The sequence below is a fragment of the Equus quagga genome, chromosome 10 (assembly GCF_021613505.1).
Source record: "Equus quagga isolate Etosha38 chromosome 10, UCLA_HA_Equagga_1.0, whole genome shotgun sequence".
Classification (NCBI taxonomy): Eukaryota; Metazoa; Chordata; class Mammalia; order Perissodactyla; family Equidae; genus Equus; species Equus quagga.
In genome coordinates, this window is record NC_060276.1 from 42,152,433 (window position 1) to 42,224,521 (window position 72,089).

General features: G+C 38.6%; 2 protein-coding genes across 5 annotated transcripts in view; both read right to left on the minus strand.

Moving 5' to 3' along the window:
• Positions 1-3,331: 3,331 nt before the first annotated feature.
• On the minus strand, positions 3,332-59,997 carry CENPI (centromere protein I). 4 transcript variants are annotated; one of them, XM_046673359.1, is made up of 22 exons: positions 59,946-59,997; positions 59,589-59,688; positions 57,705-57,940; positions 56,703-56,840; positions 49,029-49,147; positions 48,637-48,744; positions 42,057-42,105; positions 41,740-41,786; positions 37,714-37,803; positions 37,247-37,375; positions 36,844-37,011; positions 36,578-36,698; positions 35,178-35,269; positions 33,520-33,637; positions 33,366-33,430; positions 26,168-26,262; positions 23,105-23,240; positions 22,088-22,212; positions 20,250-20,298; positions 19,895-20,113; positions 4,920-4,961; positions 3,332-4,229 (listed from the first exon to the last, which is right to left on the minus strand). In XM_046673359.1, exons 3-22 carry the CDS (start codon positions 57,925-57,927, stop codon positions 4,128-4,130), a joined length of 2,235 nt encoding a protein of 744 aa, XP_046529315.1. In that variant the 5' UTR covers positions 57,928-57,940; positions 59,589-59,688; positions 59,946-59,997; the 3' UTR covers positions 3,332-4,127. The 4 variants fall into 4 exon arrangements, with proteins under 4 accessions (XP_046529315.1, XP_046529316.1, XP_046529318.1 ...); XM_046673360.1 differs by lacking the exon at positions 59,589-59,688 and having other exon boundaries at positions 59,946-59,985; XM_046673362.1 differs by lacking the exons at positions 59,589-59,688; positions 59,946-59,997 and adding an exon at positions 59,815-59,895.
• Positions 59,998-61,817: 1,820 nt separating this feature from the next.
• Positions 61,818-72,089, minus strand: part of TMEM35A (transmembrane protein 35A) — a 12,249-nt gene continuing 1,977 nt past the window's right edge. The window contains exon 2 of the mRNA XM_046673431.1: positions 61,818-63,559. Within this exon, the coding sequence (XP_046529387.1) occupies positions 63,152-63,559 (408 nt within the window). The 3' untranslated portion in view covers positions 61,818-63,151. The remainder of the gene's footprint in view (positions 63,560-72,089) is intronic.

Consider the following 72,089-nt stretch of genomic DNA (forward strand, 5'->3'; position numbering starts at 1 on the left):
CCTTTGTTGAGTTGTATGTTCTTTATATACTCTAGATACAGGATGCTTATCAGATATATGATTTGCAAACATTTTCTCCCATTCTGTGCATTTTCTATTCACTTTCTTGATGGTCTTGTTTGAAGCACAAAATTTCTAATTTTGAAGTTCAATTCATGAATTTTTTATTGTTTCTGCTTCCATTGTCATATGTACAAAATCACTGGCTAACTCAAGGTCACGAAGATTTACTCCTATGGTTTGTCTAGGAGTTTTTAAAGTTTTAGGTATTACATTTAGTTTTTTGATCCATTTTGAGTTAATTTCTGTATATGATGTGATATAAGGGTCCAACCAGATTCTTTTGCATGGGGATATTCAGTTGTCCCAGCACCACTTTCTGAAAAGACTATTCTTTCCCCATTGAACTGCCTTGGCATCCTTGTTGAACATCGAATTCACCCTAGATGAATGGATTTATTTCTGGACTCAGTTCTATTCCGCTAACTACATGTATCCTCGTGCCAATGCAACAATGTCTTATTGTAGCGTTGTAGTAAACTTTAAAATCAGGAAATGTAAGGCCTCCAACATTGTTTTTTTTCAGTATTGTTTGGTTATTCATGGCCCCTTGCATTTCCATTTGAGTTTTAGGATCAGCTTGTCAATGTCTGCAAAATGCCAGCTGGGGTTTTGATAGAGATTACATTGAAACCATAGATGAGTTTGGGGAGTATTGCTATCTTAACAATATTGTCTTCTGATCTATGAACATGGGATGTCTTTGCATTTATTAGATGTGTTTTCACTTTGTTTAAACAATGTTTTGATATGGTGTATTACATTGACGTTAAATCAACCTTTTATTACTGGGATAAATCCCCATCGATCAGGGAGTAGAATCCTTCTTACGTTGTTGGATTTGATTTGCTAACGCCTTCGGCTTCTTGAATGTGTAGTTTGTTTTTCATCAAATTTGGGGCATTATCAGTCATTATTTCTTCAAATATTTTTTCTGTCCCTTTATCTCCTCCTCTGGTATACCCATCATGAGTGTGTTTGTGTGCTTGATGGTACCACGTTTCTCTAAGGCTCCAATCATTTTTCTTCACTTTTCAAGTCCAGAATTTCCATTTGTGGTGCATATGCATTCTATCCTTTACTGATATTTTTTGAAGTCATCACGTATTCCTTTATTTCAACATGGTTTCTTTAAGCTCTTTGAACATATTTATAATAGCTGCTTTGAAGTCCTTGTCCACCAAGTTCAACATCTGATCCCCTTCGAAAGCAATTTCTACTTTTTCTCCTGCGTATGGGTCACACATCCCTGTGTCTTTGTATGTCTCATAACTTTGTATTCATCTGAACAGTTTAAGTAATATATGGTAGCAGCTCTGCATACCGACTGTCCCTGCTCCAGGGTTGGTTGCTGTTGTTTAGTAATTTGGCTGGACTAATTCCATGAAGTCTGTTCCCCAACAGTGTGCAGTTCCTAATTTCCCTGTTTGGATTTTTTTCTTGTTTTATCTTTAAATCTGGCTTCCTAAGGGTTATCCCCGGGTCAGTACAGTTCAGCAGTCAGCCACTGATTGAACAGAGTTGTGCTTAAGCCCCCAAGCCTGTAAGGTTTGAATTTTTGCTGTTTAATCTGCGTGGCTTGGAGACTGCTTTCACACTTCAGGGAGTTTACAAAGCTTGTCCCATATTTAGTCAAGGACTAATAGTAAAGCAGCTTCCCCCTCAGTTGCTCCTGAGAGAGTGTGGCCTTAGGTATGTGCACAATCTTCCATATCACCAGGCCTCCTTTGCTGTTTCTTTCTCTGATCTCCCTGTTAACCTTCTGGCTCGTCTGCCTCTCTTGGTATCTATCATGCCATGCTTTTGGCCTCAACTGTTAGCTGATTTTTATTTTGGACAATTCCTTGACAGCATAAATCGTTCCACAATCCAAATAAAGTCAGGCCCCTCAGCAGGGCCAGGGTGCTGCCAGTCTTTGAGGTTTTCTCTGACGTCCTCCCTGGCAGAACTTCTGGATTCTGGATTGGTATCTGGGGGAGATGGGAGCTGCCACTTACTGCCAGGCCAGCTAGAATACTTCTTCTGCAACACCGAGTTGGGTGGGGAAACGGGTGTAGCCTCGAGCTCAGATGTTACAGCCTCCTACTACTATTACTGAGTTCTGGAGATTTTGAATAAATTGTTCACAATTTGTTGTAAATCCTTTTATCATTCTCCAGAGACTTTGAATGATTGTCTTTGCTAATTTTGCCAGTCCCAACTTGCACCCTGAATGCTAGATTTGGATTATCCAACTGCCTACTCAGCATCTTCAAACTACCACGGCCGAAATAGAACCCCTGATTCCACATGTCTCCAAATCTGTTCCTCTTCCAGTATGCCTCTTCTCTGCATCCCAGAATTCACTCAGTTGCTCAGTCAAAAACCTAAGAGTCATCCTTTACCCCTCTCTTTCCCTCTGCTTATAATCCAAGCTGTCAGTATATCCTATCTTCCCCCCACTTTAGAGTAGAGCCCGAATCCAATATCTAACCACCTCCTTCTCATCAACCACCTAGTCTAAGACTCTTGCCTGGAACACTGTAATACCTTAACTGGTCTCTCTGTTTTCACCCTCAGTCCTCTTCAGTCTAACTTTCACACCACAGCTCCATACAGGTAAGTCAAATTATGTTACTCTTTTGCTCTTAATCCTTCTAATGGTTTCCCATTACATATCCAGACCAGGCTATAAGAACCTTCATAAACTACTCCCTGGCTTTTTCCTCTATTTCATTTCTTATCATTCTTCTCCCTTAATCACTATGTTGTAATCTTACTGGCCTTTCTGCTATTCCTCAATCATGCCAAGTAAGTTAACATTTTTAAGCCTTTTCACTTGCCTTTACCTCAGAATGCTTTAGCTCAGAATGCTCTTTCCCCATTCACAAGGCTCATACATTTATTTCATTAGGGCCTCTGCACATGTCACCTTTTCAAACAGGCCTTCCCTAACCACCTTATTTAAAATAGCAACCCTCTTAACATTGTCCTTATTCCTTGCTTTTTCTTTATAGCACCTGATATTATGTATTTATTTGCATTTTTATTGTCTTCTCCAGTGGGATGTAGTAAATTCCACAAAGCAGACACTTTGTCTTGGTCACAGTTGTATAATCAGCACACAGACGAATACCTGGCACATCATAAGCTCAAAAACCAGTCTGAACACTATCCAATAACACTTCAGGATTTTGTTTTGCTTTAAAAGAAAAAAGAAAGAACCACAAGATGTGCCCTTAAAAACAAAAATAAACACAGCTTGATTTCTCTCAAATGATATGAATTTTATTAAAAGGGAGGGAGAGTTATTCAGTAGCACTGAAGCAAAATTTTATAGTAAATTTTCAGCAAGACATTCTAGCTATTATTAAAACTTTAAAAAGCTTCAGAATTATCCCTGAAAATAAAGTTGCAGTTAGTTTACTTAGGCCTGAACGCTTGAAAATGGATATATACACATAAACACACACACACACACCAAATAGAGCAGTTTCATGAAATCAAACTGATATAAACAAGAACGTCTTGATTATCCCACAATCCTCTCCCCTTCCTTTTCTCATCAAATTGCTACCAATGAAGGCCCAAGAAGCTATCAACTACTTAGAGCCAGCTTTTAGAGTTAGCAATGTTGCCTCATGTTAACTTGGTGCAGGTGCTGTTGTTCACAATAAGAAAAATGGCAATATCCATGGAGGTTTCGTAGAGGCAACAGGGCATTTTGCACAAGCATGTCTATGGCTTAACTACCACTGTATATTACCTGCTCTCTTCCAACAATGCAGCTCACAGTTCACAAGACCATGAAAAATCCCACGGATGTTTCTCTTTACATGTAATTTGGTGGAAGGCAGAGCCTGATGATAAAGTTACTAATGGGTTAAAGAATCTAGATCCTGAAAAACAGTTAGCCACACCAAGGCTCTCCTGAGCCACGGACATAAGGTCAGTCCAAGCACTCTCTGAAGATGCCAGTCTGCTGGTGAAAAGAATATGGAAACTCAAGTTGGCCTTTCTAGCAACAAGGAAGGAATTTAGTCCCGGATGCTTCATGAAATGTTGATCATGTGGTTTATGCTCTCTGATCAGGGGACAGAAGAACGATGAATACTACTTCTTATGAAAAGCTTCAGGCCTTGCAACCCCTCTGAAAATAAATAGTCCAAATACCAGTTCCATTTCTTTCCCTGCAGGCACAAAAAAGGGGAAAATTACTTATCAAATATTTACTAAGCTTAGTCTCTACCTCTTCTTTACCTAGGAAAAGTTCCCAGCATCCTGGATGCACATAGCCGGAGTTAGCTCAGAGAAGCCAGGTTCATAACTGGAACTCAGCCACTAAGCAACATTCAAACCAGAAAGTGCCCAAAGTTTAAGGGCTAAACATTCCTCTTAGTGGCAAAAAACATTTAGCTGTTCAACTTAACAAGTACTGTGAAATGAAAATGGGTCATCATTCCCACACCCTAGGAATTTAACATTTAAAATAGATAATGCAGAAGCAGACATTATTATATTACTGCCTGTATTACGTATGTACCCCAGCAGAGTTTCTATAGTAATGAGACCATTGTGTTGAGTTTTGTGAAATCAGCCTCATTACAGTCACACTTTGAATACGCGCAACTGTACTATAAAATGAGAGGCACAGTCACAACAGCAAGAGTCAAACTGAATAGTGAGAGAAGACTGCAGAGGGTATGTGCCAATACATTCACAAAACGTCACCGGAAGGAATTCAGAAGGAAAACGCTTCATTTTGACTCTGTGGAGGCAGCAGACTTAAGATTTGGGGAAAAGTAAAGGTATAAATTCTTGTGATGAAATGAAGCTGCATGAAATCCCTAAACATGATGAAAATAAATAAATGTATTTACCCGAATAGAGCTCAGGTTTACTGTCCTTTCTTCTGGCCATTCCTTAAAAAAACAAAAACAGGAAGTGGAGAGAGATGAGGACGGAAATATTTGGCCTATTATCTACTTAGATATTGCAGATCTCTAAAACATCTGCAAAATTTAGCGGAAAATTAAGACGGCTCTTCGCTGCCTGATTCATTTGCTACATTCTCTTCCTACCATCATTCTTGGATCACTTTGGAATTAACCCCCACTATAACCTTCCATATTTCTCCCTAGAAGCACAAACAGAAGGAAAATAAAATCACAGTGGATAACGTGAACACCATTTTGCTAACCGATGGCCTCATTTTTTTGTTCTGTACTTAGCCACTGGGGTGGGGATAGAAGATGTTCGAGAAGGCTTCTTCTGAGGAATATGATACTCGAATTGAGTCTTGAAGGATGAGGAGGAAATCTGATGAGGGAGTCTGTGTACACAGTGGATTCAATGAAACTCTAACTCTTTATGAAAACTCAGACTTAGGTGGTTCCGTTTATCCCCTGGATAATTTCTATCATCTACTGTTTTTCATTGAAAAGCCATCAATTCTAGCAAACAACATTTTTTACATATCACTAAGAAAAAATTGTTTACTAACCTATGTATAACACAATGTCTTTTTAACACTTCAAACTTATTTTATAATGATTGAAAGTTTTAGATGTAGACAGATTTTGATCATATATCACTTTTATAAACATGAAATGGTAAACATAAACAAAATGAAGTGGTGAAAGTATTTCTAAAACTCCACATTCAGAGTCTAACTCTTCTGAATTACTTTTCTACTCAAGAGTTGTGGATATCTATGTTTTTTTCACACAACATCCTCTGTGCCAGAGTGTTGATGCTGCAGCATTTCCTAGAAGAATTACAAACTACTGGTGCTGGGGTCTCAATTATGTAAAGCTAACCTACTTTTGGCTCCTGCCTCAAGGAAAGTCTGTAACACATATGTGTCACCACTTCCCTCCTTTCTTTCTCCAAGTCATTTGGGTTTTGGGGCTTAAAATAGTGCTCCAATATTGTCTCCAATTTTTTTCCCCAAAGCTGCTGACATCCATTCTGCAAGGTCTGATTCTGGCAATCTGCCTGTGCACGCTCAAAAATAGCAAATGGCAACTATCTCATGATTGCTGCCTGGCTGACAGCGATCACGAGATGCATCCTTATCTTGAGAAGTTAAAAAGCAAAAAAAAAAAATCTGTGTTTTGGAACTGAAAAATACGGTCCATGCTGATGAATTCCATATTTATTTCTCTAGTTCCAACCTCTCTCCTACGCCAAGCATCTATTACAAACTGCCTATTTACACTTCTTCTCGGATGGCTAACAGGCATCTCAAACTTAAGTACGTCAAAACAGAACTTGATTCTCAACTTGCCCTCTCAAAAAACCAAAATAACCTCTCTTGCTCTTTCATCAGTATTTCTCTTATTAATAAACGGACCCACCATCAACCCAGTTGCTCAATTCAAAAAACTCAAAAGTCCTTGTCTCATTCCCACGTCTAATCAAGCCATCATCAAGTCCTGCCTGTTCTATCTCAAATCAGTCCACTTCTATCCATCTCCACCACCACCATGTGTATACAAATCACTATCTATATCCTTGTCTAGACTCAGCAATAACCTCCTAATTGCTGCTCCTGCTTCTACTCAGACCTCCTCTCATAACCCCAATCTCTGCAAAAAAGCCAAAGTGGTCTCTACGAAACATCAACCTAGACTGTACTATAACCCTGCTCAAAAATCATTTGTTTCCCAATGCTCTCCTAACAGACCTGTAAGATAGACGACCCTTGCATTATCTCCAGCCTTATTTCATTCCATCCTCCCTTAAGCTCTAAGCCACAGTGACCTGTCTTTTTCACTTGAATCCCTTGAGCCATTGTACCATTCCCACTGCCTGGAACGCTCTTCTTCCAGCTATTCATAGGCTGCCTTATTCTCATCTTTTAGAAGAAATCTCAGATAAAATGTCACCTCCTCAAAAAGGCCTTCCTTGAACAGCCACCCCTGACAACTCTCCTGTCACTCTCTCTCTCACCTCACCCTGTATATATCCTTCATAGCACTTCTCAGAACTTAAAATTATCGTGTCTACTTATTTCATTACTTGTTTATTGTTTTTTCTCATTAGAATATAAATTCCATTTGGGCAGAGATGGTATCTATCTTCTTAAGTACTGTATTCCCAGTGCCAGAAGTATAGTGGACACAAATAAATGTGTGTTGAATAAATAAAGAAAGAAACAACTAGTTATTAATTCAAAGGTAATTTATGGTAAGAAAACTTAGAGCTTCAGAATTTCCTGAAATGTAGGCTCCACAAATGTTCAAAATATTTCAACTCATTGAAGTGAACTGAGCTTTTTGATACTGAGAGCTGACTGGCCAAATTAAATTGAATAAATTATCTCTAAAAGTCTGGCTAATCTGAAATATTTACACTGTGATAATTCAGTAAAATAAAATTGTTAGAATTAAATCATACCACCATGGCATCAGAGGTTATTTTTACCATCTCAAGGGTAAGAGACTTAGATAGTGAGCAGTTAGCTGGCGACGAGGGCTCCAAAGGCACTCTTTTAAAAGACAGATTGACATTAAAGCCTAGTATTTTCAGAACCATATAGAAACATCATCATTACAAAAATGGCAGTTTCACATTTTGCCAAATGTGCTCTATGCTGTTGGAATTTAATCTTCCAGAACTGACTTTCCTTAAACATTTTAGAAACTATTTTCTGATTTAAAAGAATATATCAATTCCTGCCCTCCAAAACAAGTTTGTTTACCTATATCCAAACTGATAACATTTGCTACTTCAATTATACTCTATTTATGATCCGTTACATACTTTTCCAAATAAGAACTGGATGCAACTGTATTGACAGGGTATGGAGAAATGGACACTCATTCACTGTTAGCAGTAATGTAAACTCGCATAAATTCTGCTGGAGGCAACTTGACAATACCAAACAAAAGTAAAAAGATATACCCTTTGAAAGCAATTGTATCGAACAGACACACTTGCATATGTATGAAATGATGTATATACTTCAAGAACATTCATTAGAGAATAATTAAAAACAAGATTAGAAACAACTTAAATGCTCAACTTGTAACTTATATGCTTAAACTTACTTAAATCCATACAATGGAATACTATGGAGACATAAAAAAGAATGAGGCTATGTAGAAATGTGAAACAAAAGCCAAGATATTAAGTCAAAAAATCAAGAGGCAGAAAAATGTGTATAGTGCACAGTACTGATAAAGATCATTTACACAGAAATGTACAGTATGTCTCTGGAAGGATAGTCAAGAAACTGAGAGTGGTTGCTTAAAGAAACAAGTGTCCACATGGAGTTCCACTTCCAGGATGAGATCCTGAGGAGTTCTGTGGACCAGTCCCCAGTAAAATGCACAAAGTTGGCAAAAATTATTTTTAAAAACCCAGCATTTAAAGCCTCTGGAAATTGTCCTAAGGGTATATAGCAAATATAAAAATATTTACTCAAGAAAATCTACTAAAATTCTGTAAGAACAGCAAGTGTCTAAGGCACGTGAGCCATGACTTCTCTTTCTTAGCAAGTGCGGCTTGAGAGGTCAGGACTATAAAAGCTTACATTAAAAATGCAGGAAGATCTCAATCCAATAATCTCACAAACTGCCTTGGTTTTTTCTTCTTCTTCTCCTCCCCAAAGCCCCCAGTACCTAGTTGTATATTTTTAGTTGTAGGAACTTCTGGTTGTGCTATGTGGGACACCACCACAGCATGGCTTGATGAGTGGTGCCATGTCCGCATGCAGGATCCAAACCAGGGAAACCCCGGGCTGCTGAAGCAGAATGAGAACTTAACCACTCGGCCACGGAGCCAGCCCCAAACCTACTGTCTTCAGAAACTAGACACAGGAGAGCAAATTAACCCAAAGGAAGAAGACAGTAAATAATAAAGATTACAGCAGAAATAAATGAAAAAAGAATATAAAAACAGTCTCACACTTCCTGATTTCAAAACTTACTACAAAGTTACAGTAATTAAAACAGTGTGGTACTGGCATGAAGGTAGATACACGGACCAGTGGAACAAAATAGAGAGCTCAGAAATAAACTCTCATGTATACAGTCAAATGATCTTTGACAAAGGTATCAAGACCACTCAATGGGGAAAGAACAGTCTCTTCAACAAATGGTGGTGGGAAAACCAGATATCCACATGTAAAAGAATGAAGGTGGACCCTTACTTCACACCATATACAAAAATTAACTCAAAATGGATTAAAGACCTAAACATAAGACTTAAAACTATAAGATTCCTAGAAGAAAACATAGGGGGAAAGCTTTAAGACATTGGATTTTGTAATGATTTCTTGAATATGACACCAAAAACACAGGCAACAAAAGCAAAAATAGACAAAAAAAAAAGCCAACTGGGGCTACGACAAACTTAAAACCTCTACATATCAAAGCATACAATTAGCAGAATGAAAAGGCAACCTATGGAATGGGGGGAAATATTGGCAAATAATTTATTTGATAAAGGGTTAATATCCAGACTTTTTATATAAAGAACTCCTATAACTCAACAACAAAAAAACAAATAACCTGATTTAAAAAATGGGCAAAGGACCTGAACAGACATTTTCCAAAGAAAATACAGGGATGGCCAATGAGTGCATGAAAAGATATTCTACATCACTAACCACTAGGGAAATGTGAATCAAAACCACAATGAGATACTACCTCACACTCATTAGGATGACTATTATCAAAAAATCCCCAGAAAACAGTAAGTGCTAGTGAGGATATGGAGATATTGGAACCTTTGTACACTGCTGGTATGAATGTAAAATTCATATGGAAACATCTGTGAAAAACAATAATATTTCCCCAAAAAATTAAAAATAAAATTATCATATGATCCAGCAATTCCACTTCTGGGTATATACCCAAAAGAATTGGAAGCAAGGACTTGAACAGATAATTTTACACCCATGTTCACAGCAGCATTATTCACAATAGGCAAAAGTTGTAAGCAACCCAGAGGTCCAGGAAAGGATAAACAGATAAACAAAATGTGGTATATACATACAATAGAATATTGTTCAGCCTTAAAAAGGAAGGATCGTCTGACACATGAACGAACCTTGAAGACATTATGCTAAGTGAAGTAAGCTATTTACAAAAGGACAAATACTGTGTGATTTCACTTACATGAGGTACATAGAGTAGTCAAACTCATAGAGACTAAAAGTAGAATGAACGTTGCAAAGGGCTGTGGGGAGGAAGGAATAGAGAGTAATTGTTTAAAATGTACAGAATTTCAGTTTTACAAGGTGAAAAGAGTTCTGTGGATGGACAGTGGTAATGGTAGCACAATGTGAATGTAGTTAATGCCATTGAACTGTATACTTAAAAAGGGTTATTATGGTAAGTTTTATGTCATGTGTATTTAATCACAATTAAAATTTTAAAAAAAATTTAAGTAGAGAAAAATCAATGAAACCAAAAGTTGTTTCTTTGAAAAGATCAACATCATTGGCAAAGATTCAAATTACTAAAATCAAGAATGAAGGGGCCAGCCTGGTGGCATAGTGGTTAAGTTTGCACGCTCCACTTCGGCAGCCTGGTGTTTGTGGTTCAGATCCTGGGTGTGGACCTACACACTACTCATGAAGCTGTGGCAGCGTCCCACATACAAAATAGAGGAAAAGTGGCACAGATATTAGCTCAGGGACAATGCTCCTCATTAAAAAAAAAAAAAGAGTGAAAAGGGAGAAATCATTATCAACTTTACAGAAACAAAAAAATATTGTAAGGTATACCAATAAATTAGATAAATCATATGAAGTTGACAAATTCCAGAGAAACAACTAAATGTTGAGAGTGACTCAAGAAGAAACAGAAGATTTGAATAGAACCATAACAAGAAAAGAGGTTGAATAGTAATTTAAAACCTTCCCACTAAAAAAAGCCCATGATCAGATGGCTTCACTAGTAAAATCTACCAGATATTTAAAGAAGAATTAACGCCAATCCTTCACAAACTTTTCCAAAAAGTTGGAGGGAGAATACTTCCTAACTTATTCTATGAGGCCAGAATTAACCTGAAACCAAAACCAGACAAAGCTATCACAAGGAAAACCTAATATCCCTTATCCTTCACAAAATACTGAGAAATCAAATCTGGCAACATGTAAAAGGGATTGTTTCCCATGACCAAGTGGGATTTACCTCAGGAATGCAAAAAACATCTGAACATCAATTAATATAGCATACCATATCAAAAGAATAAATGGCAAAAACTACATGATCATGTTTGTAGATGCAGAAAAAGCATTTCATGAAATCCACCACCATTTCATGGTAAAAACTGTCAACAAACTAAAAATAGAAGGGAAGTTCCTCTACCTAATAAAGGGCAGCCATGGAAACCCCTAACATCGTCCTGGGGAAAAACTGAATTGTTTCCCCCATGATCAAGAAAAAGACAATTGGGGCCGGCCCGGTGGCACAGTGATTAAGTGCACACCTTCTGCTTCGGTGGCCCGGGATTCGCCGGTTCGGATCCCAGGTGCAGATGTGGCACCGTTTGGCAAGCCATGCTGTGGCAGGCGTCCCACACATAAAGTAGAGGAAGATGGGAACAGATGTTAGCTCAGGGTCAGTCTTCCTCAGCAAAAAAAGGGGGATTGGCAGCAGATGTTATCTCAGGGCTAATCTTCCTCAAAAAAAAGAAACTTGTCCATTCTTGCCACCTTTCTTCAAAATTCATTGTACCTGAGGTTCTAAGGAATGCAATTAGGCAAGAAAAAGAATAAAAGGCATCCAGATTTGAAAGAAGGAAATTAAATTATCTGTTTGCAGAAGACATAATCTTATATATAGATAAACCAAAGGAACCTACTGAAAAGCTATAAAAACTAATTAATGAGTTCCACAAGGTTTCAGGATATAAGATCAATATACACAAATCAATTACATTTCTATACAGCAGCAACAAGCAATCCAAAAATGAAATTAAGAAAACAATTTCATTTACAGTAATATCAAAAAAATAAAATATGCAAGAATAAATTTAACAAAAAGAAGTGTAAAACTTATACTCTGAAAACTACAAAACATCACGGAAAAAACCTAAAGAGGACCTAAATAAATGGAAAGGTATCCTATGTTCATAGATTGGAAGACAACATTAAGATGCCAATACTATCCAAATTGATCTACAGATTCAAGGCATTACCCATCAGAATCCCAGCTGGTTCTCTGTAGAAACCAACAGGCTGATTCTAAAATTCATATGGAATTTCAAGGGGCCAAGGATAGCCAAAACAAGCTTGAAAAAGAAAAACAAAGCTGGAGGTCTCATATTTCCCAATTTCAAAGTTTATTACAAAGCTACACTAATCAAGACAGTGTTGTACTGGCATGAGGATAGACATAGATAATTGGAAAAGAACTGAGAGTCCAGAAAGAAACCCATAATCTATGGTCAGTTTATTTTCGACAAGGGTGCCAAGAGACACTTTAGTGGGGAAAAGAATAGTCTTTTCAACAAATGGTGTTGAGACAACCAAACAGCCACATGCAGAAAAATGAAGTTGGATACCTATATCACATCCTATACAAAAATTAACACAAAATGGATTAAAAAATCTAAATATGAAAGCTAAAACTATAAAATTCTTACACAAAACATAGGAGTAAATCTTCATCATCTTGGTTTAGGCAGTGATTTCTTAGCTATGACATCAAAAGCACAAGTGGTACACTAACAACAAATTATCCAAAGAGGAAATCAAGAAAATAACCCCATTTACAATAGTTTTAAAAAGAATAAAATATTTAGGAACAAACTTAACCAAGAAAGTGAAAGACTTGTACACTGAAAACTATAAAACACTGATAAAGGAAATGAAAGTCTACACAAATGGAACGACATCCCATATTCATGGATTGAAAGAATTAATATTGTTACAATGTCCACACTAGCCAAAGCAATGTAAGGATTCAATGCAATCCCTCTCAAAATCCCAATGGCATTCTTTATGGAAACAGAAAAAACAACCACAAAATTCATATGGAACCACAAAAGACCCCAAATAGTCAAAGCAATTTTGAGCAAGAAGAACAAATCTGTAGGCATCACAATTCCTGATTTCAAAATATAAAACAAAGCCACAGTAATCAAAACACTATGGTACTAGCATAAAAAGAGACACATACACCAATGGAACAGAATAGAGAGCTCAGAAATACAACCATGTGTCTACGGTCAACTGATCTTTGACAACGGTGCCAAGAATATACAATTGGGAAAGGATAGTCTCTTCAATAAACGGTGCTGGGAAAACTGGGTATCTACATGCAAAAGAATGAAATTGGATCCCTATCTTACACCATTCACAAAAATTAACTCAAAATGGATTAAGGACTTAAATGTAAGACCTAAAGAAAACTGTAAAACTCCTAGAAGAAAACAAACGGAAAAGGCTTCTGGACATTGGCCTTGGCAATGATTTCTTGGATATGACATCAAAAGCACAGACAACAAAAGCAAAAATAGACAAGTGGGACTATATCAAACTAAAAAGCTTCTGCACAGCAAAGGAATCAATCAACAAAATGAAAAGGCAAACTACTGAATGGGAGAAAAGATTTGCAAACCACATATCTGATAAAGGGTTAATATCCAGAATCTATAAGGAACTCTTACAACTCAACAGCAAAAGAACAACTTGAATAAAAAACGGGCAAGAGAAGTGAAGAGACATTTCTCCAAAGACGACATACAAATGACCAACAGGTGTATGAAAAGGTGCTCAACATCACTAATCATCAGGGAAATGCAAAGCAACACCACACCAAGATATCACCTTACACTTGTTAAGATGACTTTCATCAAAAAACAAAAGATAAGTGTTGGCGAGGATGTGGAGCAAAGGGAACCCTTGTACACTGTTAGTGGGAATGTAAATTGATGCAATTGCTATGGAAAACAGTGTGGAGGTTCCTCAAAACATTAAAACTATCATATGATCCAGCAATTCCACTTCTGGGTGTATATCCAAAGGAATTGAAATTAGGGTCTTAAAGAGAAACCTGTACTCCCATGTTCACTGCAGCAGTATTTACAATAGCCAAAGACATGGAAGCAATGTAAATAACCATCAACAGATGGATGGATAAAGAAAATGTGGCATATACATGCAGCCATAAAAAAAGAAGGAAATCCTGCCACTTACAATGTGGATGAACCTGAAGGAAATTATGCTAGGTGAAATAAGCCAAAAACAGAAGGACAAATACTACATGATACCATTTATCTGATGAACCTAAAACATCAAACTCACAGAAGCAGAGAGTAGAATGGTGGTTGCCAGGGGCTGGGGCAGAGGACGAAATGGAGGCATTAAAAAAAAGTACAAATGATAAAAGAAAAACTTCATAAATTAGAGTTCATCAAAATTAAAAACTTATGTCCTTCAAAAGACAGCAAGAAAAAAATGAAAGTAGGAGAAAACTTTTGCAAATCACATATCTGATAAATGACTTAACTCTAGAATATAGAAATAACTCTTATAAGTCAATAACAAGACAAATAACCTAATTAGAAATGGGCAAAGGGTCTGGATAGACATTTCTCCAAAGAAAATATACAAGTAGGCAATAAGCACATGAAAAGATACTGAACATCAATAGCTACCAGGGAAATGTAAATCAAAACCACAATGAGATACTACTTCCCACCCTCTAGGAGGGCTAGAATAAAAAAAAAACAGATAATAACAAGTCTTGGGGAAGATATGGAGAAAAGGGAACCTTCATACACTGCTGGTAGGAATGTAAAATGGTGCAGCTTCTTTGGAAAACAGCCTAAAAGTTCTTCCAATAGTAAAACATAGAAATACCATACGATCCAGCATTCCCACTCCTAAATATATACCCAAGAGAAACGAAGACATATGTCCACACAAAACCTTGTACATAAATCTTTATAGAAGCATCATTCAGGGGCCGGCCCGGTGGCGCAGCAGTTAAACGCGCACATTCCGCTTTGGTAGCCCGGGGTTCGCTGGTTTGGATCCCGGGTGCGGACACGGCACCACTTGGCACAATATGCTGTGGTAGGCATCCCACATATAAAGTAGGGGAAGATGGGCACAGATGTTAGCTCAGGGCCAGTCTTCCTCAGCAAAAAGAGGAGGATTGGCAGCAGTTAGCTCAGTGCTAATCTTCCTCAAAAAAAATAAATAAATAAGCATGATTCATGATAGCCAAAAAGTAGAAATAACCCAAATGTCCATCAACTGATGAATGGATAAGCAAAATGTAGCATATGCATACAAAGGAATATTATTTGGCAGTAAAAACAAATGAAGTACTGATACATGCTATGGCATAGATGAACCATGAAAACATTATTCTATATTTTCAAGTATCATGTCTGACTGAGCAAGGGAAACAATAGAAAAAACAAACAAATGGGACTACATCAAGCTAAAAAGCTTCTGCACAGCAAAGGAAACCATCAACAAAATCAAAAGACAATCTAACAAGTGGGAGAAGATATTTGCAAACCACATATCTGATAAGGGATTAATATCCAAAATATATAAAGAACTCATACATCTCAACAACAAAAAAACTAACAACCCAATTAAAAAATGGGCAAAAGATGTGAACAGACATTTCTCCAAAGATATACAGATGGCCAACAGACACATGAAAAAGATATTCAACATCACTAACTATCAGAGAAATGCAATCAAAACTACAATGAGATATCACCTCACTCTCATCAGAATGGCTATAATTAACAAGACAAGAAACAAGTGTTGGAGAGGATGTGGAGAGAAGGGAACCCTTGTACACTGCTGGTGGGAGTGCAAATTGGTGCAACCACTATGGAAAACAGTATGGAGTATCCTCAGAAAATTAAGAATAGATCTACCATATGATCCAGCTATTCCACTGCTGGGTATTTATCCAAAGAACACGAAAACACAAATGCATAAAGACATATGCACCCCTATATTCACTGCAGCATTATCCACAATAGCCAAGACTTGGAAGCAACCTACGTACCCATCAAGGGACGAATGGATAAAGAAGATGTGGTATATATACACAATGGAGTACTATTCAGTCATAAGAAATGATGAAATCCAGCCATTTGTGACAACATGAGTGGACCCTGAGAGCATTATGCTAAGTGAAGTAAGTCAGAGGGAGAAAATTAAATACCATATGATCTCATTCATACATAGAAGATAAAAACAACGACAAAGAAACACATAACAGCAGAGGTTGGATTGGTGGTTACCAGAGGGGAAGGGGGCAGAAAGGAAGGTGAAAGGTGTGATTATGCATATGTGTGTGGTGATGGAGTCTATTCAGTGTTTGGGTGGTGAAGATGATGTCATCTACACAGAAATAAAAATACAAAACATTCTACATCTGAAATTTATATAATGTTATAAACCATTGTTACTGCAATAAAAAATTTAAAAAACACAAAAACATTATCCTAAGTGAAAGAAGCCAGTCACAAAAAACTCTATGTTGTATGAGTTAATTTTTATGAATTTCCAGAATAAGCAAATCTACACAGATATAAAGTAGATTAGTGTTTGCCTGGAAATGGGGAGATGGGGAGACTGGGGAGTGACAGCTAAGAGGTATGGGATTTCTTTTTGGGATAACGAAAATATTCTAAAATAGAATGTGGTGACGGATGCACAGCTCTGTGAATATACTAAAAGCCATTGAACTGTGTACTTTAAATGGGTGACTTTTATCATATCTGAATTATATTTTGGTGAAGGTGCTAAAAAAGGGAAGAGACAGAACATTTTTAAAGTGCCCATATCCTTTAGAGGTATGTAATGAAACATTTACAGTACAATTGTATAACATTTGGTATTTGCTGCAAAATAATTGAGTGTAAAAGTGGATGGGGAGCTAGCCCTGATGGCCTAGTGTTTACAGTTTGGTGCACTGCACCGCAGCGGCCTGGGTTCAGTTTCGAGGCACAGAACCACACCACTGGTCTGTCAGTAGCCATGCTGTGGCGGCAGCTGACATAGTAGAACTGAAAGGACTTACAACTAGAATATTCAACTATGTACTGGGGCTTTGGGGAGGAAAAAAAAGAGAGGAAGATTGGCTACAGATGTTAGCTCAGGGTGACTCTTTTCCTGCAAAAAAAAAAAAAAAAACCAAAACAAAAAACTGGATGGGAGTAGAGACTGAGCTGGGTGATGGGTACATGGGGGTTCATTATACTATTCTCTCTACGTTTGTATTTACAAAATCAAAAAAGTTTTGTAAAAAAGGTAACAGAGCTAACGCTATGGTAAGGAATGACAAAATCTATGATAAGGGAAGTCAAAATCTAGATGAGAACCCAGAGGGTAAACCTAATACTCAAAGTCACTCTTGGCCTGAGGAAATTTGCCAATCCAGAGGAATCAGCTGCAACACTGAGCTGCACTTCCATAGTCTCAAAGGGCTAAGGTGAGTAAAGTCAAAGCAGAGGGTTTGCCCAAAGTGGGAACTCTTATAAACCAACCCCCACTTTAAACCAGAAACCCAAGGTAAGAGTTCACCGGAAGTAAATTAGCCTTCTCACAGACTTGCAGTCTGTCTGTGTATGGTCTGAGGAATCTCAGGCATAGAACTTGGATTGGGGGGGGTCCCAGACAAAGAGCACCCCTAGGTTCCCATGAGAAGCAAATGAAAGTCCTCTTTGCAGGAAGATACCATTCTAATCTTCCGATTCTTTCTACAAAAATATTCCAGGTGTCCAGCACATGGTCAAAGACAACCAGACACAAAAAGAAACTACACAACACGAGGTAGCAGCAGCAAAAAAAGGAGGCAAGAGAGATAGAGACACAAAAACTTGTGCTATTGGAATTATCAGACAGATTAGAAAACAATGTTTACTAAGTTTAAAGAAAGGAAACATCGGATGGAAAAAACAAGCAGCGTTAAAAATGGCTATCTAAACACAGAAAAAGAGAAAAGACGGAGGAGACGAGGATGGAAGTGTGATTTCTATAGTTTAGAATTTGGAATCATGTAAATATTTTACATTTTCCAAGAATCAAATTAAATAAGAAAAAAAGCAATCTCTAAAACATGAAAACAAACTGAAACAAATGTACCTAACTGTATGTAAAATACAGTATGTGCACTGTACTTTTTTTGTAGGATTTAGTCCAGAGGTTAAAAGAACTAAAAATATTTCAAATTTCATCCAGTAGCCTCATTATTAATATTAACTTGAAAAAAGTTCTTATACATTGTATGATAAATCAGGCAAGTTATTACAAAGGCAAGAAAAAGAGGAAGGAATATCAGAAAATCACTAACTATACTGTAGCCTCTGAAACTCCTCTACGTACTTTAAAAATGTAATTTTTATTCAAATATTGAAATCAATCAATATGTTTTTGAAGGCCTACATATTACTTTTTTCATGTTCTGGTCATTGACTACATTTCAAAACCTCATCTCCTACCATGCTAGTCTAGCCCTGTGGCTCTCAACCCTTCTTGCATGTCAGAATAATTATATTTAAAAAGCAGATCCTGGATGTCACTCGAGTTATTAAATCAGAATCTCAGGGTGGGAGCAATCAAGGATGTATACTTTGGAAAAGCACCCTGGGTACCTCTGCTGCTCGGTCAGGGGAAAACCCTTGCTCAAGCCCTACAGCTCTACTTAAGTTCCTCAAACATGATATGCTCTCACGCAGGGGTCAGCAAACCAAGGCCCACATCCAGCCCAACGCCTATTTTTGTAAATAAACTTTTACTGGAACACAACTATTCTCATTTGTTTACCCATTGTCTATGGCCACTTTCATGCTACAATGGAGAGGCTGAATAGTCTTGACAAAGACCACATGGCCTGCAAAGCCTAAAATATTTACAACCTGGCCCTCTACAGAAAAAGTTGGCTGTCCCCTTTTCCTCAAATACTCCTCCTGTCTTGGCAAGCTCATACTCATCCTTCAAAACTCCAATTAGCATCACTTCTGTAAAGCCTAAATTTGGTTAGCACTCCTGGATATTTGTTAATCGTCCTCTGTACTTTCCCTATACTACCCATCATTCTTTATTCTAAGATACCTGTTTAATTCCTCTTCCCTGACCAGACTGTAAGCTCTAAGAGGGCAACACCGAGATGTATCTTGTTCACCACAGTGCCTGGTTCATTGCATATGTATATTAAATACTTATTCAGTGAACATCTTCCCCCCTTTTTTTTCATTTTGCTAGATTTCTCAATGTTCCAGCCTGTTGAGGGAATTCTGAATCCGGATTCTATTGGTGTATTCGTAATCCCATCCCAGTTGTGTCATCTACACATTTCATATGCACACCATTTGAGTTCTTCCTCTAGTCACTGATAATGTTGAAAAGGACAGGGCTAATGATAAAGTCTTGAGAAGACCCTCCCCTGCCTGCATAATGGTATCAACCCATTAAATCAGCAGTCTTTGGCTAAGACTCCAACTCTAATTATAATATTATCTAGCCTACATTTTCCATCTTGTCTAGAAGGATTTTATGAAAGCTCCAACTTCTCTACAGCCTTTTTGTACCTGCTACCACCTCTACCCAAGCAGAACTGAACTAATAACCATTCCCTCATCTTTCTCACAACTGTACCTTTTCTCACTTCACCACACTGTATTTTAATAATGTTGACAAGTCTGTCTCTGCCACAAGCCCAAGCTCTTGGAGGGTAGAGACTTAAGTTAATTTTGAATCCCCAGAGCCTAGCACAATGCCCAAAATTTGGCTGATACTCAAAAAGGAATGACTGAACACGTCTTGCAATTCACAGACACTAAATCTGTGGTATTTCCTGTTTCTGCCATCATAGTATTCCTATAGACAATCTAAAAATCCTTTAAATACCCTTACCTGCAGCAGAAAGGAAGCAGCATAACTCAATAGAGCAGGGTGATAGACTAAATTTAAACTGCTTTTGTATTGTGCTACTCCAGCTTTTTCTAAGACTTCGGGGTCAATATATAATCCTTTCTGGAAGGGTTTGGATGTCCACAGACAACCAACCATGGCTGTCAAATAGTGATTAAATTCTTGATAGGTCTTGTTGCTGAAATTGAACTCTGACTTTGTCTATTGGGAAAGAAAAAAAAATTGTCATTATTATCTGTTCTCCCTTTCCTTCTTATTCCCAACAGGTCATATATATATATATCTGGACTCAATTTTTAAGCAATGGTGCTTTAACACAGAGGTTTATCATCCATACCTTTTGTACCAACTCATTTTTCTTTGCAGCAGTCAAATTTGTACGATACCTAAAAGGGAGAACAAAGAAACTTTTAACATTAAATGCCTTTGAAATGTAAACATAAACAAAAGTATACATTTTAAAAGTAAATATATGCAGATATGCACATACACAAATATCCACCTGTCGAGTTAAGGTTTTTATCCTTTTGTGGTATTCTCCTCAAAGAATAAAAATTAACAGAGGCTCAAATATTGAGTTGAACATTTAAGACATGCACTTGACTGTTTGTAAATTATACTTCAATAAAAAAATGAAGGAAATGCTTTTAATATTTCACTATTAAAAAATTAATAAAGGCTCAAGGGGCAGGCCCTGTGGCCGAGTGTTTAAGTTCGTATGCTCCGCTTCGGCGGCCCAGGGTTTCGCCAGATCAGATCCTGGGCATGGACATGGCACCGCTCATTAGGCCGTGCTGAGGCGGCATCCCACATGCCACAACTAGAAGGACCCACAACTAAAATATACAACTATGTACTGGGGGGATTTGGGGAGGAAAAAAAGGAGCAGAAAAAACAATTTTTTTTAAATTAATAAAGGCTCAAAAGCAGTCAGTCACTGATACAGAACATACTTTTTCTTTTTCTTTCTTTTTTCTTGGTGAGGAAGATTGGCCCTGAGCTAACATCTGTTGCCAATCTTCCTCTTTTTTTCCCCCCTCCCCAAAGCCCCAATACATAGTTGTATACCCTAGTTGTAAGTCCTTCTAGTTCTCCTATGTGGGATGCCACCACAGCATGGCCTGATGAGCAGTGCTAGGTCCATGCCCAGATCCAAACCAGTGAACCCTGGGCCACCAAAGCAGAGCACGCAAACTTAACCACTCAGCCACAGGGCTGGCCCCAGAACATATTTTCTTAATGTGGAAAAAAAAAGTGCAGTACAAAGGCTAAAGGGGAAACTTACAAATGTAATTTTTTTGTCTGAGAACTAATATCTAATTAATTTTTAAAAAACATTTTAACTTTGGTATAGTCCTACAAGTTATGCCAAAAGGGTCTACACTTATCAACTAAAAAGAGTAATTTCAGTGCATGTGAAAGAATTAGAGGGATAAGAAATAATACCTATGGTTTCATACATGTGGCAATAGCTCCCCGTGTCTCCCAGAAAATGTTCTTTTTACCAGAGAAGCAACATAGACCTAAAGCAGTTGTCAGCAAATGACAAATGTTTCTTTAAGACACAGCAATGAGAATTAACAGTTCTGAATGCAGCTGCACCATTGCACAGAGGGTCCTTATTTTTTCTTTAAGACTGGCCCTGAGCTAACATCTGTTGCTTATCTTCCTCCTTTGTTTTTCTTTCTTTCTCTCTCCAAAGCCCCAGTACATAGTTGTATATCCTAGTTGTAGGTCATTCTAGTTCCTCTATGTGGGATGCTGCCTCAGCATGGCTTGATGAGTGGGGCGTAGATCTGTGCCTGGGATCTGAATCGGCGAAACCCTGGGCCACTGAAGCAGAGCATGTGAACTTAACCACTCGGCCACGAGGCTGGCCTCAGAAGACCCCTTAACTATGAATTTTTTTAATCCATATTCCCCTAGAGCGACATTTTAAAAACAACACAGTTAAAACAGCTCCATGTTGGAAGGTCATTCCCAAAAGAAAGCCATGTTTCCTACTTCCAGAGGCCCTGGCAGAAAATGGATAATAATTTTATTGCATTTAATGTTCTAATATTATATACAACAAATTTATTGTGGCATATTTAAAAGTTATAATTTATTGCATAGTTGAAAATGAAGACAGAATTATGATATACTAATTTGTAAAATGGTAAAAGGGCTTCATACCTGTGCATAATGTAACAGAGCTGGTTCAGGATACTGGAATCCAGGCTGAGGAGTGCAGAATAGAAGATCCCAGGAGGAAACAACACCACTAATGGAAGGTTATAACTTATATATACGTCACACACCTTTGGGAAGAATGATAATATCAGTATATCCAGATTATTCCCCAGAACTCCTCCACCAAGTTCACCCAAAGAATCATCAATAGAGAATAGGCGATAATAGAACATCAAGTTTGGGCCTGCCTGATTCATAAATAGAATAGGTAGCCACAAGCCTGCTTAAAAATGTACCTCACCAAATATCAGCCTTACCATAGAGGATTATTTCTAGAAGATCTTATTAAAATCTTGCATTTCTTTCTGGGAAGAGATCTTAGAGTTGGGGAGAAAGGGGAAGGGAGCATTTCTTCCCCCTTAAGTCCCCAAAATACTGATTTATCATATTAGTTAGCTGTCAACCTGGAAAACAAAGGAGCATGCTTCTAAACAAACATAACACAACTAGGTATTAGTGAAGGGAGGAAGCAAGGAAAACTGAGATTAGCAGGTACTTCCTAGATAATGCTTCTGTCCAAGTTGAATACTATAAAAAAACAGAACAGGACCGGAATCATAGGTACCGGGAGAAATAAGGTGGTTAAAAGGTGGGAGTGGAGAGTTGAAGAAATAATAAAGTATTTTCGTTTTTTGCCAGGGGTTGGGGATGTACAATGGATGAACAAAAAGTGATGCTAGAGACAGACTTCTGTCTAGGGCTAGCATTATTCAGGGGAACATCTATCAAAGTGGTACCTGGACTTTTCAAAAAGGAAGCATTTGGTTTTTCCACTTTGTTTTATGAAAGTCAGTTATTCAGGCAAGAATACAATCATTAACTTCAAAATACGTAGCTTATTCTAATTATGCTAATAAGGTCATAGCCAAACTTCATGGTTGTACATAAAATTTAAGTAAGAGACCAGTAAAGAAACAGCCATCACAAAAATCTAAACAGGGAAAACGGAATGCGTGCTACCTTCTCATAGAAATCCAAAATGAAGTGCAGCAAGAAAGTGCTGTTGCTTTCTAAGCGCATTGCAGTAGTGGACAGCCACCCTACATAGCGGATCAGTTCAGACACGGAGTTCATGGAGCCACCTAAAGTTGTCTCTCTGCAATAAGAAACCGTGACATTCAGATCCATATTAGCAAAAGGCTTCACAATTTCCAAGTTAAAGCTGGATAACATATAGCAAAAAGTTGTCAGAGATTTCAGAAAACGATCAGTGCTCCAATGTATAATTCACTTTTTCTTAAACCACAGTGATTCATCATAAACTACACAGCCCTCTAGGGAGCAGTTAAGTGAATTCACAGAAGAGCCTCAGCAACCGCTCTACTAGTAAATACCAGAGAAATAAAGGATTAAGCTCCAGACAGACTTTAGATAATATTACCAATGTCCAGGGACCATAACAGTCAGCAAATTAGTTTCTAAGTACCCAAATCAAAACTCAGTTTTGCCTGAATTCCTGAGCTAAAATGCCGTAAAAAATATTTTCACTCCAATTTAACTGGAATTCAATTTAATCCTAAAACTGAATTAGTAAAATTTTTGGCATCTTTCATTCTTCCAGTAAAAACCAGATCTGGATATTTTATATTCTTCTCAGGTCAATGAACTGTGTCTCTTTAAATCACACATGGGTATAACTGGTTCAGCCCATTTATCTACTTACCCCGTCCTTCAATTTACTGTTGAGTGGATTAGGAAAAGACCTAGAAATGTGATTACAGAGCTTTCCTCTCTGATCTAGGTAGCCAACAATGGTTACGCACAAGGGAAAAGGCACAGTATATAGTCTTAGAGCTTGAGATGATGATGATAACTCTACCACTACCCACTGCCATGATGGTTCAGTGCCAGAGCAAACAGGGAAAGATCAGGAGACCATCCAAATAGGCGGGCATCCATATAGTCAGCCAGCTATGTGCAAAACTATATTTTAACTGTGATTTTTGGCAGCACTTGGCAAATGCGTCTGAAATCATTTGAAACCATGGTGATTGCTCAGAACAGCGTCTTTTGAAGTGTTTCTCTATAGGACACTACTGGCATTTTGGATGAAACTATTCACTGTTCAAGACCGTCTTCTACTTCCCATCCACTTGCAGCACATTTAGCACCCATGGCTCCCACCTACTAAATGATGGTAACACCCTCTCCCAGTTACCATGCCAACCAAAAATGCTTCCTGGTGAACCACTGCTGAGCAGGGTTTCCCACCCTTCTCTCCTTGTGATCTACAACTACAATTTACTCCCTCTTTGACAGTTATATGGCATATGGACATACGATGGAAACAGGGCATTACACCTATATAGCCAAAAGAGAAGGAATTATTGAGAACTTAAGAGCTATATTATATAATGTCAAGTAGTATTATGACAAGCAAAGTTATCTACATTTATGTCCATTTATTTAAGAATTTTAGAAAGCAGAGCTCCTTTTTAAATGCCCTCCCCAAATTTATAACACTAATTCTAAAAGGATCCTTGGATTTTGGGAAAGAAAATATAGAAATTTTAAGTTGCCTATATCAGGGGTAACTAAAACTTACATTGCAAGTTGGCCAAAGATTATAGATGCAAACACACTATTCTTATTAGAACTGAGGTGTTCAAAGAGGTTAAGCATTTAAACAAAAATTCTTTATGATAATGGTTCTCAAACTTCAGCTTGCACCAAAATCATGGAAGTATTTGTTAAATCACAGACAAACGGGCCCTACCTCCAAAGTTTACTTCAGTAGGGTCTACGGTGGGGCCTGAGAATCTGCATCTCTAACAAGTTCCCAGGTGATGCTGATGCTACTGGTCCAGGGACCACACTTTGAGAAGCACAGCTTTATAAGATGCTTTCACTTCCCGCTAATGCTGCACTTCCCTCTAAAAGTGACCACACACACATGATGTATGGAAGCACTGCAATAATGAATATGAAGAATTGAAAACAATTTTCCAGGCTACTTCCAAGAAACTTCTATTCTCCATTCTCCTATCAAAGGAGGAGATGACTATAGGGATAAAACATATAGAAAAATGAGTCTGGGTTAATCTAACCAAGCTAACTACTAGCTACTTGCAACTGAAGTCAAAGTCTTTACCTTATGAAGTAAGAATGTGACTGATACTATAGTGAATGTGAACACCGATTAGATATTGAAGATATTAAGAACTACTAATTTTTTAGGTGTTGTACTGGTATCATTTTTCACAAGTTGAAAGAATGCCTGGGTTTGGCTTTAAAAAAATCTAGTATAGAGGAGGAAGAAAGTGAGGGTGTTATAGATGAAAAAAGTTAACCATGAATTGATAACTGTTGAAGCTGGATGAGGCATACATGGGGGTAACATTGTACTATTTTCTCTACTTTTGGTTATGTTTGCAATTTTCTACATATAAAATTTTAAAAAATTAATATTAAAAAATAATGTGCCTAATAGTAGAATACAATAGCCAAAGCTTTTAGGTAGAAAGAGTCAAAACATATTGATTAGGCAGTTCCTTGAAATTCAGCCAGTCTTTTATTTTCACTTTGAGGGTAAAACACACATTTAATAATCATCATCATAATGGAAATTTGGGGTTCTTTTTTATTCCAAAGTGAAAATAAATTAATGTATAATGACCGAAATACATCTGAGAAACATAAAAAAAGCTGTACAGCAAAGTGACAGATTTTCCTAGCCATAATCAAAATTGACTCTACATACAAGTAAGAATACATTTTATAAAGTGAGCTAAACTGAGTGGAAGCCAAAGTTGTAACGTCAGTTTTCCAATGTTTTGCTACATTAACTCTTGCAAGTCACTTAGGGGCTTAGGGGTTGCTTTCTGATTTATATAATAGAACTTGAAGAACGAACCTTCCTCACAGGATTGTGGGGAAGAAGAGTGAAAAGTAACAAAAATTTGTTTAGAAAAGTAAGACTAAGCATGTACATGAAATAATTAGGTCTCACGCCACACTATTAAACTCCATACACCAACATTTTTCTATAGATCACCTATTGTGGAGGGTTGTAAGATAACTCACAGAGGACTGTTCATCACAGGTTTCACGTGGATGTCCACAGAAAGACACAACAGCCAGTTCTGCAGTAGCTCTTTCAGACTCTGAAGAACACTACACTGAGGGGGCAAAACAAAAAAATCATTTGTAAAATCATTCAGACATACCATCGTGTTGAGAACTAAAAGACTAAAGCAGAGGCTTAGAGGTGGAAGGAACCATGGAGATGACGGCATCCAATTCAGAACCCAATGGCTGCTACTCCGACCTAATCAGTCTCCAGGAGATAGATGAATGCAAGTACAAGTTTATTTTGCCATTTTCTCTACAAGAAACACACCTCTACAGGGTTGTCCCCAACTTATCAGCCTAGGAAGAGATTCTTGTATCTCTAAATTACAATCAATAATAACATAAATTACATCACCAAATACAGCATCACCCACACCTTATTGTCTCCACTCAGAGATCCTTTGAAGTTGCTACAGATGAGTTTCCCCTTTGTGTCTACAACTACAATTTACTCCCTTTTTCATGGTCAGAAAATTTATCTTATCTTCTGTGACTGTGGAAAACAAACAATTCTAGTCTTTCCTTTCTCAGGCCTTGCCTCGATTTCCCAGGGCCGTGTTCACACAAAAAATATAGTCTTGACAGAAGTATGCCTGGGGCTTTTATGAGGATAAATCATAATATCTATAAATTTGAAAGCGATTCATGCCATCCCAAAACCTTATACAAGAAGCCTTTCTTAAACATCCTTGATAGACAATGGTCTAGATACTATTTGAGTAACTCTAGCGATAGGGTACTAACTGCTACTTCATAGAAAAACTAATATTTTTTTTAGAAATGAACACCTTGCATTCAGGTTATTAAATACGTTCAAGTTGAAAGTAACCTTGGAGTCATTTAAAACAATCTTATATTTTGGCGTCAACCAGGGAATTTAACATTTGAAAAGGTATTCAATATTACTATGTCATATTCAGAAAGCAAAAATCCTTAATTCCCCACCCACTTACTGCACCCCATCCAGCCCCCACATTAAAGGAAGGCATGAGATTTTTATGTTTATGAGAAGGGGATATTAGTTAAAAAAAAAAAAAAAGGGTTGAGAAACACAGCTCTACCCTACATATGAACCTTCTCTACATAAATATCCCCAGTAGACAGACATTAAATCTCTGCCTGCCCTACTCCCCTGTTGGGAAATATACTACCTCTTAAGGTCCTTTATTCCATTTAAGTCTGGTCTACCTATAAGATACTGCCCCATATCTAATCCTGCCTCCCACAGCCACACAGAAATCTATTCTTTCCATGTGACACTCCTTCAATCATTTGAAGGGGACCAGAAAATCTTAGTCTTTTTTTCCTCCAGGCAAAATATCCCTGGTTCCTTTACTGTCCCAAGCTAGAAATCTTGAGGTCATCTTGTGTTCTTCATGCTTTATTTCCGGTCACCAAATCCTATCATTTTTTTTCCCCTTCAAAAATGTCCAACTTACCCATTTCCTTCCAATCCCTTTATAACTACCCTAGACCAGGACCTCACATCTCTGAGATTACTTTATCCTCCTAGTTGGTCTTCTTTAGTCTTGTCTCCCAAACCCCAATTCTTTCTCCATGGCTGCCAGACTCTTGTTATTTAAATAAGCCACCCACTATATCCATCTTCCTTCAAAGAGCTTGCATCGCACATCCCTTTGGCAAAGGAACAGCAGTATGTATCAAAGTCATGAAAATGTTCAAGCCTTTTCCTTTCATCCAGTAACCTCACTCCTGGAAATGTATGCTAAGGGAATAGTTCAAGAAGAGGAAAAAATCTAGATTATGAAGCTGATCAATACAATTATCTATTCCTACAATAGAAACAAATTAGAAATAATAATAAGGAAAAGATTAAATAAATTATGGTATAATGTTCATGGACTATGAAGTCACTTTAAAAATATTAGGAAGACTATGTAGAAATATAGAAATTGTTACACATTAATTTTGTAATCTGATTTTTAAATTTATGCCGACTATGTTTGTAATTATATAGGAGATATAAATCAACATGGATAAAAATTTGAAAATTAACATGCCAAAATGAAAATAGCAATGTTACAGTAGATCTGTGTGTTTTTCCCATTCAAAATTCTTCAGTGAAAAAAATTGTTTGCTGATAGGCACAACTGGCTAGGCACAAACAAAAGCACTGAAAATGTAAAAATACTTCAATAGATTTTTTTAAATATTATTTATTAGAAAGAGTAATCAAAGTATGCAATAACACAGCAATAATTAGTTACTAAAAGCCTCAGAAATCAACTGCATTTTTGGCTAATTCCACCAAATGTCACATTACTGTATCCTTAGTCACCACTCAGAATGGAAGCCCCTTTGGTCACCTATCCTTTCTTGTGCTCTATTCTGCTCTGTGCTTCTTTCCCCCTTTCACTGATCCCATCCTTCCCAAATCTTTCACTTGCAGTTTCCAGAACCTCCAGTCCAGGGTAATCTAAACCCACACCTTCATAGTTGTCAAAGTATGCTTTCTGTGTCTTCTTACACCAAACATATCTGGCTCTCCCTCACCACCCAACTAGGACACTGTTTTCTGTGAATATATTTCCATATCCCACTTCAACACCTGGAGGTAAGCACTGTCCTAGCTCCCCATTACTAATAAGAGAACAGGATATAAGCCCTTTCTGTGAGAAGATAAATACAAAATCAGAAATGAGTCTCCTGGGGCTGGCCCTGTGGCTGAGTGGTTAAGTTCGCTCACTCTGCTTTTGTAGCCTGGGGTTCGCCAGTTCAGATCCTGGGTGCAGATCTAGCACCGTTCATCAAGCCATGCTGAGGTGGCATCACACATAGAGGGACCAGAAGAACCTATAACTAGGACATACAACTATGTACTGGGGGGCTTTGTGGAGAAAAAAAAGAGGAAGATTGGCAACAGATGTTAGCTCAGGGCCAATCTTCCTCACCAAAAAAAAAAAAAGAAATGAATCTCCTTTTAAAAAGGGAGTTGGGGCCGATCCAGTGGCATAGTGGTTAAAGTTTGCACAATCCGCTTTGGCCTGGGGTTTGCAGGTTCAGATCCCGGGTGCAGACCTAGCACCACTTATCAAGCCATGCTGTGGCAGGTATCCCACATATAAAATTGAGGAAGATGGGCACAGAAGTTAGCTCAGGACCAATCTTCCTCAGCAAAAAGAGGAGGATTGGCAACAGATGTTAGCTTAGAGTTAGTATTCCTCATCAAAAAAAAAAAAAGAAAGGAGTCAGCTTTTTTTTATTGCAGTAACACTGGTTTATAATACTATAAATTTCAGATGTACATCATTATATTTCAATTTCTTTGTAGATTACATCATGTTCAGCACCAAAATACTAATTATAATCCATCACCACATACGTGTGCCTAATCACCCCTTTCAGGAGTCAGCTTTAATGAAAAAGATACTATAAGAAATCAAATGAATCTGGTCTTTAATGAGGTGTCACAGAAAAAATTGCCTTGTTTTACAAAACCGTCAGCCCTCCGTATCCATGAGTTCCACATCCGCGGATCCAACCAGTTGCAGATCAAAAGGCCTATGATGGTTGCATCTGTACTGAACATGTACAGACATTTTTTCATGTCATTATTCTCTAAACAATACAGTATAACAACTATTTACATTGTTTTAGGTATTACAAGGAATCTAGAGATCATTTAAAGTATACGGGAGGATGTGCATAGGTTAGTTATGTGCAAATACTATGCCATTTTATATAAGGGACTTGAGCATCACTGGATTTTGGTATCCACAGGGGTTCTGGAACCAATCCCCTGCAGATATTGAGGGACCACTGTGTTTAAAAATATTTTGTGAGCTACAGAACCTCATTAGCTAAATTACTGCTAACATTAGCTAAATTTGTTAGGCTAAGGTCAAAGACCCCCACTTCAGATTGCACTTTGCTATAGCCAGTTTTTGTCATGAATTTGACTATCCTTTGGTTTTTTATACACAACACAAAAGCTATCTATCTTCAACACTGTTTCCAAACTATTACTCCTCCTTTCTTATGTAAAAAACCCTTTCTCCTTTGATGTTTATACTATCCAACTACACTAGCTTTTACTTTTTATCCTTTCATACCTCTGCTGTCTACCCCCTGAAACTCATCTACATTCATTGAGGACCTTAGCACTCTGTCTCATGTCCTGCCATCAACACCTCAGTATGTCAGTGTCCACGAAGATGATCCACCCAATACTTTGCGTTCACAGTTTCTTGACCTCAAACTAAATAACCTTCACCTTCATTCTACCTTAGTTATACACTCCCACAGCCACACACTAGACTTTGTCATAACCTGAATCGAACCACCACCGAAATCTACTACTATCCTTTCTTTGTCATGACTTCCTATTCTTCCAGCATTCTGACACCCCCACCTCCAACTATAGCTCCTCTTGCTCTTCAACTTCAGAGACATTCAATCCCTTGATTTCCTTTCCTTTTAACCTCTATTTTCAGGCTTTTCAGCCTTCTCCTGGCCTCATCGCCCTATCTAGTCTAGACTACACTGCCCACCATTCACAACTCCCTTGCACTCCATTCAACCAGCAAAACTCCAACTGATTGAATCTCGTAACTCACTTTCTCTGCTCTCACACCTGAGCTGAAGAAAAACAGACAACTATACAGACCACTCAAAATTTGTGGTCTCCAACTTCACCTGGGCCCTTACTGAAGCTTAATAAGCCTTTTACTTGTCTTCAATCAGCTTTCCCTCTTCCATTTTTCTCAGCGACTGTCCTAAGCACATAATACCCTCCTGAAGCCTCCTACTCAATTCTATCCTCTATAACGCACTTCTTATTTTGAGAAATTTAACATTTTTAGGCACAAAGTATTTCAATGTCTCGCCCTTTCTTCCAACTCTACAAATATATCTATATATCCACCTAGCTATAAGTCCTTATAAGAGAATAAGTTGTACCTCTCAACCCCCGTCATCCATTCAAGCAAATCCCTCTACCTAGTTTTAAAACCAATACTTTCATGTTTCTTCTCAAATCCTGCACCATCGATTATCCCCTATCTTTCCTCCATTTTCAACCTTTCTCTCTTCTCAACTGGCTCCTTCTAGTCTAGCTACAAACATGCACAGGTTTCTCTCATTCTGCAGTCAAAAAAAAAAAAAAAAAACCCACAACTTCCCCCAGCCCCATGACAACGATTTCTCTACCTCTTCTTTTTATAAAAACATAGTCTATACTCATTGTCTTGTCTTCCCTTCTCACTGACTCCTCAAACTTGACAATCTGGCTTCTACCCCTACACTCCACTGAAACTGCCCACAAAGGGAGTCAAAACCTCTACTATCAATTTCAAAAGAAACTTTTCTTGGTCCTTTTCTTTCTGGACCTTCCTGGGATATACAGCAACATTATTCCTTCACTCTTTCTTGACAACCTGTATTCTCTTTGCTTACTTGGCACCGCTGTTCTTCTGGTTCTTTTCATGTCTCTTGAAAAGATTCCCTCATAGAGTCTCCTTTTCAGCTGAGACTTAACTACTGAGAATTCCTCTGAGTTCTGTTCTTAGCTCACTGTCCAGTTCCCCTCCTCCATCTCTTCCTCTCCTCACCCCCCCACACTCAAACGCAAATACACATGTGTGTAAAAATGTATATATACTTATTAGGTTGGACCATATGAAACTGCCAATTGTCAAACATCTCTGACCTACAAAAATGGCAATTTCATATGGTTCAACCTAATATTTATAAATAACTCTCTAGATTGGTGGAACACGAGAAGAAACAAAAGACTAACCAAATTAGAAGATCGGAAGAGAACCACAAAAAGCTGCAAAATGAAGTTCCTGAAGATGTATCAGCTGGGGAGAAGTGTGTGTATTGCCATGTGAATAATGATATTAGTCTGGGGACCGGCCCCGTGGCAGAGTGGTTAAGTTTGCGAGCTCCGCTGCAGGCGGCCCAGTGTTTCGTTGGTTCGAATCCTGGGCGCGGACATGGCACTGGCTCATCAAACCACGCTGAGGCAGCGTCCCACGTGCCACAACTAGAAGGACCCATAACAAAGAATATACAACTATGTACCGGGGGGCTTTGGGGAGAAAAAGGAAAAAAATAAAATCTTTAAAAAAAAAAAAATGATATTAGTCTGGTACTAAGTTACAAATATAAATAAACCTCAAATCCAAGTTAGTGTGATAGCTAGTTAATAAAGTGCCATTTGATTATGACAACCACTAACCAGGACAATGTATTTTTTCTGTAAAGGTGGCCAACAGTGATTTAAGGTGAAAAAAAGTTATAAAAGGAACACTATTTGGGAACAGAAGTAACCATTCTATAAGAAAGTGGCTCTCAAATTCAGTCAGGCAGGACTCCTGGAAGCCACAGTGGTCTTTTTGGAGAACACCCCAAAACAGTAACATTTTCACTATACCATATAAGATTGGAACATTTTATTAGCAGAAAATGACTATATTATATAGCATGAATGTCACAGGGAGTTTTGTTTGCTTTGGTATTACTGTAATCCTAATGTCAAAAAGAGTGTCTGTACACACTATGTGCTCAATAAATATTTGTGAAATGAATAAGTGTATCTACAAAAATATCAACCACAATGATCAAACTAAATATAGTTAAGTATTTCTGGGTTTGTTTTTATTAATACTCATTCGCCACCTGTTCATTCACTTTGTCATCTGCTACAAGTGAAAATAGTTTAGGAAAACTGTATGTGACAAAACCTTAAAAACAGAAAATTCTATGCATTAACTTTTTTTTTCTTAAGGATTGGCACCTGGGCTAACAACTGTTGCCAATCTTTTTTTTTTTTTCTGCTTTATTTCCCAAACCACCCCCATACATAGTTGTATATCTTAGTTGCAGGTCCTTCTAGTTGTGTGATGTGGGACATCGCCTCAACATGGCCTGACGAGCAGTGCCATGTCCGCGCCCAGGATCCGAACCCTGGGCCACCGCGGCGGAGCGTGCAAACTTAACCACTCGGCCACAGAGTCAGCCCCTATGCATTAACTTTGATTTGAGTCACGGCAGCACCTCAAGTCCAGGTCTGAGAGAATCCTGTTAGGTAACCATTGCTATAATGTGGGTTTGGAATCGTGTACCACTGGCTATAGAATAATACTTCTCATTGAATCTAAGTAAGACAGGGTTTTTTTTTTTTTACCTTGAAATAAATGGTTGATGTAAAGAAGAGCTGTGCTAGATGGTCAAAAAGAAGTGGTTTCACCTCTAGGAATTAAAAAAAAAAAAAGATTATTCAAGCTCCTTTTAATTAATATTACATTGGATTAAATGACTCCAAATTTCATGATACATACCAGAGAAGCTACTAAAAGGAATCCAGCTCACAAGTTGAAGGAACTGTGACCGACAACAGAGGCCATCCCAGAGAGGAAGACTCTTATACATGAATGCTTCACAGGAATAAAACCCCTCCTGTAACACAAGTCGATAGCAAACACTTATATGGAACTCTTCAGTCCATAACCACGCTAAACAACCAGTTTCTTTTGCGCTATAGTTGCTTTATTTAGACTACTTATTCTGTCATCAATATAATAAAAGCTGTAGGTTAGGTGACAGACTTCCTCATAAGAAGGATCAGATGATTAATATTTGATACATTAATACTGGGATACATTTCTATCTTTATCAAAACAGTTTTCAAACACCGAAAAAGGTAAAAAGTCAAATTATGGAATATTTTCAAAGATAAATGAAATTGTACTACTTTGGAGTATATGCAGTCACTTGAACAGTCAACAAAATGTATACAATGTTATAATAGGGCTGGAATTTCATTACAGGCCACAGACCAAATCCAAACTCTGGGCAGCTCCATCTGGAGAAACCTGAGTGTCCAGGCTGCTTATGTTTCCATTAAAGAGAGGATCCAGGGCTCTCTTTTTTACCTTTGTCACCCTGGGCCTTTGTCACACCTGGGCCTTCAAGTGGCAAGCACCAGGACTCCATCCTAGACCTTCTTCTCATGACATGAATTCTCTGGACAATCTCATCCATAACAGAGCTAAAACCACCACCTACGTCATGAGTCCTAAATCTATATCTCTAGCCCAAATCTCATTCCTGAGCTCTAGACTCATTATCTGACTGCCTACTGGATATGACCTCTTAGATGTCCCATAGGCATCTTTTAAATCAAATTTTTCTTTCTTTCCAAGCCTACTCTGCCTATATTCCCTTTCTCACTGAATGCCATCATCCTCCCAAGCAGGACACCTAAAAAGTCAACCTAAGTTCGTTTCTTTATCCTCACCACTATCATCCACATCCAACTTCCAAATCAATGGTTTCACACTAAATCCTTAAGATTTATAGCCAACAAACATTTATTGAGAATCTCTTTTGTACCAGCTACCAAGCTCAACACCTGTACATGAAGAAAAATTAGACATGGTTCCCACCCACTGTGAGCTCATACTGTGTAGAAAAACAGATGCTGAAATTGTCATGATACAGGTAAACACAGAGAGTTAGGGGAGCTGATAGAACAAACAGCTAATCCAGACTGGGTGTTGAGTAAAGGCTTCCTGATGGTACTACTACCTAAGTTGCAGCTTAAAGTACAACTCAGGGTTACCTAGGCCAAATAATTAATTGGCTGGAATATATTCAACATTCAAAAACTATGTGATTATAGGAACACAGGTAGTAACCCCATGAGATTTATCTTACTGGTTAATTCAGTTAATTGAACGCATTCAATTACATCTTCAGTCTGTTCTCTTAAATTATAGGCCTTTCTCTCTTATTTGCATAATTTAACAAATTCTTTCTTCAAATCCAACAGTACAGACGAATGTCAGTTCAACTCGGTTCTTTTTACAATTAATTTTAAATTGAGCAAATACTATTTACAAAAAATGTCAAGCGCTAAAGAAAAGGTATTCAATAGATATCGAAATAAATTTTAGTAAGAAGTGGTGAAGTGCGTACAAAGCAAGTGGAATCTTACTTGTAAGAAGCATTCTGCTCTGATGATAGTGTCCAGGAAGTTGGTAAATTCTTTTCCATGTTCATAATTATCCACCTTGTACCAAATACATTCTGGAGCAGAAATATTAAACATAAGCATCTGGTTGCACAATAAAATCTACACAAAACATAATTACCACAACTCTAAAGCGACAAATAAATGACAAATATAAACAGACCATCACTCTTACACAGCCTAGCCAACTCACACTGAAGACGGTAACATGTAAGTGGTGGTAATAGTCAGATGTTCCTCAAAAACTTGGTAATATAGGGAGAAACCTTATAGGGAAAAAATAATCTGGTAAAATTCACATATAGTTGTCCCATGGTATCTGCAGTGAACTGGTTCTAAGACCCTCCCGTGGATATCAAAATCCTCAGATGCTCAAGTCCCTTAGTCGGCCCTCTGGATCTCCGGCCTGGCATCAGCGATTCAACCAACCATGGACCGTAAACATTACACAATTGTTGGTTGGTTGAATCTGCAGATGCAGAACCCACAGATACGGAGGGCCGACTGTATCATGTGATTAGCTTTATGTCACATAGTAATCCAAGAGACTATAAATGGATGAATTGAAAGTTTGAGAATGTTCTAAACTTCAATTGAGCTGGGGGTAATCTAAGAGTGGAAGGACTTTAGTAAGTGGAAATCTAATAAACTGTATCATATCCTATCTAAAGAAAGGCTCTGAGTAGGAGAGTTAGCCTGAACCGACTTTAAACACTTGAAGAGTCAGGAATTGCTTATCCAGGAAAGAATCAAGCTGGCAAAGAGAATAATATCTCTGGAGAAATCGATCCCGTTGGAGGAATGAAATGATCGAGATTTACTATGGCCTGGATGAAAAGCTCCCTCACTGCCCTTTCCTCCAATTCTGTAATTAAGAAATCTTCTAATGACTAATTTGGCTCCCATATATACTGATAGCAGAGAGGAGATAATCTAGTTAGCTGACATGAACATTTTGGTCACCAGAAAGCATTACTTCCATTACAAAATAATAAGTTGACATTTTGGCTTATACAATTGTCTCCTCTGAGTTTGGTTAGCAGTAATCTGATGATTCTGGGGGCTTAACGGCAAGTTTCTGGACATACAAATATGAATAGGCCTTGGAGTGTGACAGTCATCAATGGGTGAGTTTTGGTGGCCATTTAGCAGTGTTTCCTTAACAGCACACCTCCCTTCTCACTGCCCCTTAAAATTATAACAATAGAAGCATTCAGGCTCTGAATATATGATTATCAGAGAAACAACCACAGCATATGAAGGCTATTCTTGTATAGAATTTGGCACCCTTATAAAAGAAACGCATTTGTAAACTATCTCATACCTTCCCCATTCATCCAACACTTTTAAGTATCAATTTTTACCTTCTTGTAGTGTTTGACTCAACCAGTGATAGAGCCTCAGTAAGACGGACTCATCTTTGACACAGTTAATATAGTGAAGTAGCAGAGAGTTGTTCAGCACGGCACCCATCTGAGAAGGCAGCTGCAAAGACAGCACAAGTGATTAACCATAAGGATTTGAAAAGTAGGTCAGAGCAACAAGGAAATCATCAGATAGGAAATATATAAAATAAAGGCCATGAAGATCAAATGGAAAATGCAAATAAGCACATGGTCCAGTCACATACCTCTAAGCAATGGATGTTCTGTAACAGTTGAGGGAAGCTTTTAAGCTGTTCTAGTGGAAATGATCCATTGCTACTGAGATAATCAGAGAGACTCATCCCTTTTTTTCCACATTCTTTACTGCAGCTACTAGAATTTAGCACTGGTATAACTGAGTGAGAATTCCATTTCTAAAGAAGAAAGACAATAAAAAAGTCTATCAATGGACTAAAGAGACTACAAATTATAAATGTAAAAGCAGTTGTTAAGGTGGTACAATAATGGAGTCTGAATGTGGTTTGCATAGAATCCTGAGTAATTAAAAATGTATTCAAGTATCTATAATCTTTTCCAACATCTGAATGGTTATTGGTTGGATTTAACAAAAGAAGTCCACGCAAGTCATTTGGGGTTTTAGATACTTACTCTTTTTACAGGACGGGCATTAGCTGGACCTAACATCAGCTTTAAAGGTTCTGGAGACGGTCTCTGATTCCTTTGCCTCACAGCAAGTAGAGCTGTCTTCCACAGATTCTCTGAATTTTTGAAATAGATCTATAAATTTGGATGTAAAGTACATGAGAGTAAGTACCCATAAGTTGGAGCAACATAAAATCTGAAACTCTTCATTAATTAAAAGTATATTAATTATGAAATATTTTACACTGATGCAATTCCATTGGAAGTTTTTTTTTCTGACCAAGAAACTATTAAATACATCAAATGGAATCAAAACAAAGTGCCAATCCCTAAAAAAAATTCCCCCAAACAGTGCCACAACATTAGATATTAAAACAGTATGCTGTAAACATTTTAGTCCAAATCTGTAAATTAATTTAATCAAAATAACATATTTCAATCTCAATATGAGTTATAGCTCCTTAATTCCTTACCTTCCTCCTTACAGGCAAAGACACAGAAATCAAAGCAGGAGCAAAGAACTTATATAGTGACAACAAAGCCTGGAGATGAGGCTGCATTCCCTGAAATAAAATAGTTTTCAATTTTCAATTCTGTGGCCAGTAAGAAAAAAAACGTAATGAGAAAATAAACATATTAAACACGTATTCAGACCCTAATTTTACTATGTCATACACCTATAGGAAGATGCTTCAGAAAATCAAGGAATGAATAACCAGACATTTAAATCAACTCTCATAAAACAACCCTCACCCAACTGTGGTCTTCTCTTTTATGACTTTTTCCCCTATTTTACTTCTTCCTTCTATTTTCTCTTCTTCTCTTCCTATTTTATCTCCTTCTCTGCCCATGCCTTAGGCTTACCAGTTATACCTGCTAGCATGGCTTACTCTCACTGGCAGCATACTCAGGACTCAAAGTTTACTCATTCTTGATTTGGACAGCAAGATGAGAGGATGAATAGGGAAGCCAAGAAAACAGAGCAAAGGAATTAGTAATACCTTCTCATCAAAATTCCTGGAAAACTAACTGGGAAATCTAACAACTGGTATGTGGTAGTCAAGCAACTTGATATAAATGAAACAAATCTTAACAAAAACATTAGTTTCACAACTACAGAAGTTATTACTGCTGGATACCTGTTTGAGATATCTGGCTATTCAGAGAAAGCACACCACTAAAATGAATTCCAAGGAAGTAACCAAATTGTTTTATCATATTACAATTTTGTTGAATCAAATACTGTACACAAAATAAGGAAGGCAGAAACTGGGGCTAAGAAATACAGTATTCCTATTTTATAATAGCTTCTTGAAATTAAATTTGTTATTAAAAAAATCAAAATGATCCAGTTTATCTATGCTGAAACATCTTCTGATCTCTGTATTCACTATCAATTAGTATCAGAGTGTTTTCTTTGAGTCAGAATGTTTTTTGGTAGAGCAAATATTTAGTAGTGGAGAGACCTTTAGAACTTATTGTCTAGTTAACCAAATCTATCTTTGTTGTTAAAAAGTTAACATTCTTGGGGCCAGCCCAGTGGTGTAGTAGCTAAGTTCACAGCATCACTTCAGCAGCCCCAGGGTTTGCAGGTTCGGATCCTGGGCATGGACCTGCACACCACTCATCAAGCCACGCTGTGGCAGCATCCCACATACAAAATAGAGGAAGACTGGCACAGATGTTAGCTCAGGGACAATCTTCCTCAAGCAAAAAGAGGAAGACTGGCACAGATGTTAGCTCAGGGATAATCTTCCTCATTAAAAAAAAAGTCTCTATTCTCTTTTTTTTAAGGAAACTTTCACTTAAACATGGCATATTGAACATATCTGTTTAACTCTGGGTCCTCCCAAAGCTCCACTAAAAAGTAAAGGAATGAAAAAGGCATGAAGCACAAGTTCAAAGAGAACAAGTGAGGAGACAAAGCAAATGAGAGATCTCAACAAGATTTTGGAACCTAGAATGAAGATCAACAAATAGTAACCAACTTAGCAGAACATAGAAAATGAACCCTAGCGCAACAACAGAAAAAGCCTCAAAAGCAGCAGATTCATGCTTGAGAATTCCCAGAGAGGCTCAGGAATTTAAGGAACCAGATATCTCTGAAAAGTGGAGGTCCAGGAGGAACAGAAAACAGGAGGATTGTTGAAAGCCTACGCAGGAAGCAGTTAGAACTCCAAATTCCTTCACTCATTGGCAAACATCAAGGTTCTACTCTCTGAAGATGAAGCTGGACTCAGACAGCAGGCACAGTTGAGAAAGGGTACCAGGATCTTTCTCCATCCCTTTTCCACGGCTTATGTCCCAGAGTGCTGGTCGCCAGGTTTATACCCCTGTGACAGTTAATTATATGTGTCAACTTGGCTAGGCCACGGGGTGCCTAGATATTTGGTCAAACATTATTCTGGGTGTTTCTGTGAGAGTGTTTTGCATGAGATTAACATTTAAATTGTTGGACTTTGAGTAAAGCAGATTGCCTTCCATAATGTAGGTGGGCCTCATTCAAACAGTTGAAGGCCTATACAGAACAAAAAGACCAGCCTCCCCCAAATAAGAGAGAATTCTCCAGCAGACTGCCTTCAGACTTCATCTACAACGCTGGCTCTTCCTGGTTCTACAGCAGACTGCCTTCGGACTCAAACTGGAACATCAGCTCTCCTGAGTCTCCAGCTTGGTGGCCTACCCTGCAGATTTTAGGCTTGTTAGCCTCCATAATCATGTGAGCCATTCCTTATAATAAATCTTTCTACATATATACACACATCCTATTGGTTCTGTTTCTCTCGAGAAGCCTGACTAATACAACTCCCAGGTGGGAAACAGGAGAATTTCTCTCTGGGAAAAGTAACACAGTCCTCTGGGAGGCTCTGCAGTGAAACATCAAGATCTCTCAATGAACAAGTCCTGCTCACACACACAAGTCTCCAATCACCATTTTAGTGCTTTACTATTAAATATGAACAAACAAGGTTTGCCAAGCATTTGAGAAAAGCCTCTACCATGAAAGGCCAAACAAACTAAAGAATGGAACTCTGAGGAAACAGAGACAAAGCTGGGAACAGAAAAAACAAAAATCACAGTCTGAGTCACACAGGCTCATGCTGGTGGAGGGACAATCCCAGAAACCATCTTCACCAACCCTTAGGACGAGACCCAACTCCTCCTTCCTGTTCCAAAGATTGCTCTCAACAGGGCCTGCGCATGTCAGATAACACGCCTGCTCTACTTCCCACCATTCATGCTCGCTACCAGCAAGACAATTTCTATGTTTTGTTTCCTTCCACGGATCAGGAGTTATGGGGCAAGGTAGAGGGGATACCTGCCTGTACAGGGTATTAGAAATTCACAGATCCAATAAATTCACTCACATGTCTTGATTACGACTGTTATCATTACACAGGTTCAGTTACATGTGAGCATGGCTATGTCTTCTTGGTTTGATACCATTGGACTTGACCAAATTCATCAAAATCCAGCTAATCAAAACAATTTTATGAATGCATCTTAATGTACTATATAGAATGTTAATAATGAAGCCATACATTTAATGTCTAGGTTTAAAATTTGTAGAGGATCATGTACTAAATCTTTTCTTTTCACTTGAACATACACTGTTGTTTCAGTTAATATAAATCAGCAAGATTTACATTATTTATGGTGAGAAGTTTCTTATTCTGTTGAAATGTTTTGCCATTAACATGGAAAAATGTAGATCTTTTTCACAATTTCTGTTAACGTGAAATAAAACTCAATTTAGACAAAAACATTATCATTAATATCCTCATAAGAGCTAAGAGAAGATATGGCAGCCATAAAACCAAAACAGGAAGCTATAAAACAAGATCAGTCATCGAACTGTGCTAACAGGAAGCCTCACACTGGAAAAGCACAAATGTGCACGTGTTTGTGTTTTTCCTGAAATGTGAGTGCCCTCAGGTAGGTTATGCAGGCTCAGCAGCTAGGCACAGTGCTACAACTTCCTACGGTTTTATACCCAAAGCCTCACAGACTTCTGTCACCTGGCAGGCAGAGTGGAAGTAACAATGCAAGAGAGCTGTTAAGGACAAGAGATAATGGTCAGGGAATATACTGAAGTTTAAGTATTCAGAAAAGAATGTTTTCCTACATCATATCCATAAAAAAAACTGGTCACTTTAATAGTCATTTTTGACTACTCCCTGGCACTTATTTTCCAGCCATACCAACCAAGTTCCCTGAACAATTTTTGCTAATTGACATCTACATGTCTTTGCTCATGCTGTTCCCTCTCCCCGAGTGCCCTTCTCTTCCTTCTTGGCCTAGTTAAATCCGATTCATCCCTTAAAATTCCTCACAAGCATCACCACTCCTCCTTGACCCGAGTCTGATTCTAATTTTTTCCTTTGTTGACTGAGCTTCCCAGACAATAAGTTCCTTGAAGATAATGACTCATTTGATTTTATACCACCAAAGCCTAGCACAGAGTACACTGGCCAGTTTTAGGTCTTTTCAGTACTCACCATTTTGGCCTGAAGATCAAGCAGTTTTCTCACACGAAATGGTTTGACTAGAAAAGGTAGAGGAAAGAGGTACTATGTATGTGGTTCAGAATAAAAAGGAACCATGTGGTTCACATAGCTTCTTCTTACAATGCATCAAGAATATAAACACCCTGTTCAGTTAAGCCATTAAGCAGATGCCCTTAGATAAAACTACCAAAAAGCAATCCCCACAAAATCCTGTCACAGAACTAATGCTAATAGTTAACTTTATAAAGGCTAACACAAATGCTAATGCCACAGAGTGAACGTCCTACAACTGGAATCAAAATACTCACCATTCTCTTTTTTGGTAAGTAAATATAACAAATGGCAGACATAAGGGCACTGTTAAAATATAAAAATAAAAAAAAGAGAAATGACAATATATCTTGAACAGCAGCAACACATTTTCCTCAAATATCAGTCTTATACTGATTAAGTAAAAAGACTTCAAGACTTCAGTGAACAACAGTTTTACAAAGCTTCTCTTTTTCATACTACATAGTAGTGATTAAAAAAATGATGGTTTTAATTGGCATTTCATTATGCCATTTTAAATGTTATTTTTGGAATATAAAAACACTGCAGACAATTTGAAAAAACAGAAAAACATCCTTCTACCTAAGAAAAATCCATGTATTCCTTACAGTAGTCCACATTTATTAAGATACAAACTTAAAATTTTTATCCTGTTTTTCCACTTAAAAGCATTTTCCCATGTTTGGTCTTCAAAATGATCACTTTCTATGATCTTAATATTCTGTGAGCGGACAGACCATAATTTAATTAACCATTTAGCCCTCAGTTTGGCAAATAGCACACACAATAAATTTGTTACTTAAATTACTGAATGATTGGTGCCCTTATACCATTTCATTTTGAGTGTCCACTTTTTGAGATTTTATTCTAGATCAGGGGTCAGCAAACTACAGTCCGCCTGTTCTTGTAAACCAAGTTTATTAGAACACAGCCACATTCATTCATTTATGTATTGTCTATAGCTGCTTTCTCACTACAACAGCAGAACTAGAGGAAGATGACACGGATGTTCGCTCAGGGCCAGTCCTCCTCGGCAAAAAGAGGAGAATTGGCAGCAGTTAGCTCAGGGCTAATCTTCCTCAAAAATAAATAAATAAATAAATAAAAAGCCCATTACATGCTAACATAAATGACATATTTTATGAAAAATAACTATTTTCCAATGAAAGAAAAATAGTAAGAAAAGTGACATTGTTTTACATTTTACGTTATATATGAATGTTAAAATAGGTACGATAACACCTAAAAGAACACACACAGAATGTGTAACTTCCAAATAAGAGTGGGGGAAAATCACAATCAATCCAAAATAAGAGGGATAGAGGGAAAGAATCAGAAAAAAGTAGATCATTTAGAAACCTCAAAATAAGATACTTGAGTTTATTTCTACTATATCAGTAATTACTACAAAGGTAAACTAATTCTCCAGATGAAAGCAAATGCCCATCAACCTGGAAGTAAAAATAAAGTCCAATTACATGCTACTTAAAAGAGGCATGTAAGACATCAAGGCAAAAAAAGATTAAAAAAAACAAAGATGAAAATATACCAAGCAACTACTAGCCAAAATAAAGCCAGGGTAGCAATGTCAATATTAGACAAAATAGACCAAAACAAACAGCATTTCTAATAACAAAGACTGACTCCATGATAAAAGGTTTGATTCACCAGGACGATAGGAAAACTATAATCACGTATACACCTAATATTACACTCAAAAAATACGAAGCAAAAATTGACAGAACTTTAAGAAAAAACTGACAAATCTGCCTTCATAGTGGGAGATTTTCAACTTATCTCACTCAGTAATTTGACAGATGAGCAGTGATCACAACAAATGCATAAAAATACAGAAAATTTCAATTCCAATAACCTTCATTCCCTCACTCTACTTCAACAACTCACCCTCTGGTCACTCTGAACCTTATCATCACATTGAACCATCCCCCTCCTGAAATCGTAAATTCCAATGCTACAACTTCCTATCATTCCACCTTTTAATCCCAATACATGACTTAAATGTCACCAGGGCATCCTGAAACTCTACTGCATGTGCTCTCAATCTGCCCTCTTCTGTCTTTACCTTCTTCCCTTTTCTCTCTAGATCTCCTGGTCCATTAGCTCAATTACTTCCTTGCCTCCTTGCCTGACCTTGGAGAAATCACCTACCCTTGTATATTAATAACATCACAAACTCATGCTCTCTAACTTCATCTGGGCCTCCAAAACTTCTGTGTCTCTAATCAGCTCCCATTCCCATTTCCATCAGGAACTATTTCAAAATTTATACTCTCTCCTCAAACATAATATTCTGTCTTTCCCTCCTCACTCTCAGCAGAAGACCTTGCATCCTACTTAAGCGAAAAATTGAAAAAGAAAAACCACCAAGACCACTGGGCAGGAATTCCCTCAATTGTGTCCCTTACTAAGCCACAAACTTATTAGCATCAGCACCCATCCTTTTTGCTTATTGTCAGGAGAGGTATCACTCTTCCTATTGAAAAATTCCTATAACTTTAACCCTGATCCCAAAATAATATGCCTTGATACCTCTCCTCTATACCCCCATAGAACCTTCTGGATATTATCATACGATTTATCACACTGTACTTATCTTTTCCCCTACTACACATATAAAGATCCTCAAGGCTCGACCTCTTATTAGGTAGCTTACTTTAGCAAAGTTACTTAACTTTTCCATGCCTCAGTTATCTTATTCCTAAAATGGGAATGATATAATTTCCCATAAATCCTGGTTCCAGTCATGTGACCCTGCATAATTATTTGACTTCTCTGTGCCTCAGATTCTTCATCTCTAAAATGGTGATAAAAGTGTATACCTCGTAAGATTGTAAAAGGTTTAAATGGGTTAAAAACACATTTTATCTGGTATGTACTTTACACTTACAGCACATTTCAGTTTGGCCTAGTCACATTTCTAGTGCTCACTAGTCACAGGAGGTTAATGGCTACAGTATTGGAGAGCACAAGTACAGAACATAGTAGGTGCTCAATAAATGTCTTTTTTAGAATACTGATGTAAGAATAAAAAGAACTTTCAGACCCCCCCCAGCAACAGAAAAACAAATACTTTACACGGTCTAACACTTCCTTTATTTACATTTTAACATCTCTGAAAACAGGACTAATCCTGTAATCAATGTCATATGAGTTTTAATGGCAGCACTCTTTTGTAACGATTCATAAGATAACGATGTATCTTACAACTGATAGCATCTTAGAGTTGATGAAATACTGCATATATAAAGCACCTAGTGCCTGGCATATAAGCCTCACATAAATTCACTATTATGTCTTATTCATATTTGTATTTCCAATACCGGTTCAATGGCCAGCATAGTATGTAGTTGATAAATGTTCACTGAGTGAATTTCTACAGATCGTCTTGTAACCTCAACTCTGTACATGTAAATCCAAATATATTATATTCCTTCCAGAACCATCTCCTTTTCACAAATTCCCTTTTATTGTCAAAGGTACCACGGTTCTGAGTCATGCTGACTTACAAACTCAGATCTTCATCTCTTGACCCTTCCTTTAATTCAATTTAGGTACCAGTCATGTCAAGTCTTCCTTTACAACTCCCCCTAAAATGTGTCCTTTCAATTTTTCCTTCTCCTTATCACCCTCTTAGTCTAGGACAGCGCTTCTCAAACTTTTTGGTCTCAGGATCCTTTACATTCTTAAAAATTAGAGGACTCCAAAGAGCTTTTGTTTATCTGGATTAGATCTATTGCTATTCACCATATTGGAAATTAAACCTGAGAAATTTTAAAATGTTTATTAATTCATTAAAAAAATAATAAACCCGGGGCCAGCCCCATGGCCAAGTGGTTAAAAGTTCCACGCACTCGGCTTCAGTGGCCTGAATTCGCAGGTTTGGATCCCAGGCGTGGACCTACTCCACTCATCAGCCACACTGTGGAGGCATTCCACATACAAAGTAGAGGAAACCTGCCACAGATGTTAGTTCAAGGCTAATCTTCTTCAAGCAAAAAAAGAAGAAGATTGGCAACAGATGTCAGCTCAGGGTTAATCTTCCTCACCAAAAAATAAAAAATAAGTAATAATAACAAGAAACCCATTATATGCTAACAAATGACATATTTTACGAATAACAGCTATATTTTCCAAACCAAAAAAAATGACTAGAGTGACATAGCTTTACATTTCTACAAACTTCTTTAACATTTGACGTTAGAATATAGTTAGATTATCTGCTTTTGCATTAAATCTGTTAAGAGATGTTGTTTTGATTAAAGGACATGAAGAAAATCCAGTCTCACACAGATACACAGTTGGAAAAGGGAAGAAAAATTAAACTTTTCAGAAAACTGTGGATGTGACTCTTTGAGACTATACCCAAACTTGGTAAGTGGTAGTCTCTTAAGGGTTAGCTGCAATGTGGAATCCGAGATCTTATCAATAAACTCTGCACTGTGTTCCATTAAAATTCACTGATGTATCTGCACTCTGAATGGATCTTTCACCCAGGCATAATTTTATAACATCATACTTGGTCATCTGGAAAATATTGGTTCACTGAGTGATACTGAGCTTCCAAATATTGAGAGATTTCATTACACAATATTTAAAAATCACATTCTGCCAATCTCATCAGAAAAGTCTATAAGTATTGAGAAGCTGTCAGGCTCACAGTGGCAGCTAAAAATTTTCCAAACTTGTAAGTTTTGCTCGAAAGCTCAAATTTTATCATTGGCAACAGATATTGCCAGTTGTTTTCTTTGAAATGATAGGCTCACTTTGTTTACTTTCAAGAAAACATCTGCCAAATACCAAAGTCTGAATAACCATAGTTTATATGTCATTCTTTCAAGTAATAATAGGATTCCACATAAAAAGCAGCTAGTTTAGCTCGCAACTCAATCACACAAGTGCTTTTCCTCAGAACAACTATTGTACTTTCGGATGCAGGAGGACTTGATGTGTACTTCCCATTTCATCACATACAATATTAAAGACTCTCAAAGGTAGAAATTTTTTAAAGATTGGCAGCTGAGCTAACATCTGTTGCCAATCTTTTTTTTTTATTTCTTCTCCCCAAAGCCCCCTGGTACATAGTTATGTATTTTTAGTTGTGGGTCCTTCTAGTTGTGGCATGTGGGACACTGCCTTAGCATGGCCTGATGAGCGGTGTGATGTCCGCGCCCAGGATCTGAACCAGCAAGACCCTAGGCCACCAAAGTGGAGCGTGTGAACTTAACCACTCAGCCACGGGGCCAGCCCCCATTTGGGACACTCTTAAGTGAAACCAGCATTTCTGTTTTTTTACTGCAGTGAAGAATACAATGACCAATAACACAGTTTGGCCCCACTACCCTGATTCATGCTAAGGCACCAGCAGTTTTATCCACCATTGCTTCAGCATCATCAGTGCAAATGCCAACACAGTGAAAATAGCAGACATCTTGATATTGCTATGAAAATAATCTTGACCGCTCAGACCTCCTGAACAGGTCTCAGGGAGCCTCAGGGGTCCATCCACAGACCATATTTGAGAATTGCTAGTCTAGGACTTGATCATGTTATACCAGGATTATTCTGTTAGTCTGCTAACTAATCATCCTGACTCAAGCCTCTCTCCTAATTCAGTGTTTGGCACTACCAGATACAACTTCCTACAATCCTGCTTTCAACACATTCTGCCCAAAATTTTTGACTGATTTCCCAACTGGATAGAAGATAAGGTTCAAATTCCTTAGCATCACATTCAAAGAACTCCACCATCTTTCCTCACCCAACTTTTTCCACCTCACCACCCACCACCACCTGAAACCACAAGTAATGAAGACAGTCTGATCAAAGTCTCCTGAAACACAATTTACACACCTTGCAACTCTGCTTGAAATATTCCTATCATTTCAAACATCATTTCCTTTTACCAAATCTCAAATCCTATTCAATCCTCAAGACCCAGGTCAATGCCCACATCCTTTATGATGCTTTTTCTAATCACTCTGGTTTACAGTGCTCTCTTCCTTCCTGGAAATATCACAGCAATTATTATCCTCACATTATCATATATTGTCTTTGATAATTTAACTTGAGTTGTTATTTAACTTTAAGTGCTTTCTTAATGCCCAACTGGATTCTAAGTCCCTGGAATACAGAAACTCTCATATAGCTTTGAATCTTCTACAGTGCCTAGTACAATGCAACAAACAGATTAGAAACGTCAATTTTTAAAAGTGAAATCAGTGAAGGAATTCCCTGCCCAAAGGCAAGAGGAATTTGGTTAGATGAATGGTTCACATGGTCTGTGAACTACTGATGGTCCTTGAAAATCTTCCAGGTGGATGGATTGATTTCTTAGAGTTATTAATGTTTTCAATGGGAATAATTATACTAGTTAATCAAAATCAGTCCACTGGCATCTCAAGAAAAGCAAAAAGCAATCCTCTCCCTCTCATTAATTCTGATGAGGTTTTTGCAGTGTTAATCAAGAAAATGTAGAATAAGTGACCCAAAGGACCCTGCTGAAGTGGTTTAAAAGGGAAAAGATGGCAATCGCTGCTCTAGATCAGCAGAGACTCCAACGTGGATCAATTCTATCTGTAACATTTTATTTCCTTAAAAGAAGATATAAAGCAACTATGGTAAAATTTCATATTTGTTAAACTGAGAGACAGATGCAACGGTGTTTGTTGTGTTATTCTTTAAACTTTTCTATGTTTGATATATTTTAAAATAAGTAAGGAGAAACACATTGTGTGGCACTTTGAAGCACATACGTTACGTCAATATACAAGCACGTAACATTTGATCGATGCGTGATACCGTCCAATTTTTACTTACCAGTGCATCATCCTGCAATGAAGCAAAAAAGAAGCCATACAGCAAGTTAATTTGCTCCTTGTGATCGATGAAGTCAAACATTGCAACCAGCCAACGATAAAAAAGTACCTATCGAGAGACAAAACGCTTATCTTTAGAGAAATATAACTGGCACAGAAGAGTTTAATTTCCCCCTCAGGGCTGTTTTAGAAGCCTCTAGCACAAAATAGGATAATAGGTTTTATTTCTCAGTAAAAATTTCTGTTTGAACAGAGTTCTTGCATCAAGCTATATTGCTCTAAAACTACAGGCTTTGCACAAAAGGCCACTGCCATTACTCCATAAGTGGCTCTTCCTTGCCAGCCCTTAAGTGGTTCTGAAGGACTTATAATCAAAGTGTTTAAAAAGATTACCTTGGTGTTACCAGAACATCTGCCAACACAAAGCCAGGAGACCGCCTTAACCACAGAATCTTCTGATATTAGAGTTGCTGGAATCATGCACTTCAATATCTGAGTGCTTACAGCACTCCCTGGAAAGCAGACAAACTCTAAATTAAACTACCTTTTAGTATCCCAATTGTTCCCTTACTATTTTTCACTCTTGGTCCTAAAAATCTCACTTTATATTGAAGACAATAAAAAACAGTGAGTAATATTTGATATGTCTTATCATCATTATAAAACATAGTTCAAAACAAAAATGTACCTTAATTTCTAATATAAATTATAAAGCATAATTCTTTGGCTCTAATATTTCTATTTAAAAGGAAGGATGCATACAGGGTTTCTTTTTGAGCTGATGAAAATGTTTGGGAATTAAGAGAGTGGTGATGGTTACACAATGCTGTGAATATGCTAAAAAAACACAAAACCTAGGGCCGGCCCCGTGGCCGAGTGGTTAAGTTTGCACGTTCTGCTTCGGCAGCCCAGGGTTTCGCCAGTTCGAATCCTGGGTGCGGACATGGCACCGTTCATCAAGCCATGCTGAGGTGGCATCCCACATGCCACAACTAGAAGGACCTACAACTAAAAATACGCAACTATGTACCCGAGGGGCTTTGGGAGAAAAAAGGAGGAAAAAGAAACACAAAACCTGAATTTACACTTTAAAAGGGTGAATTTTATGGTCTGTGAATTATACCTCAAAAGAAAAGTCTTTTACTCACAGAAAAATTTCAAGGATGATATTTTTTTGTTGTTATTTTTTAATGGCATGATCGATTCTGATTTATCTAAAGCTACTGACAGACATCTTGCATGAGGTGCTACATTTAAGAATAAGTAAATAATTTGTATTCTTCATACCCCCCCAAAAAAGGGGGGAGGATAGTAGAATGGAACAGTTATCCTTGGAACTAGCTGGCAGTAATATCATTCTATACTGGTCCAATCTTTCCATCATACTCTCTCAGCTTCCATGGTATTCTTCCATCTGGTAACAGAAGTGATATTGAAATTGTTTTGCGCACATCTTACATCAACTTCTGATTAAGGCATCAAGAATTAAATATATATTTCATAAATTTTTTTTTATATTTAAACATTGTTTTACTTGCATTATATTGTGGTGATCACAACTATTCACTGAAAAAACACTGTTCTCAATTTCTCATGCAAGTAGAATTCTCAAAAACACCTTGGATACACATGCCTCTAACCACTGTTTGACATGTGTGACAGTGTGGTGATCACATCCATCCAGTATAATAACACTGTTCTCAACCTCTCTGGCAAGCATCAATCTTAGAAACATCTTCTACCTGTCTTTAAACAGTGTTTTATATATGCACTCTAGCATAGCGATCACATCCTTTCGCCGAAAAAAAAAATGTCCTTAATTTTGCCTGCAAGTGGCATTCTCAGAAACTTATGTCTTGTCTTTCTTCCCAAGAAGTTGAAGACTTTTATTTTTTTTAAATAAAAATTGTATATATTTAAGATGTACAACATGATGATATGATATACATATACATAGTGAACTGATTACTACAGTCAAGCTGATTAACATATTATCTTCTCATATGGTTACCATTTTTGGTGTTGTCAAAACACCTGAAATCTACTCTCTCAGCAAATTTGTAGTATTTACTACAGGATTATTAACTATAGTCATCATGCTGTACATTAGATCTCTAGATTTTTTCATCCTACATAACTACAACAATATACCTCATCAATTTCTACCCCCATCATTCTGTGGAAAAGAAAGAAAGCGGCGATGACAGGCAAGAAATCACAAGAATAAAAATCTCTGCTTCCTACTTTTGTGGTTTCTTGTTGGTATTTCTCTTTTCTCCCTGACTCCCATCCCCTAATCCTTCTAAAGTTTAAAACAGTCTGACCACTAACAATTTACACATGTACCAAATTCAAAGGGGGAATTCAATACAGACTCTATTCTTACCTTCCAGGGAATTTTAATTAATTTCTAAAGAGTCTAAAGTCCCTTCATCCCTAATTATGATGACATTTCTAGCACACTTGCCCCTGAATATGCATTTCAATTTAGCAAAAGAGCTACATGTAAAGATCTAGTAGTGATGGGGGATATATAGAAACAACTGAAAGGGAGAAAAGCAATTTAGGAGGCCACATTTGACATCACCAAATTCCAGCTCAATAGAAAAATGAAGTTAGACTAGAAAGCCAGAGATTACTTTAACAATTGAACATACAAGTTTCCGAGTCTGAGGCATGCATTTTGAAAGAGGCATGCACTTGCCACAAGACCTGGCAAACATCAGGAAAACCTTCTAACTATTAATTTCTGAGATACCAAAAAAGAAAAGAGAAATTCCAGAATAGAAAACACCTGTACATTTTATACATGTTTTAAGGGAAGAGGGGAGAAACAGAATTGTTCTTGATAGACAGTGATTGGTTAAACACAGTTTCCTGGAAAGATATTAGAACTAAACAATCTGAAACCACTTACAAGAAAAGCAAATTTTATTAGGTCAAATTTAACTGTAGGAAAACACAGAGAATTAACCAGGTAAAGTATAGAACTAAAACACCTGGGAGTCATACACTGAATTTGGCTAGTAATGTGTTGCTGCTTTAAAACACACACACACACCCCTGCAAACATGATGCTAGGGTATACACAAGAAGCTCAACATGCAAGGGCAAGGAAATAGTATATAAAGCATCCAGTTTTGATAGCTGTCTTAATTTTCAAAAATAAAACCAAAAGTAGAAAACCCAGTAGCAGCGTGGTGTAGTATAAACACTAGAAGGGGAGTTAGGAGATCTGAGTTCCCCCATTCTAGTTCTGACATTAAGCAAGTCTCTTTAACCATTCTGGCCTCAGTTTCCTCACCCTTAAAATTAGGATGTTCAGGGTTTAAATTCCTTCCAAGTCTGAATTTGTTATAAACATAAGAAGTTATATATGAACCTCACAGTAACCACAAAGCAAAAACTTATAGTAAATACACAAAAGAAAGTGAGAAAGGAATCTAAAGGTAACACTAAAGAAAGCCATCAAACCACAAGGGAAGAGAAGAAGAAAGGAACAGAAAGAAACTATGAAAATAGCCAGAAAACAATTAACTAAATGGCAATAAGCACATACCTATCAATAATTACTTTAAAGGTACATGAACTAAACTCTCCAACCAAAAGACAAAGAGTGGCTGAATGGATAAAAAAAACAAGACCCATATATATGCTGCCTACAAGAAACTCACTTTAAAAGGACACACACACTGAAAATGAAGGGATGGAGAAAGAGATTCCATGTAAATGGAAATGAAAAGAAAGCTTGTGAAGTTATACTCATAACAAATGAAACACTTTAAAACAAAAACTGTAATAAAAGACAAAGATGGGCACTACATAATGATAAAGGGGCCAACCCAGCAAGAAGACATAACATTTATAAATATATGTGCACCCAATAAGAAGCACCAAGATATATAAAGCGAATATTAACGGGCGTAAAGAGAGAAATTGATAGCAATACGATAATAATAGGGGACTTTAAAACCCCACTTACATCAATGGATAGATCATGCAGACAGAAAATAAGCAAACATCAGCTTTAAATAACACATTAGACCAGGTGGACTTAATAGTTATATACAGGACATTCCATCTAAAAGCAACAGAATAAACATTCTTCTCAAGTGCACATGGAACATTCTCTAGGATAGATCACATTTTAGGCCACCAAACAAGTCTCAATAAATTCAAGAAGACTGAAATTATACCAAGCATCTTCTCCAACCACAATGGTATGAAACCATAAATCAATAACAAGAAGAAAACAGGAAAACTCACAAAAGTATGGAGATTAAATAACACGCTACTAAACAACCAGTGAGTCATTGAAGAAAGCAAAGAAGACATAAAAAAAACACCTGGAGACAAATGAAAACAGAAATATGACATAGCAAAATCTTTTGGACACAGCAAAACCAGTCCTAAGAGGCAAGTGCATTGCAATACAAGCCTTCCTCAAGAAACAATAAAAATCTCAAATAAACAATCTATCTTTACACCTAAGGAGCTAGAAGAAGAAGAATAAATGAAGCTCAAAGTCAGTAGAAAGAAGGAAACAATAAAGATTAGAGTGGAATTAAACAATATAGAGACAAAAGAAAAAGACAATAGAAAAGATCAATGAAGACCTGGTTCTTTGGGGCTGGCCCGGTGGTGCAGCAGTTAAGTGTGCACGTTCCACTTCAGCAGCCCAGAGTTTGCCGGTTCGGATCCCGGTGCGGACACAGCACCGCTTGGCAAGCCATACTGTGGCAGGTGTCCCACATATAAAGTAGAGGAAGATGGGCATGGATGTTAGCTCAGGGCCAGTCTTCCTCAGCAAAAAGAGGATTGGCAGCAGACATTAGCTCAGGGCTAATCTTCCTCAAAAAAAAAAAAAAAAAAGACCTGGTTCTTTGAAAAAATAAACAAAATTGACAAACCTTTAATTAGACCAACCAAGAAAAAAAGAGAGGGTGCTAATAAAAAAGGCAGAAATGAAAGAGGAGAAGTTACAACTGATATCAAAGAAATACAAAGGATCATAAGAGACTACTATGAAAAAATTATATGCCAACAAATCAGACAATTTGGAAGAAACAAATTCCTAGAAACATATAATCTTTCAAGACTGAATCGTAAAGAAATAGAAAATCTCAATAGACCAATTACTAGTAAAGAAATTGAATCAGTGATCAAAACCTTCCCAAAAAACAGAAGTCCAGGACCAGATGGCTTCACTGGTGAATTCTACCAAACATGCAAATAAGATTTAATACCTATCCTTCTCAAATTACTCCAAAAAATTGAAGAAGAGGGAAAGGCAGCATTGCCCTGATACCAATACCAGACAAGGACACCATGAAGAAAGAAAATTACAGGCCAACATAATTGATGAACATAGATGCAAAACTCTTCAACAAAATATTAGCAAACCGAATTCAACAGTACATTAAATGGATCATATATCATGATCAAGTGGGATTTAATCCAGGGATGCAAGGATGGTTGAACACCTACAAATCAATCAATGTGATACACCACATAAACAAAAGATAAAAATCATACGATCATCCGAATAGATGCAGAAAAAGCATTTCACAAAATTCAACATCCATTTGTGATAAAAACTCTCCAAAAAGTAGGTAAAGGAGGAATATACCTAAACATAATAAAGACCATATGTGACAAATCCACAGCTAACATCATACTCAATGGTGAAAAGCTAAAAGCTTTTCTTCTAAGATCAGGAACAAGACAAGGATGTCCACTTTCGCCACTTTTATTCAACATAATATCAGAAGTTCTAGCCACAACAATTAGTCAAGAAAAAGAAAAGGCATCTAAATTAGAAAGGAAGAAGTAAACTGTCACTATTTGCAGATGACATGATATTATATATAGAAAACTCTACAGACTTCTCCAAAAAACTGTTAGAACTAGTAAATGAATCCAGAAAAGTAGCAGGATACAAAATAAATTTACAGAAATCTGTGGCATTTCTATACACTAAAAACAGAGTACCAGAAAGAGAAATTACGAAACCAATCCCATTTACAATTGCATCAAGGAGAATAAAATACCTAGGAATAAATTTAACCAAAGAGGTGAAGGACCTGTATACTGAAAACTACAGGACACTGATGAAAGAAATTGAAGAACACACAAATAAATGGAAAGATATTCCACGCTCATGAATTGGACAAATTAATATAGTTAAAATGTCCATACTACCCAAAGTAATCTACAGTTTCAGTGCAATCCCTATCAAAATTCCAACGGCATTTTTCACAGAACTAGAACAAATAATTCTAAAATTTGTATAGAATCACAAAAGATCTCAAATAGTCAAACCAATCTTGAAAAAGAACAACAAAGCTGGAGGTATCACACCCTCTGATTTCAAACTATACTACAAAGCTATAGTAACCAAAACAATACGAGATTGGCATAAAAACACACACAGATCAATGGAATAGAACTGAGAGAGCAAAACTAAACCCACACATATGGATAATTCGTTTTCGACAAAGGAACCAAGAACATACAATGGAGAACGGAGGACAATCTCTTCAATAAATGGTGTTGGGAAAACTGGACAGCCACATGCAAAAGAATGAAACTTGATCACTATTTTACACCATACACAAAAATTAACTCAAAATGGATTAAAGACTTGAATGTAAGACCTGAAATCATAAAATTCCTAGAAGAAAACATAGGCAGTAAGCTCCTTGACGTCGGTCTCAGCATTATTTTCTTGGATATGACTCCAAAGGCGAAAAAACAAAAGCAAAAATAAACAAATGTGACCACATCAAACTAAAAAGCTTCTGCACAGTTAAGGAAACCATCATCAAAACAAAAAGGCAACCTACTAAATAGGAGAAGATATTTGCAAATCATATCTGAAAAGGGGTTAATATCCAAAATATATGAAGAACTCATACAACTCAACAACAAAAAAACAAACACTCCGGGGCCGGCCCCGTGTCTGAGTGGTTAAGTTTGCACGCTCCGCTTCGGCGGCACAGGGTTTCGCTAGTTCAGATCTTGGGCACGGACACGGCACTGCTCATTAGGCCACGTTGAGGCAGCATCCCACATACCACAACTAGAAGGACCTACAACTAAAATATACAACTATGTACTTGGGGCATTTGGGGAGAAAAAGCAGGAAAAAAAAACACTCCAATTAAAAAACGGACAGAGGAACTGAATAGACATTTTTCCAAAGAAAACATACAGATGGCCAACAGGCACAAGAAAAGATGTTCAACACCCCTAATTATTAGGGAAATGCAAATCAAAACCACAGTAAGATATCACCTCACACTTGTTAGAATGGCTATTAAAAAAAAAACAAGAAATAAGTGTTGGAGAGGATGTGGAGAAAAGGGAACCCTCGTACACTGCTGGTGGGAATGTAAATTGGTACAGCCACTATGAAAAACAGTATGGAGATTTCTCAAAAATTAAAAACAGAACTACTATATGATCCAGCTGTTCCACTTCTGGATATTTATCTGAAGAATATAAAAACATTAATTCAAAAAGATATATGCACCCCTATGTTGACTGCAGCATTATTTACAATAGCCAAGATATGGAAACAACCTAAGTGTCCATCGATGGATGAATGGATAAAGAAGAGGTGGTATATATACACAATGGACTATTACTCAGCCATAAAAAGAATGAAGTCTTGTCATTCGCAACAACATGGATAGACCTTGAGAGCATTATACTAAATGAAACAGGTCAGAGAAAGACAAATACTCTATGATTTCACTCATATGTGGAATGTAAAAAAACAAAACAATGAAACAAAACAAAAACAAACTGATAGATACAGAGAACAGACTGGTGGTTATCAGAGGGGAAGGAGGTTGGGGGTAGGTGAAACGGGTGAAGGGGGTCACTTGTAACTGTATAGTGATGGATGGTAGCTAAACTTTTGGTGGTGATCACTTTGTAGCATATACAGATGTCGAATTATAATGTTGTACACCTGAAACTTACATAATATTATATACCAATTTTACCTAAAAAAAAAAAAACTAACAGCAAACTGATGACAAATATATGCCCTTGACATACCAAATTTGCCACTGAGTGCCACATTTAATAGAACGTCAATTCCTTCTGGAGCTAACCCATTCTTCCAAGCCACATTTTCCACAGTTTTCAAGTGTTTTTCCAGGGTTTTATCTTTACTCCGTGAAGTTTTAGTGGGACCTGGAAAAAGGAACAATATTAAATAAGTAGGATCTTCAAAATTCTTTCAGTCCTCAGCATCAACAAATACAATTTGGGATAGTTTAAAGGAATAGTTTTATGTTAAAAACATCTTCCTAAAAACCCTTCAAAGCCTTTAAAATTCTAGAAAATTTAATAGCACCTTCAGTGAGGAAAACTGACTCGTGCCCTGGCATCTCTGCTCTAAACTAACTAACAGCACTGAACTTAGACTATAAGCTGTTTCATTACTAGCACAGTGGTCCCCAAACTTTACTGCATGTTGGAATCACCTAGAGAATCTTTAAAAAATCCTGATGCCCAGGCTGCATCCCACTCTGATAAAATCCAAATGTCTAAGAGTGGATGCCAGGCATCAGGGTTTTTTCAAGATTCTCGGGTAATCCCAACTTGCAGCAGTGTGGAAACCACTCTGCCACGAACATGCTTTGTTGCTGTATCTCTAGTACCTAGCACACTGATGTATAGTAAGTGCTCAATAAATGTCTATTAAATAAACAAAAGTATGAATGAGGAGCCGGCCCTGTGGCCGAGTGGTTAAGTTTGTGATCTCCGCTTCCACGGCCCAGGGTTTCACTGGTTCAGATCCTAGGTGAGGACATGGCACCGGTCATCAAGCCATGCTGAGGCAGCATCCCACATGCCACAACTAGAAGGACCCACAACTAAAAATATACAATTATGTACCAGGGGGCTTTGAGGAGAAAAAGGAAAAATAAAATCTTAAAAAAAAAAAGTACGAATGAGCAAATATATATGCTTCTCTTTAAAAATCCTTAAGAAAAATGTCTAGAATATTTTTTACAGAAATTGGACTTGCATAAGGAAAACAATCTGTCTTACCTTTCTCGAAATATCTTACTGCTATTTGCAGAGCATCTTCTGCTTTATCATCAGCATGTTCATAATCTTCCACTGGATTGTTTTGTCCATGTTTCGAGATGCTCTTTGAGTCGCTTAGGTCCTCTTTTACTTTCCAGGCCGAGAGATTAGTCTGATAACTATTACTACTTTGTGAAGGCTTGCCTTGTGACTGAGAGTTCTTAACTCTCTTTTGGGATGACATTACTGCACATGTTCTATACAGAAATAAGTTTCAAGTTACCATTAATCAGCCAGTCCCTTTTTACTCCACAAAGACAGGGACCATATCTGCCTATATTCCCAACATTTAGTACAGAGTACCTAGCATACAACAAGTACACAATAAAAAAACTGACAACAATCCAGACAACAAAATCTACACTTCAACTTTCTCAGATAGCCCCTGACCTAAATAGGAATAGAGAGAAACAACACTCCAAGGTAACATTTACCAGCTGAACTGGCCTCCTTGTGGGAAAAGAACAGTGGTACAGGCAACACAGCAAGTTCTCTTTAAATGGCTATACCACATAAGCGAGTCCAAAATTAATCCATCTCATGAACTCAGTCTTCCTTTCTCCACTCCTACTTTTCTCCACCCCTCCTTGATTCTGCTTTTAATCTTTTATGCTCCCCACTTTGTCAGTGCTAAGTTAAAACTGCATAGTTCAAAAGTCAAACTGGTGGCCAAACTAAGGATTCTCTGAACAGAAACATTCCCCATTAACTCACTTATTCAATAAATAATTACTGAACATCATCTATATGCCAAGCACAGTTCTAGTTACCATAGATAAAATAACAAAACAGTCAAGGTCTGTGCTCTAATGAAACTTACGGGGGTGGGGTGGGGAGGAGTGTGAGAGTCAAAAAATAAGTAAATAATTAATAGTGAACATCACATTGTGATGGGACAGAAATGGGGTTGGGGGTGAGAAGCTACTCTGGAATAAGTGTGCAGAGAAAGCCACTCTGATGTGACCTTTAAGCTAAGATTTGAACGCCAAGAAGGAATCAGTCATGTGAAGATCTGGTGGGAGAGTATTTCATGGAGAGGGAAGAGCGAGACATGCTAAGAACTTAAAAGCAAGAGCTTCGGGTGTTAGAGAAACAGCGACACTAGTGGGGGTGGGGGTTGCATAAAAGGGGTAGAGCGTAGGGGGAGATGAAGTCAGAAAGGCAGCCAGGGACTCCCATATTGGGACTTGCAGGTCACAGAAAGGAGTTTGGATTTTTTTTTTTTTTTTTTGAGGAAGATTAGCCCTGAGCTAACTACTGCCAGTCCTCCTCTTTTTGCTGAGGAAGCCTGGCCCTGAGCCAACATCGTGCCCATCCTCCTCTACTTTATATGTGGGACGCCTACCACAGCATAGCGTGTGCCAAGCAGTGCCATGTCTGCACCCGGGATCCGAACCGGTGAACCTAGGGTCGCCGTGAAGCGGAAGGTGCGACCTTAACCGCTGCGCCACCGGGCTGGCCCCAGGAGTTCGGATTTTAAGTGTCTTGGGCAACTATGGGGGAAGGGAGGAGTGTCAGAGAGGTGAGTGATACCACCTGATTTATGTGTTAAGACCATTTTAGCTGCAGCGCGGAGAACAGAATGTTAGGAGTCAAGGAGTGGAAACAGACCAATTAAAAGGGTCTTGCAGAAGTCCGGAAGAGATACAACTGTAATCTGAGCTAGTCCTAAGGTTATAGTGGTGGAAGAGGTAGAAAATATTCGTATTTGTGATATGTTTTGGAGGTACAATGGGCAAAGGCCACAAAGAACTGGATGTAGGGAAAAAGAGGAACCCAGAATGATTTCCAAGTTTTTGGCTTCAAAATGGGAAAAACTAAGAGAATGGTGGGAATGACACTTACTCGATCCCACCTCCCCAGAACAGATGAGGCCAGAGCTGGAGAGCAATATGTATGCCTAACCCAGGGGGAGGTTCCAGGTTCCGAGGTGTTTCCTAGGGTCCTACGAAAGAAGGGCGAGAGAGCAGCTTCTGACCTCACCCGGTTGAACCGTCCATCGCTTCCCAAGAACACCCCCCTCACGGCCTGCCCCCGCAGGAAGCGAACTTGGCGGCGGCGACAGACTCACGGAGCAGATTCCTGGGCTGGGGCAAAACCCGATCCCAGCCACACTTTGCAGGATGTCTTGCTCAGAAGTCAGAGACCCTTCTCCCTCCGGGGAGGGGGGCCCATTTCGCGCGGTCTTTAAAAGTACCTCACCTAATACTCTCCTCGTTCCTAAAGCCTCCAGCGTCCCAACACCGCCTCCCGGATTCAAATGCGCGGGCCTCGCCCTGCGCATGCTCCTCCGCGGAGAGCCCGGCGGCGGGGGCGGAGCCGCGCGCTCTGCTGAAGCCTGATTGGTTGGGTTACAGCTCAATGGCGCGAGGCGGTGCGCGCGCCGACGCTGACGCAGACCCAGCCCGAGAGCCGCTTGCCCCACCCGCCCGGGCCCGGGTAAGTGCGGCAAGTGGGCCGTTGCTGCTGAAGCCTGCTGATTGGCTGGTGTTTCTACTGTTCTAATAATATTTGCGTTAGTCATTTTGCATAAGCCGGGACAATTAGTGTCCCCATTCTTGAAGTTAACAAGATTATAGTGGTCATTTTGCTCAGATTGACCCCACTTGTCGGAACTTTGTAAGAAAATATGAAACTGTAAACTTCGCAGTAAGGGCTGCTTCTCCCAAGCTGGGCAAGAGACTTTGGTTAAAAGGTCTGTGACCTCTGAAGTTGTTGCTTTCCCCAAGTAAAGCTAGGGGCTGGGAGGAAAGCACGGTTGCCTGGATCCGCCCTCCTTTTACCGAGGATGGGCGCGCATACCTTCCAGGGTGTGCTAGAAACATGCGTCCTGAGCCAGATGTGGCACCTTGCACGTAGCCGGCCAGTCAACATGTCGAGATTCCTAAGTTTGAGGAATCGATGGACCTTAAAGAAACTGACTGAAATGGCAACAAGGGCTTAATCTGAGACGGAGTTTGGTCCCTAGTTTAATCTCTTTCTAAAGTAGGAATCAGAAGAAAGATATAAATTTAACGGATCTCACTGATTTTTTGAGGCCAGAACATACCTATAAACTGTAGGCAAAACTGTCCGAGAAAACTTTGCAATCTTAGGGAGAGATGAAGAATCAAAGATCAAGTTGATGTATTTGGGAAAGACTACAACAGAAGTGACTATTTACCGCATCTTGTATTTACGTGGTTTTCTGAGTACTTTCCCGAACTCTTAATTAATCATGCATGAGAATTGAGTATTCAATATTTTCCGTGATAAGTGCTCTTCCTTATCTAGTAAAACTGAAAATGTCTAGAGTTCTTTTTCATACTTTTAATCATTTCATAGACATACCAATGGGAAAGGATTTTAAGCCTTCAATCCTCTTCTTTTTCGTAAATGATAAAACAGGCCCTGAGTGGTGAAAAAATTTGCCTAATGTGACAAATCTGTGGCATTGGAACTTGTGCCACTTTGTGGACACATATATAGTGAGAGGCACTGGTTCACCTTTATTTAATATACCTGCAATTTTCTAGGAAATCATTCTTCTACCTCCCCTTGTCATCACCTAATGAAGCAGAACTCCCCAAACCTGGAAATCTTATTGAGATCCTAATTCTATGGCTTTCTGTCTTATGTGCTGACATCACTGAGGTGTGGGCGAACTTAAATGAGATTGAGAAATTGGGAATCTCATTAGTATATTAAGTGATTATACTCCCTCTTCTCTTTCTTCTCCTGCATCCGGACTCAAAAATAAAAAAGCATCAGGGCCAGCCCCGTGGCATAGTAGTTAAGTTTGCTATGCTCTGCTTCAGCTGCCCAGGGTTCATGGGTTCGGATCCCAGACACAGACCTACACCATTCATCAGCCATGCTGTGGTGGTGACCCACATACAAAATAGAGGAGGATTGGCACGGATGTTAGCTCAGGGACAATCTTCCTCAAGCAGAAAAAAATAGAGGAATATTAGCAACAGATGTTATCTCATGGCAATCTTCCTTAGCAAAAAATAAATAAAAGAGCCTGAATCCCTTGATAGAACCCTTTCTTTCCAGATTTTCATTATTTGTCCAGACAGTTTCCTCCAAATTTCAAAAATTTTTATTCTGAAAGAATGAGAGAAATAAGACAGAGGTATCAATTAACAAGAACAATGACATTGAAGAAAATACAATAATTTGTACTCCCCCACACACACAACACCCCCACCCATTTCCCTATCCCTCGCACAATATTAAAACCATCAAAGCACATCTAACAAGGAGAAACAGCAGTATGTAATGAAGAAAGCAAATTTTCATACTGCTCAATCCAACTAACCCATATCAAATGTCCTTCCCCCAGCTCAACTCCACCCACCAGAATGATAAAAAGGTGTAGGGAGACAACCGTGGGGGTACCTTGGATCTCTGCTTACACTAGCAAAGTTGAGTGAAGATTCAGTAGACGTAGTGTCTCTATTTGGTGGGGAAACACTGTTTAAGAGAACAGCTAGAGTTTGAGATTCACAGGCTTCTGACAGGACTCCCTCTATCATGACAGTGGAGCAGCTGCCAAATCCTGGTTAGCTGCTGGGAATAGTGGAAGTGAGGCAGCTTTTGGCTTAAGAAAATCTGAAAAAGATGTCTGGTAACAAGTTTACTGCTTCAGTTTCAAACCGTGAGGTGAGTAAAGGAGCTTAGTAGGTTGGGCTCGGACAAAGGCAAGGTGAAACTTCCAGTTTTATCACTTGAAGGATTAGATTATCTAATGACTGCATATATCCATTATTTTCATTAAACTCAATATGGAGTATTTAAAAGTTAAGCAACTGTTAAAGTCGTGGCTAATTAATTTTACATATAAGTCAGCGTCTCAAATTGAAGGAACTTTTTCCTAAAGTGGTAAGTTTAAGTTTTCAGCTTAATCTATAGAGGGATTCCCCCATCCCATGAGAATATATCACTTGTTTTATACCTGAAGTAGGATTCTCTTTATAGGCAGTTAATTTTATCCTGCCACGGCTAGAATCAATCTATAAAGGGAAGGATACCTATGCAGGATTAGTTCAAGAACAGATCCTTCTCCTCTGCACGTGCACCCGTGCACACACACACAGTAAATACATTTGCCCACATATAATCTCACAGTCACATGCTTGCTGGAGTCCGTCTCACAAATACACTTCAACAGTTAGCCGTATACATGTACATGCAGCAAGATGTGAGAGTTGCCCCAGAGTGATTAAAGGTGGTGCACATATGTCTATGTGGGGAGGTCATTTTAGGGTATAGGTGTACACAAGCCAATAGGGCCATTAACTTGTAGATTATATTTTTCCCTTTCCCCCAAGATAAATAAATCAAATGAAAAACACACACTAACATCTTCCTGGGTGTCATGGAGGCAACTGCCTGGAAGGTCCACTTTTTGCACTTCCGCTTTCCTATGACAACTTCATTTTGCCCTGAGGGGCTTTCTCATATAAGGAGGGCTGCTCCTCGGCATTCCCAGCGTTCCCTGCACTGGCTGGCGGCGGCAAGGGCTTCTTCTCAGAAGACCGGTCTTCCGGCTTGCGGGCAATCAGCAGGCGGCAGGTGAGCAGGATCCCGAACACCAGGGCATGGGCGTAGCGTTTGAGAGGATCCCCGACGAGCTGATGGAAGAAGAGCACAGCCAACACCAGCAAGAGTAGGAAGAAGTTGGCCACATCCTTGGGACGCCCAGGCACAAGGGTCATGACAATGCCACAGGCCACCTCAAGAGCACCAATGCTTTTGCGGAGGAGAATGGAATTGATCCCCATTTTCTTCAGCAGAGGGAGGGCTCGGACATAGCTCTTGTAAGCACGTTTCTAGAGTGGAATACCATAAGGAAATCACTACATTAACCACAATTCTCACTTTAGAATGAAGAAAACACAAGCAAGGTTCTCCTTCCCCACCATTCCCTTTCCTCCCCCGCCAAGTGTGCACCATTTTTTAGTGTCCCCTAAATAAAAACCTTGTAATTAAGATAAGAAAAAAAGCAAGCAATCTGCTGAGTTCCCTGTGATTTAAACCTTAGTAACAGCACCAACAGTAAGAGAATTTGGCTTTATAGTTTAAATTTTTTTCTGATTATAAATCATAAACGTCAAGAATTTAAAAGAAAATTCATTGCCCATAAAAACTGGTACAGATTAGCCACATCCCACATTTTCTAGTGCCTGCCTTGTCCAAACCCAGGTGCATATAAATACCAACAAAAATGAAACAAGGCAAGGCACAGTATTGCAGAGCCTTCCAATCTGGACTTCCCTATCTGGAATCTGTGATAATTCGGAAAAGAGCTGAGCTGGAGTTTATATTTGTGGAATCTGTAAAAATTTTAAAAGTGTGTGCTAAGCAAATAGAAGAATAAAAATGTATGCAAATGCTAGCCCCTAATATATCATTAGAAAGAATATGGTAAGACAAAAATCACTCTCATGTTCATTGAGATAAATCCCCAGCACTGCCTTGATTAGCCTGGTTCAAATTCATTAATTTTAATTCGACAAATATTTATTGAACACCTACTATGGATTATGCGATGGAGATATAGAGATGAATAAGACAGGGTCAAGAAGCTCTCGGTCTAATGGGGGGAAACATAAACATACATAAACAACATTATAAAGCAGCATGGTCAGTGGTATATAACAGGGGACTGTACAAGGTCTGATTGTAGCCCAAGGGGGACATAATAGGACAGAGGAGGGAGTCACTGGATATATTACAAAATAATAGAATTATACTGACCTTAGAGTAATAGATAAATCATATTTTTCACTATTCAGATTAGCCTGATCCTCATTTTGGAGTAAATTGATGAGATTTTATTGTGCCTTTTTGGGTTGGCCCACTGCTTTGTTTTCATTAAGTATCCATTAATTCATTCAGTCTTTACTAAGTACCTTCTCATGCCAGGCCCTGTACTAGGTACTCTGAATACCGATATCAATCATTCAAAGGCCCTGCCTTCCTGAAACTTGAGTTTATAAGACGAGGAACAGTTATGTAAATACGTAAGTGCAACAAAGTGTTATGAGTGCTAAATAAAATTATGTAGTGAGTATAGTGGAGGCGCAGCAGAGGGAGTGGTCAAGTCTCCCTACATGGTGACTGAGAATAGCTAGAGTAGAATCTTAAAAGAAGAGCAAGTGTTTGCAAGATCAACAAGGGAAGGGAATTCCGGACAGAGGAAGCTGGATGAGCAAAGGCCCTGAAGCACAAAATAGACTGGTGTGTTGCAAACACTGCACCAGTTCAGCATAGGTTAGGGGAGGGAGGGAAGGGAGAGGATACATGAGACAGGGGAGATAGACATGAATCAGATCATGGAGAACTATATATGTTGTGTTGTGGAGCTGGACTTTATAAGCCAGGGAGAGCAACATAATTTGCCGTTTTTTTTTAAGATTTTATTTTTTCTTTTTCTCCCCAAAGCCCCCCGGTACATAGTTGTATATTTTCAGTTGTGGGTCCTTCTAGTTGTGGCATGTGGGATGCCTCCTCAGCATGGCTTGATGAGCAGTGCCATGTCCATGCCCAGGATTCGAACCGGCAAAACGCTGGGCCGCCGAAGCAGAGCGCGCGAACTTAACCACTCGGCCACGGGGCCAGCCCCCATAATCTGCTTTTAAGGAAGGTAGCTGCCTCTGGAAATAGTGTGGAGGATGGATTGGGAGAGGTATGCCTGGAAGCAAGGAGAGTGGGGGAGAGAACTGGACTCGAGTAAAGACAGAGGAAAGAAGATAGAGTCAAGGATACTTTGAATGCAAAATCAACAGAATTTGGTGCCCTATTGGATGTGGACAGTGAGGGAAAGTGAGAAGTCATAAAAGATTCTCTGGGGGCTGGCCCCATGGCCGAGTGGTTGAGTTCCTGCCCTGCGCTTCGGCGGTCCAGGATTTCGCCGGTTCAAATCCTGGGCACTGGACATGGTACTGCTCCTCAGGCCATGCTGAGGCGGCATCCCACATGCCACAACTGGAAGGACCCACAACTAAAAATACACAACTACGTACCAGGGGGCTTTGAGGAGAAAAAGGAAAAGTAAAATCTTAAAAAAAAAAAAGATTCTCTTGTCTCTAGCGTGGGTGCCTAGATAGAAGAGTATTACAATTCTCCAAGTTTGGGAATGTATCCAGAGGAACAGGTTTGTGGGGGCCAGAGGGTAGAAAGGAATAAGGAACTCATTTTGGGTCTTTTTGAGTTTAACTATCTCTAAGATATCTAAGTGGAGATGTCTGGTAGGCAGCTCAGTAACAGAGGTCTAGGGTAAAGATACAGAATGGATAGTCATCAGTATGCCCAGGTAGAGTATATACATTGGGTAAAATCGTGTGACAGACATTTAAGAAATGAGAAGAGGAAGAGAGTCCACAAAGTAGACAGAAGAAAATGTGGTCAGAAAAGTAGGAGGAAATCCAGGAGAGGTAGAGTCATGGGGGCCAAGAGGAGTTTTACGAAGATAATAGTCAAAAGTGCCAGATGCAATACAAGTATTATAAGAACCAGGCAGAAAGCCAACATGACCTCTCAGAAGCATCTGGCGCTTAAAATAGTGTTCACACACTCTAGGTTTGGAACAAATGTTAAGTCATTTCTCTCACTTCTGGACAAGTGAATGCACCTTTATTTCATGGATTAATTATCATGAGGGGCACAAGATAATCCTCTATGAGGACTGTTAAGAGACAGATGGTTTAGAGAAAAAAGCATGGGTTTGGATTCAAACAGCTTTGGCTTCAAATCCCATGTCTGCCACTTTCTGGTTGGGCAAATTTGACTTTCTGAGCCTCATTTTCCTGAGCAGGGCAAGGACTAAGGTGGGGTGAGGCTATTGGCCTTGAGTGCAAAATTTGAGAGGGCACCAAAAACACTCATTAATGAAGGTAAATAATATCCATGATTAACAAAATATCAAAACTGTAAATAAAGGCAGGATCCAACTCTGCACTTGCACAACCCTGTCGCACTCAGCTCTTCCTAATTCCGGCCCTGTCAGATCCTGTCTTTATTTAAAATTTCACTTCACCCTAGTCCCTACCCTATTCCTGAGCATATAAGGAAATACAACGTGTTAGTTGTTCTTCCTCGCTCTTCTCATCTTAGGTTAAATCAGGGATTTTCAGAGAGAAATTACGAGAGAGGTTGACCAGTTGGCATAGTAAAACCCTGGGCTGAACTGAGCCAGACGCTGGTGGGGTAGAGCAGGGCTGAGGGTTAAGGCACCTGGTGGTGGGGAGGAGCCTGCCTGTTTCTTCTCACTATTAACTTAGATGCCACCTGCCCACTCTCTCTCCCTTGTACTCTGGTGACGGAAGCAGGACATTAGGGTAAGAAATCTAGACTCAAGAGGCTTCCTTAACACTTTTAAGTAAGGACCACTTCTAATTAGTAACATAATGTTTCCCAAAAGGCAATTCCTAAATCCTAAGTGTAAGCTTCTGACATGATGAACACAAGAGGCAAGATGAGTTTCTCACAGTCAGTTTGGAGGCAAGACTTCCAGATGCTGGCTCAGTGACTTCTGGAAACGCTCCTTTTTTGGCTAGGGCTAAGCACCCATCATTCAAGAATAGATTCTTATCTATACTATAGTGGAATCTGTAGCCTGGGGCCAAATTCCAAGTGTTTAAACCAAGTTCCTATGACTTCAGTGATCTTTTTTCTCTCCATTTGGGGTAACTCCATATTACTTTTTCAGTTGTTTATCTAACCTCTTAAACTGCAGCTGTGGATCTTTTTATGCAGCTGTTGCCTCTTTTATTTTCTCCTTTTCTCCAGAGGAATGTGGATAAGCCATTTCATCCACTCTTTAGTTCAAAGCTGAGTAAGTACAGATAGCATCTATTCTCCAGGATTCCAGACAGGGAATGTTTAATTTGTTAGAAATGGGACTAAGCTTGGATGAGGTCTTGACATTATAGGAAGCCCTTTATTCTTTCTCCTGTGGAGTAGGATTGAGACATCAAAGGAATCTTACTATTGCCAGTCCCATCAATGCTTGGTTGGGCCACCTCAATTCTAGCAACAGAAGGGTCACATGTCTTGAGTCTATAGTAACTAGATCTCTAAAGACTTTAATTGTTCTGATAGTAAGAACAGAGAGTTGACTGAGTCACTCTCCCAAAAGGCTGTTGCAATTCACTTTGCTAGGTCTGTTTCCTTTCCATTGCAATGACCCAGACTCTGTAACCATAGTTTCCTTATGGGGAAGGAAGCAGGAAAGAGAAGGCTTTAGTCAATGTGTTAAATCCCTTTAATCAAAGTCAATCATCCAGTAATATCCTAGAGTTGGGATCCTTAAGTAAGCTAAATTCCAATTTGAGTTTTGCCCCTAAATTGCTTGGAGACAATTACTAAGTATTTTATTACCTCAGTTTACCCTTTTGTAAATTACATGAGCATTTTGGAGATTTAGTCAAAGAATCATAGCACATAGCATCGACCAAGGGCTACACACACACGTTTTATCATTAATGAACCACACAATTAGAAATCCATTCTTTCACAAGCCACAGTAATTATTTTAGTGACAACAGCAATGAATCTAGCAGGTCCATTCTTATGATGTGAGGAGATATGATTCAGACATGAGTCAAAAGCATATGGAGCCTTCCTTTAGTCATACCTTTTTCTTTTTTTTATTAAAGATTTTATTTTTTTCCATTTTTCTCCCCAAAACCCCCGGTACATAGTTTTGTATCTTAGTTTTGGGTCCTTGTAGTTGTGGCATGTGGGATGCTGCCTCAGCATGGCCTGACAAGCAGTGCCATGTCCACACCCAGGATTCGAACCGGCGAAACCCTGGGCCGCTGCAGCAGAGCGCACGAACTTAACCATTCAGCCACAGGGCTGGCCCCACCTTTTTCTTTTTGTCATTAATTCTTCACAACACCCCATGGTCCATGATCTCATAGTAATGACAGTGAATTTCAACAGCTCAAAACTGTCTGATAATAATCATCTTCCATTACAATTAATAACAGATACAAGCCAGCGATCAGGACAAAATGGGAACAAAGAGCAAGCGATTTGGTCCACTTTAGTTCACTTATGCCAGTCAGGTAAAAGAAAAAATAATTTGGCTGATAAACTATATGATTCCATTTATACAAAGTTCAAATCCGGTAAAACTAACATGTTGTTAGAAGTCAGGATAGTAATTACCCTTGGGGAGGTAGCAACTGGAAGGGGCCAAGTGAGGGGGTGTCTGAGGTGCTGGTCATGTTCTGTTTCTGGATATGGGTGCTGGCTACATAGGAGTAGTCTGAGAATACCTTGAACTGTACACTTACGTGCATGTTTCAGTATGTATGCTATACTTCAATAAAGTATACAGGGGAAAAAACTATATGAAAGCAGAAGAGGGCACTGACAAAAATATATTTTGGCTAAAAATCTCAGCCTAGTTGCTGTCTTATACCATAAAGCCTACATAAGTGCTGCAAAATTGACTGACTCCAGTATGATTTTCCTGAATCTCTGTAGGAGAAAAAGCCACATATGAATCACAGATAAAATGCAATAAAAAGCCATCAAATGTTTAATTGCAAAATATCCAGGTGAATGATAAACACCTTTTAAGCAATTCTACTTTCCCCAGTCAGATAATGCCCACCTAGGGGCCGGCCCGGTGGTGCAGCGGTTAAGTGTGCACATTCCGCTTCTCAGCAGCCCAGGGTTCGCTGGTTCGGATCCCGGGTGCGGACACGGTACTGCTTGGCAAAAAGCCATGCTATGGCAGGAGTCCCATGTATAAAGTAGAAGAAGATGGGCACGGATGTTAGCTCAGGGCCAGTCTTCCAGAAAAAAAAGAGGAGGACTGGCAGTAGTTAGCTCAGGGATAATCTTCCAAAAAGAAAGATAATGCCCACCTAAAGGAAGAAGCTGGCAAACCTGGTCCTACTAACCATAGTGGATCCCTCCCAGCATCTTAGGGCAGAGTCTGACTTCTACTGTCAGTCAAAGGTCGCTCTACAACAGGCACAGCTGTTGACCACTGAGATGCTACAAGCTCCCTGGCATAAGCTCCAATGTTATTTAGCTTGGGATGGCTAGCTGTGGGAACTAAGCAAAGTCACTTCACATCTCAGGGTCAGTTTCCTCTCTGAGGGAATAAACATACTGTACCACCTCAGAATAGTCTAAGCATCAGTGAATTACTATCTTATTACCTAGTTGGAAAGCAATTAATGGCAGTGATTGGAAGCATAAAAGATTACTATGGACATCAAATAAACTGCCCAAACATAACTGGAGTGTTTCCCCAGGGTTACACAAACAGGAGGGCATTTAACTATAGATAAGCAAATCAATCAAATCAATAAACCTTCCCTATGAGACAGATGCAAAGAAGCAGAGATTTGCCCTGTCTTCCTCAGGGCCAAAATCTCTTGGCTTCGTTGTGACAGGATTTTGATGTTTTCTTACCATTGCATATGTGGCTCCTTGTGCTTACAAGGTGGAACCACTGCTGAATACCAAATTCAGAGCAAGTCAACTGCTGAGCATTTGTAAGCATTGTCTCCCAACTTCTAGTTAATTAATGAAGGAATTTAGTCATGGGAGTGGTCGTTCATGTTGAATTGACAAGAGATTTAGAGTACTCTATAATGACACTTACTAAATCTGGAGGAGGTATGAGGTGACACACACCAAATAGGCTATTCAGAGAGGCATCTGGAAATACTGCATGGGATCTACTGTGCATTATCCAGCAGCAAGTGTGGAGTTTTCGATATTAGCTGGTTGCATAAAGCTCTGTTCTCCAGGGCACATGAAAATAGCATCTTGCTCTTCTAAATACCTGATTCGAATCCCTTAAAGTGGCCATTCAAATTAGTTAGGAAGCCACTGCATAAAATGGAGTCAATTATCATCATCACCTCACCCAGAGCATTTCTTGAACACTTACTATATGTAAACACTGTACAAGATAATTCCACATGAAATCTCAGTTAATTTTTACAAGAACCTTCTGAGGTAGAAATTATTTTCCTCATTTTACAGATGAGGAAACAGAGATACTAAGAGTGTCAGGACTTGAACCTAAAGCCATATAACTCAAAGCCTGTACTCTTTCCACTACCTTTCCTGGCTTCCCCAGCAGAGACAGGAAAGAAGTTCATAGTCATTTGTCTGTTTGGTTTTTAGCAGTGATTCTCCATGGAGGGGACCACACCTACACATAACACTAATGGTTCTAGAACAGGAAAACAAATAGTCGTAAGAAAAGCAAGAAAAAAAAATCTGCTTTTGAAAAATTGATTCCAAAGTAAAACAAAACCCCAAAGTACGGATTGAGGCAGTTGAACTGATACAAAGAGGGAGAGAGAATGTGCCAGATATTTTCAAGAATCAGCTGTAAGTTCTGACATCCCGAAAAGCAGTTGTAACCACTAATGATTCCTCTACTCAGAGTATCGAGTCACGGACTTGGTTTCTAATCTCTGCACCAACAACAGTTTACCCTACAATCTTGGAGCAGTTTATCCATCAGTAAAATAAGAATAACTAATGAAATGAATCTTCCTCACAGAAATATTTTAAAGAACAAATGATCTTAAAGTAACAACAACATTTTGAGATCTTATAAGAAAATTCACTGCTGTTAATACATGACTAACTCCATCAAAGCAGAGGACTTACTCCTAAATGGAAAACAGAAAATCCCAGATAATCATCCCAGATGATCCAGGGTTGGGGTCCTGAGGGGCTGTAGCCCCCTTCTAAGAAGCAAGTAATGGCTCCTGAACTGCATAGTCAAGAGCCAACCAGAGAAATCTGAAGGGTGGTGACCAGCCAAGACAATGCTACAATGACTCATTCATTCACCCATCCATTCAGCAAATATAAACTGAGCACCTTCTTTGGACTAGAACTGAATTTTCCCCATTTCCTATGGATTCAAGAATAAAGCTGGGCCAGTCCAGGCACTATGCAGTGGGCTCTATGCCAGATAGCCGTCTCTGGCCGGGGGCCCAATGCTCAATGCAGAAGGGGACCCTGGAAAAGGGCAGTCTGAAAATCCTCCTCAAGTTTCATACTACTGTGAAGTCCACCTCCCAGTTAGATTTAGTTCTTCCATTCCCTCAAGATGCCCCTGAGCACAGAAACACAGAATTGTGTTTATACACACACACACACACACACAATGGTTCAACACTGCTGTATTAGATTATACCTATTTAAATATGTTCCTCTGTATGATAAGAAATCTTCATATTTGTTTCTCCTGCCTTTCATTAGACTGCAATAGACAGCTCCAATCCCTGGGAAGAAACCTACTGTAAACCCAGTTGTGGCTGGTCCTCCTTGTGAGCTCCTGCCAAGCTGGTAGGAAGCTTCCCA

Bases quoted from the DNA above. Each gene is read 5' to 3' on its own strand.
- CENPI (XM_046673359.1), bottom strand. From the start codon at position 57,927: ATGTCATCCCAAAAGAGAGTTAAGAACTCTCAGTCACAAGGCAAGCCT. The intron at 49,148-56,702 runs GTATGTCAAGGG...TCTGCTTTCCAG, and splicing joins GGCACTCAGTGGCAAATTTG to GGAGTGCTGTAAGCACTCAG. The intron at 41,787-42,056 runs GTGAGTATTTTG...TACCTTTTCTAG, and splicing joins ACTTACCAAAAAAGAGAATG to TCAAACCATTTCGTGTGAGA.